General features: G+C 36.6%; 4 protein-coding genes and 1 pseudogene across 4 annotated transcripts; 3 read left to right on the top strand and 2 right to left on the bottom strand.

Moving 5' to 3' along the window:
- The first annotated feature begins 15,149 nt into the window (after window positions 1-15,149).
- Window positions 15,150-17,689, top strand: LOC148837695 (proteinase-activated receptor 2-like). The gene is made up of 2 exons (XM_088912278.1): window positions 15,150-15,349; window positions 16,065-17,689. Exons 1-2 carry the CDS (start codon window positions 15,289-15,291, stop codon window positions 17,126-17,128), a joined length of 1,125 nt encoding a protein of 374 aa, XP_088768404.1. The 5' UTR covers window positions 15,150-15,288; the 3' UTR covers window positions 17,129-17,689.
- A 1,252-nt stretch (window positions 17,690-18,941) lies between these two features.
- LOC148837696 (proteinase-activated receptor 2-like) lies at window positions 18,942-23,353 on the top strand. Its single transcript, XM_088910822.1, has 2 exons — window positions 18,942-19,129; window positions 20,045-23,353. Exons 1-2 carry the CDS (start codon window positions 19,066-19,068, stop codon window positions 21,112-21,114), a joined length of 1,134 nt encoding a protein of 377 aa, XP_088766948.1. The 5' UTR covers window positions 18,942-19,065; the 3' UTR covers window positions 21,115-23,353.
- Window positions 23,354-32,031: 8,678 nt separating this feature from the next.
- ch25hl2 (cholesterol 25-hydroxylase like 2) lies at window positions 32,032-32,940 on the bottom strand. The gene has a single exon (XM_088912065.1). It carries the CDS (start codon window positions 32,938-32,940, stop codon window positions 32,032-32,034), a length of 909 nt encoding a protein of 302 aa, XP_088768191.1.
- Window positions 32,941-38,588: 5,648 nt separating this feature from the next.
- On the bottom strand, window positions 38,589-41,076 carry LOC148837698 (cholesterol 25-hydroxylase-like protein 2 pseudogene; annotated as a pseudogene).
- Window positions 41,077-49,622: 8,546 nt separating this feature from the next.
- Window positions 49,623-54,267, top strand: s100z (S100 calcium binding protein Z). The gene is made up of 2 exons (XM_088911286.1): window positions 49,623-49,766; window positions 54,054-54,267. Exons 1-2 carry the CDS (start codon window positions 49,626-49,628, stop codon window positions 54,210-54,212), a joined length of 300 nt encoding a protein of 99 aa, XP_088767412.1. The 5' UTR covers window positions 49,623-49,625; the 3' UTR covers window positions 54,213-54,267.
- Window positions 54,268-56,854: the final 2,587 nt, after the last annotated feature.

A 56,854-nucleotide genomic window follows, 5' to 3' on the forward strand; every position in this document is an offset into this window, starting at 1 on the left:
TGACCATAATATAGGACAGTACTGCCTAAGTTCAGTCCTTGTCTACTTGTTACCTAATTTTACTCAATGTGCTAAGTAAACTATCAGTTCACTGATTATTTCACACAAAATTATTCACAATTATAATTTTTTCCAGACACCATTGAGACTCACAACCATTGAACTGGTAAATACAAATCCTTTTGGTTATTTAATAGTGATTCCTTGTTTAAACTAGGGTATTGCAGTAAGACATTCCTTTCACTATCTCACATGTTCACAAGTGTTTTCTTGGCACTGTAGTTTACAGTATCAGAGCACTAACATATAACTCAATATTGTAATGCTATCTAGCACCTGACATAGATTCTGAGAATAAAATGAGGTTTCCTAATCCTAATCCTCATCCTAATCCTCACAATTTTATCAATTCTCTTCAGGTTTTATCACACCTATTGGAGTCTTAGTGAATAATTAATTTGTCCTTAATTGAACAAATGATGTGATGCGATTTTGTTTGTTTTCTGATTCTAAAAGCTTGCATTTGATGGGTTTTAATAGTTTTTTGGTGCATTTAATAGATTTCATTATGTCATAAAATGCCTAGCCGGAAAAAAAAAAACATTGGACGCAGGAGTCTCAAAACCTATATTAGGTAGCTGTGGTACTACTAATGCAGCAGTCATGGCTTCAAGCACAGTGTGTGCCCTTTATTTTCCAAAACAAAGAGAATGTACAGCTTGAAGAGACACAAAACAGCAGCAAGGTAACAGAATGTCCCTGAGTCAGTCTCGGCACAGCTCAGAGCCCCCTTCCACTATGCAACAAGTAACACAACCTACTCTACGAGAATTTTGTATTACTGGAAAGGAGAAAATGTTATTACATACGGTACAAATAATAATTTACTTGCAGATCAAGTCAGATTCTGCTGCTGCAGTTGCTGCACTTTGCAATTCCTAATTCTGATTCTATAATTGATCAGTTCTGCTGATTCTGTTTTTTTTTACTCAGTCAAAGACCAGGCTCTACACACTAGGTGATAGAACCCCCACTGGTACAGTACCCTACAGTACCTACTGTACAAGTTCCAGTCAGGGCATAAGTTGGTCAATAATGATACTATTAAAAAATAGATGGATGCTTCTCCTCTTCTGTAATCATTCCTGGCTGGTTATCAGCCTTAATTATTTGAAGAGCTGTAGCATAGAATTAAGACTTGATAAGTTATCATGGAAAAATCACAGCTTGGAAAAATCAATGGTGTTTTTTTCACATTTTGGCTTCTCAAGAGTAATTATTTTTCCGTCTTCTATGGCACTGGACTCAGAAAGACCAGGCTGCTTTTCGTTGTACCTGATTAATAAACACCTGCCAAAAGCAATCCATTTCTTCCGTTTAATATAAATTGTTTTTAATTTTCAGCTTTGTAGGAGGTGGAACCAAAAAGTGAGTTTAAGCACGGGGGAGGTGGTGTCATTTTATATATTTTTTATTTACATTTATTGCTATAATGGGATGTACATAGAATGTGTTTGAGCTTTTTATTTACTTTATGATTATGTGTTAAGTTGTTGAGTGACTGTAAATAATGTCTTTTAATCTTAATCTATTTATCTAGAAAGTTGGTAGTGATACGCAAGAGTTCCCTTTTTGTCATATCACTGACAGGAAGTTGATTTCTTAAGCAGTTCACTTTTTCATGCACAGGAAACACAATGAATCATTTGATAATCATACTATCTGCTTTTCATTACTATATCTATACATTTTTCTTTATTTTTGCTTGCTTTCGTAACTAATCGTAACTAATCATGACTAGGTTTTGTGAAATGACACCTGCCCTTCATTTCCCTGGACAATGTTAAAGATCTCTGTTAACAAAAGAGGAAGAACATTTTGTAATACTGAAAGCCTCCCTGACAAATGATTTTGTAATAAAAACATTTGTTTTTAACTTCACAACTGCACATAGGATATAAACTATAATTTTTGTATACCTATTACTCATAGGAATTTTGAGGTCCCTCTTATTCTAACAACAAGAGTGTGGCGTCATTTGACAGGTTGTGCATGGAATTCTGTGTCTTATCAGGGTTATAATTCAGTAGTCAGCAGGTCAAAAGGGATTATATACAGCAGATCTTAAAGCCTGGCGGACTTGGAGCAACTGGGAAAAAGTACCTTTCCTCAAAGCAGAAGAGCATCTTTCTGCAGTAGGGACATGAACCCACAACCCACCAGATATAAGTCCAAAGACAAACCCACTGCTCTGTGTATTTAGAGCAGCCTGGAATCCAATTCACTATATCAAACAGTACATTAACTAACAATAGTAACATATGAAGACATTTCATGTTACTCAGACCAACATGAAATTCAAATTTCTGGAAGCTCTTTAAATACATCACAAGAAGAAATGAAAACCTTCATTGCAGGAAAATATATGGAATGCACAAACAATTTAAACTGGGAGAAAGAATAGGAAAGTGATAATATTTTTGGAAAAGAGACTGAGGCTGCAGGGCAGCATGGTGGCACAGTGATTAGCATTGTTGCCTCGCAGAGCTGGAGTTCTCAGTTTAATTCTTGGGGTGCTATTTGCTTGGAGTTTGTATGTTCTCCCTGTGTTTGTGTGGGCTTTCTCCAAGTGCTCTGGTTTCCTCACATGGTCCAAAGGCATGCTGGTAGGTTAACTGACTTCTAGAAAAATTGCCCCTGGTGAGAGTGTGTACATGTTTGTGTCTGTGTGTGCCCTGCAATGGACTGGCATCCAATCCAGGGTGTATAGCACCTTGCCCCTGTTGCTTGCTGGGATAGGCTCCAGCTCCCTTTGTGACCCTGTATTGGGTAAAGTGGTTAAGAAAATGGGTGGATGGAGCAATGCCACAGACATAGTTGTATTACTTGCAAAAATGTTTCACCCAGTCCTGTTAATGTCTCTAGGTAGCTAAACGGCACTTAGAATTAAATGAGAGAACACCCTTTCATTTTATTGATTGGGTATACTCCCATTAAAGGCAGAGAAAGAAAAAGAGCTTTTATAGCAGTGTAAACCTAGGGAAGTATTGGTTTGAGGCGAGAATTTTTGTGGTTCATTTGTTCACTGTACAAATAGAAATCATCTAGAACCACATCCACAATCTGCTAGAGAGCTTTTAAGAATACTAATATATTCTCAGATGATGTATGATGGAAATTTAATAGCATCAGTAGACCCCTTGAGAAAGTATTAAGAAATAGATTTCATTGGCAAAATTTTAAATTTCACCCCAAATGATTATAGCATTATACAGTAGGTGTAAAAGGAGTAAGGCAGAGGTTACTACCAAACTGGAAAAAGCAGAAAGACGAAAGTGTTACAGCTGCAAATCCTCTTTCAGGTATGTGAAATGTCACTGTCACGCTCTCTACAGCTAGAGGGCACTCCTGCTCTGTCCTGTGCCTAGTTTCCTGTGCTTTGCTTGTCCTTCAAGTATGTCTCTGTCTGGGGCTATATATTTCCCCAGTCACACTTTCCTCTTCGCTAAGCATTGAGGTTCAGATATCCTGAGACCCGCCTAGCACCAGGTCGCCCCACGTCCGTGGCCTGAGGGCATAGGTTTCTATACGGCATTTCCGGGCTAACCCCTGTCCCGCTCTCCTGCCATTCCATGGTTCGTCCCTTCCGACATCCGTGACAGTCACACATCTGAAAAAGTATCTTCATCCAAGATTGATGGTTTCTTCAAGTTTTAGTGTACAAAAGTACCTATTAAAATTAGAACATGGTGTAGCAGTCCTGACAGTTAGTTATATAGGTGTGAAACTATCAAGTGCACATATTAACTACTGTACTAAAGTGTCTGACCGCACACTAAGAACATAGTTCTTTTCCACATTTACCTGCAGGGACAGTTTACAGTATACCTATGGGTTTATACCACAATTCTGATAATCATCGGGACACTTAACTCAGCAGATTCAGCCTGAGCTGTTTTATTTGGCTTGGAGATTTTGAAATTGATGGCACAGACAGTAAAACCCCCAGTTATTAGTTGGGCCTGTCATTATGAAGTCACCTCTACAAACACAGATCACTACGTCCTCTCTCTTCATTGACTTTTAGTTAGGACGGGTGCAGTGAAAGTACAGTATCTAATGACCATCAGCAGATACATTGAGGGGGAACTTAAATCCTTAGTGTGTAAAACAGAGTGTGTTGTTTTCCCTCAGTTGCAAGCTTTGGGTTCCAGAGAATAGTTGGGGACAAATGTTCACTGTTCTGTTTTACTAGCCCCAATAATAAGCCAGGACACTGACGTGCTAGAGAAGTTAGTGATTGTGGGAAACGTCAGAGGGCTTTTTCTGCCTATTGCCGATGGGAAGCACAGTATAGGGCCTTTGTAAAGTTTCAGCATCAGCCACAGATCTTGCAGCTGTCTGATGCACTTTGCAGAGTGCTTGGGGATAGTGGAGTAGCTCGGAGAATACATAAACAGTAACATCAAAGAAATTGGAAGATCTCCAGTGGGTGAATACTACATTCTTTCAATGCTGTTCAATGCTCTAATCTTGGGGTGATTAATAATTTTCTTCCTTTCTTCTTGGTTCTTGTACAACGTAACTGTTTTCCTTTGATACAGGTCAAGGGACTGGGGAAATTATGTGTATTTTTTCCATTCAATTCAAGCTTTTATTGTCCTTTGGGGGGGAATTTGAAATTTGTTTTATGGCACAGTCCAATGCAACAATACAACAAAGAAGACAAACATTACCAACAGAGAAGAGAACCTACTGTATAGTGTTTTGCAAAGCAAAGGGATATGCTATTTGAATTACTTTTGAATAGTTTCTTGGACAGGCAAAATTTGACATTTGAAACACAAGGAAGAATAAGGATTTTTTTTCCACAGGACATAATGTGTCCAAAAAGTCAGGTCAAAGTGGCCAACTGTTTTATTAGGCCGCACAAGATTTGAAAGTCTTTGAGCTGATATGGTACAGTATGTGAAAAATGTTTTGTTTGAGATTTGGGAAGAGGATGTGATGTAGACAGAAGTATATTTAAATGTTTAAAAGGTAATGGAATATACAGTATGTTTTATACTGTAGGGGTTAGCATTGTGTTAGGCTGGTCCACAACTCTGTTCATTTATTGATTTAATTAAATATCCTTTCTTCTGTGGAGATGGGGGATTCTTGAATCCATTCTTTGGATGGATTGATGACACGCAACTCCTACTGTACTGTTCAAAGAGCTTTTTTCTGAAGCATTAAAACTACTTTACCTGAACAAATAAACAGAGCTGAATAGTCGATCAGATTAAAATTTTCCAAAACGTCTTTTATGATGAAGGTTCCAGCCGCTTACAAGATATTACAAATCTTGCTTTTTATTAAATTATTCGATTAATGCACCACACAATCATTCATCTGAAGATTCAATTTCCTTCACAAAATGGGACGAACAGTGAACAATAATTGCAAATTTCCATGGGCTCTTTAGCAGATTGGTAGATTAATTTGGTAGGTTTAATTTAAATAGCTTCCTTTTAGTACACAAATGGAAATCAACCATTAACATGACATTCTTAGAAACTAAATTATGTATCATGTTAAAAATATTCAAATTCTAGTATTTAGAGAAAATGTGTGATGTAAACATTTAGTTCTTTACAGTTATTAGACCCTCACTTGAGCGCATGTAAACTCTATTGATTTTTTTTGCACTTCACAAATTGTCATAAAGGAACTATAAAAACAGCTACAGTTCTGTGTTCCAGGGTTTCCATTACATTTCAGTGCCAACTGGTGACTAAGACCACTTGTACAGATCCTGTTTTTGTCAGTCAAATGAATGTTGACACGAAATCGTACAGTTCTTTATTCTAAATATATTCCACATACAATTCTGAAAAGGATGAACAGGCAGGATTTTCTGAAAGCAACTCAACACCAGTCAAAGCTGTGGAATACAGAAACACTGTCTGTCGCATTTTATCGGACAGGGGAAATATCTCTATCGTTTCATATATGTGTATGTACGTATTTGATTCTTCTTTTTCTTATTATTTTTATTATACACTATATAAAAGGAGAATTAATTTTGAAATCACACTAAAGGCATATTACTAATTAAGGACATTATACAGTATGTGCTTTTCACAAGAAAAGGAGAGATACCTTCAGCCTTTGCTACATTTGTAGCGTTAAATATCAGGTTTTGTTTATTTGCTTTCTATTATAGCCAAATGCAAACCAGGAATAAAGTAGATCCTGCTTTTGTTATTTTGCCATATATAGATGGCACTACCATTTATCTTTTTCTCTAAATACACTAATACATAAAAAGATAAAGATCACTTTATTAGCCATATACAATTTCTTGCATTAGGAAATTGACTTTTTCGCATACCCCAGCTTGCTCTCCATGAGACACACAGAGAGGGAGAGAAGCTTGAGGTCAGAGCACAGGGTCACCCATTGTACAGCACCCCTGGAGCAGCTATAATAATAATAATTGCTTAAACTTATATAGCGCTTTTCTGGACACTCCACTCAAAGCCCTTTACAGGTAATGAGGACTCCCCTCCACCACCACCAATGTGCAGCATCCACCTGGATGATGCGACAGCAGCCATAGTGCGCCAGAACGATCACCATACATCAGCTTTCAGTGGGGAGGAGAGCAGAGTAATGAAGCCAATTCATAGATGGGGATTATTAGGAGGCCATGATTGGTAAGGGCCAATGGGAAATTTGGCTAGGACGCCAGGGTTACACTGCTACTCTTTTTGAGAAACGCCCTGGGATTTTTAATGACCACAGAGAGTCAGGACCTCGGTTTTACGTCTCAGTGGGTTGCCAGTTGTGAGTTGTGAGTGAGTTGCAGGATGATATGGCTGCAGCTGGGGTTTAGGGCCTTACTCAGGGGCCTAACAGAGTAGGATTTCTCTGCCAGCCACGGGATTATGACCCAGCAACCTTCCAGCTACGGGCACAGATCCTTAGCCACAGAGCCACCACTCCGCCCCAAGGGGATCTTCACAAAATCTGCTTTGTAAAAGGAAAGACGGAATATACTAAGAAATCTGCGCTTTTTTAAAAAATATATTTTTATATGTACAGACACAGAGGACTGCATCTTTCCATTTTTGCCATGTTACAGTTACATGGTGAACAAAAAATGCTTCTATACGATCTTGTTCAGGCACTGTTAATGACATAATAGCTAGAGAATGCAAAGGAACAAGGAAAGGTTCATTCCATACTGAAAAGAGAAGAAAAACAACTTTTTGGCTGTGGAGCCTTCTTCGGGTGTGGAGAATGATAACCTTTGACTTCACTGTATTAGATATGTAACGACAGGGTAAACAAAGATCGGTATGCATTGCTCACAATGCATATGCAGGCAAAGAAAAAAAATATTTGGCCAGCTTTCTATTAACCTCTAAGCATTTAGATCAACTATAAAAAGTTTTGTTTTGCAAATTGTAAACAAGTACATTACACAATATCTCAGCTTTCTGAAATTCAAACATCGTTTTGGTGGAATGTGTTAATATTTTCATGTTTTTACTAAATTCATTCCATTTCTAAGGATAGCTTAGAAGGAGCTTAACTGATATTGTACATATTGTCAGAAGCAGTTAAACCTGAAGCTTTGTGTCTTTTTTTTGTTCATGCATTTCAAACACTCCTCCTGGATGTGCTGCATGCACATTCAAGAAATACACGAAATACGAATTATTGTACAGTAAGAGGAAAAAACTCCTATTACTACATTCACCATTGTTACGGACTTCTTGTATTTCATGCTGTTGAGAAAAGCCTTCCTTGTTTTATTTTATGCAACCACTTTTTGTGCTTTTGCATGTAAACTTATAAAAAGTGAAATAATACAATACAGAACAGGTTTACACATTTTATTCTGTTAAACTCTCACAAACATCCTTTCCATTGCTTATTATTGTACTGCAACAATAAAACTGAAACCAATGACTGACAATTTCATAAGGTAAGAGTATTGAGTGAAATGATAAGTATTTTTTCTGAAGCTTTTTTATGTTTTTTTATGAAGGACTAAAGGCTAAGGTTGTCTGCTGTTAACACTACAGGTAGGTGATACCCCTCCCCCACCAGTAACAGGTTTACATGCCCTAGTGATCACATTTCCTAAAGAAAAACATAACAAAGGTGAAGAACTACTTTAAAGGGAAAAGAAAATATTCTGCCTTATTTTAACAGGACACCTCTGTTGACCAAACTAAATAAATGGTTGAAAGGCTGGGAATGTTCTGGAACAAAAGGGCGAGTCTCCCAGAGGAAGCCAACAACAGAAAAAAAAGTTAATAATGAAGTGTTTGTTACCAAATGTCTTTTCTTGTTTCATGTATTTAAAATGTTTAAAACACTTTTTCTTTGCTTCCCAAAAAACAGTGTAAACCATTACAATGTTTGCCATTGGATTAAAACTCTGTGTGAGTGATATGATCAAGAAAGCAAAATAAATTTTCTCAGTTGTTTTTTACTGTGAATTTAGTTTATTTTCAAATGAATTTACAGAAAACAAACATGCAAAATAAATAAATATTTGGAGAAAGAAAACCAATAAGAAAATAGTATATGAACAATCTTCATAATTCATATTTTAATTTAATAATTTTTATAAGGTTATATCCCCGCAGAGGACACAGTCCTTTAAAAGGTTAGATCTTTTGTTTTATGTTATTTCTACTGTGTGACTGTCTTTTTTCTGTAAAGGAACAAGTACAGGTTTATTCCATGCTGAAAAGAGAAGAAAGAAAACACATTTCTTTATGTCCGGACACACAAAGAAGGCTCCACAGCCTTCTTTTCTTCTCAGCATGGAATAAACCTTTATTTGTTCATTTGCTACCAAGTCTGTTGTTTTTCTGTGCAAACTGAAAGAAAAACAATACTTTTGTTTTGGGTGTGTTATTAATTGTCCACAGTAGCTGTCCTGACAAGCTATCAGTCACATTTGTGTGGTCACTCAGGTAGGCCCAATAAATGGAGCCAGATATTCCTGTCTCAACTGTTAATGGTTTGCCTTCAGCACATATCAATAGCCCCCATACTGTGCTCATGGACTTGTTACAGGACCAGCCCAAAAGGATGTTTTCAAATCCGTTGTTAGCTTACAACAGAAAAGCTTTTGACCACTTGAATTTAAATTTAAAGGTAATTTAAAAGTAAAGTTGTTATCTGCTGCATCGTCTGATGAGATACAGTACGTTTTAACCTTGTGCACAGCCCCTTGTGAATGCAGCACAGAATTCTCTGATGACTCATAATCTAATGTATTCTATTAATAATCCTTACAACCATATTGCGCTTTTCTGGATACTTCACTCAAATCTCTTACGGGTAACGGGGACTTTCGTCCAGCACCGCCAATGTACAGTATAACTCCCACCTGGTTGATGTGATGGCAGCCAAAGTGCGCCAGTACACTCACCACACATCAGCTATCAGTGGGAAGGAGAGCAGAGTGATGAAGACAGTTCATAGATGGGGAATATTAGGAGGCCATGACTGGTAAAGCCCAGGAGGAAATTTGGCCATTTAATGCCCCTACTCTTTTCAAGAAATGCCCTGGGATTTTTAATGACCATGGAGAGTACGGATCATGGTTTTACGGCTCATCCGAAGGAGGGATTCTGTAACATTTATTTTGATACATCCGAATTAATTTTGGTATGGTTTTCAAAATCTTTAATTCACTTTACTTGGAGTTCTCTTTGACCTTCTTGTGCAGAGACAAACAAATTGAGTCATTGATTTATTCATGTTTTCGTGCGACCAGCTGGCTTTATGGAGGTGTGGTCCTGTCTAGATTTTGGCAGGCGGGAGGAAGAACTGTACTCCAAAAGGTGACAAAAGGTAACAAAAAAAAACCATGCAAAACCACTGCCCATTATCCTTCTATTGTGTTTTGCATGAATCCAAAGTAATAATGTAGGCATCAATAACAAAAGAGAATGAAACAGATTATAGTATAATGCAGAACAGGAACTGACGTAATAGGATAACATGAGTAATCTGATATACGACAGATAAGACAGGCTTCCTTTCAAATTATGCTTACTCACATTGGCTCTAAAGATTACACTTCTAGTATATTACTACAGTAGTATTCTCTTGCTCAATGAATAATAAACCACAGTACATAATGTACAACTTAGATGTAACTGGTACTTAATAATAAAGTACTTTGTATTTTAAACATTGCTTTAATTTTAATTGTATATAGAGAGAGGCACTTACAAACGCATACAAAACAAGTGAGTATTGGACCTAACATTATCAATACTTTTTGATGCCTCTCAGTTTATACTTAATTGTTTTGAATAGAGTCTGTTACAGCCAAATTATTTGAATGGGTGCCTAGCATTACTTTCTGTATCTCATGAATTTTTCAATTTTTTACTGTTATGCCGTTGGTGACAAAGTGTGGTTTAGAAGATAACATCTACTCAGCACAGTAGTCATTTGTTTTGGTTCATTTTCCATGTGGACATTATGGGACTTGTGAGTTTAATCTTAAAATGGAAAACAACATGTAGTGGTTGGCTTCAAAGGCCTTTCTATTTTATGTATTTTATCATGAGATGTTTATGACTAAATAACAATGCTATAACAAAAAGTACTTAGGAATCACCAACACTACAGTAAATTCAATCAGGATGTTGAAGTGCAGAGAATCATGAACGGAACATTGTAGGTTTTGAAGGATTAAAAGTGTCTCAGCAATAATAAGCAGAAATGTTTAGATAATGGAAAAAAAGGTGTTATGGAAACAAGTTTTCACCCAGGAGTTTCACAAGGAAGAGGTTTACAGCTTTCCTCAGGCTAAGCAAAGGCAAGGTTCTAATTTGAATGCTATTAACATAGAGGAGTGATGTTTTTCTACTTAAGAAACAATACTAATTTGTAGACCATTAACAAAACTCAGAAGTCTCTCGAGACAGTGGTAAACCCGTCCATAAAAAGGGCAATGAAAATGAATCAGTTAGTTATGCACCAATATGTCTTACTTCAGTTACATGCTGAATAAAGTTATAGTAATGATATGGCATTAGAATTCTACCTAATGAAACAGACAACATGATTTTATCCAATACAGGGTTTAATCTGTATGAAGGAGTAGCAGCCTGTCCCAGCAAGCAAAAACTGTAATGAAGAACATACCCTCTGTGGAATACTATTTCATTTCAGGGTGCACACAAACACAGAGATGAACACAGTCACACCAGGATCAATCTTCCCAGAAGCCAATTAGGTTAGCAGTATACATATCTTTGGACTGTGGAAGGAAACTGGAGCACCAGGCGAAAACCCACATGAATGGGGAGAATATAGAAACTCCACAGAGACAGCACACCAGGCTCAGAACTGAGGCAGCAATTCTCAACACTGTTCCACCATGCCATCCGACATAGTACATGATGTATTAAAAGACTTAAGATAAAGCATATCTTTGGATAAAGTACTGGTTAATGGATAGTAAACAATATGAGTAAGGGGTGAATACTTCAATTGGAGTGAAGTAATTAGTGGAGCATCTCTGAGATCCATATAAGAAGATTCCTGCTTGCATCAATAAATGATAGTGTGGTTGCTCAATAAATATCGACAATAAAGGACAACTTGTCTACTTCTCAAAGTAAGACAATATAAATAGTCCTTGCGTAAAATTTATTTTAAATGACCCTTTAAATGTTTAACATGAAACTTTTTTTTAATGATTGGTAAGTCAAGATAAAAGTAAGGGACAGATGACAGTAAAAACAGTTTTAAAATGCATATGTGTACAATCATGTACTGTATTTGGGTATGTACAAGTGAAACACCCACTTAGTCTAAGTTAAGATCTGCTCTAATCTATTGATTAGTATGGAAGAAGGCTCCATGCTTTAAGTCCATGGACAAAATGTATGCTTTTATTGACCCTACTCCTTATATACAGTATCTTTTTTTATAAGCTGCAAACGTTCTGGTCTCTAACCCCAATATATCCAATGTTATTCCTTTTATATTGAATTTTGGTGAGAAAGATCCTAGCTATTGGTAATGTCATTGTTGATTTCACATGTGGCAAAAAGGAAGTTTCCTTTTAAAAAGTCCCATGGGTGATATCAAGTGGGAGGAGCATCCAGGATAAAAGGGCAGACTCCTAGGCCACATCATTACGTCTCTTGCAGCTCTCAGATAGCAGAATGTGTTGGTACCACTGTATATAGGCGGGATATATTCAGGCTTAATTAATTATTTTAGTCTGTTCTGCAATTATCTTTTACACTGGGACCAAGTAGACTGCTTTGCAGAGTGGGCTCTGAGACAGGTGGTGTTAGCAGCGGGATGGATATTGACCATGCTGAAAATCTCTGGAGGCTGCAAAACATTCCTTTTCGTGGAAGAGCAGGAAAAGCAGGCAACTGCTTCAATAGTAATAATGCCAAAAGGCAACACAAAGGACTTCCTGGAGCCTCAGCAGCCAGAAGTAGTGTCAATGACATGACAAAAGCACAGAAAAACTGGTCATTGGAGACTTACTGGAGTCTGTGATGAAGCTACAACAGTAACAAATGAAGCAGCAAGGTTTGGCAACAGGGTTAGCATTGAAGGTCATTAGAATGTAGATCAGGTGCACTTCATGGAGCCAGAAAATTGACAAACCAGACCAAGTGCAGGTCAGAAAGAAGCAGTTCTCAATTCGTAGCATCTGAATCTTTACGTAAGACACTGGGCACTCCCACTTATTGGTCTGAGAACATAATGGTATCATCATGGTATCATCATTACAATGAGGATTATATTGACTCTTGCTTGACTTCTTTTGAATGCATAGCAAGAATACGTCAATGACCAAGGGAGCAATGAACAATCTCATTAGCAGGAATGCTTTTGGAAACAAAACAGAAACAGTTGCTGGACTGACCATCAATGGGACATGAAGTACCTTATTCTAAAACAGATGTACAATTTCAGAGATATGTAGGGGTAGGCAATGGCATTATGCAGCAGCCTCAAGTGAATAAAGTGTGGGTCATTTAAGATTGTTCCAAACTTACTTCCAGGAGATCAGTAAGACCATTCCTGGGTCTAACAGGTTGGAACCAAAGTTTGTTTCTCCTTTTTTCAGGAATAGTATATGCCTTCACTGAACCGACAAAAACAAATGTCGCTAGATTTGAGTGGACTTTTGCAGCTGAAAGGCTTTCACGACCTTAAAGACTGCAACACTTGTGACCCATTTTTGCTCATCCTGTTCCAGATCGATGTGTCAAATAGTAGATTAGGAGCGTTGTTGGCACAAGAAGAAGAGGAGCCAAACATCTAGTTGTGTGCCTTTGTAAACTGATTGTTTAACACTTGTTGAAGCTGATAACTTGTCTTCTGTCAAGAAAAATCTCTCAGATTAATAAACTACAACCATTAAAAATTGGATTAGATGGGCAATATGGTCTTGTTTGTAACTTTTATTATGGTCTGTTAAGCACATTAAGTAATTAAAACCCCAGAATAAACAGAATAAACATGAACAATAACATGAACAAGAGAAATATTTTACATTAAATAGATCCATATGAAACATATATAGTACAGAGCGATTTTATTGCTGTATATTGTATACTGCATACTGTATACTGAACACTGTTTAGGATTCTAGTCTACTTATTGTTATTAATAAAGAGCCAGGAGAGAATCATCCTGTAGATCAGTGACACTCATTGAGATCACACTATTGTGAAATACCAGTATCTAGTTAACCAAAAATAGCTTTGCATTGCTTCACACGTGCTAACCTACTGTATTTGTATGTTTTGTTATTCTTGTAATGACTAAACAGCTGATTTGAAACCTCTCACATCAGGCTTCTGAAATTCCAGAAATGTTATATTCTTCATATTGACAATGTCTATTACCCATCAAGAGACTGGCTGGCTCTAATGCTAATGAAAGAAAATCTCGGAATTTATTCATTAACCAGGTCCAGAAAGGCAGTAAGTATTGCAAAGTCACATACTGTTTAGAATTCATAGTTTGGAAAAGGCAGATCCCTAGAAGGAAATTTGTAAAAAACTAATCATATATCTTACTCCGTTCATTTCTTTTTATGTAATTAAGTGTTGATGTAACAGTTACTCAAAATATGACATATGATATTTACTAAAAATGCAGATATCAAAATGCATTTTCATTATTTTCATTATTTTGTCTGGACTTCTCTTTCAATGTCTTCTATTATCAGTACAGCAGGTAGTTAGTTATAGCAAGTTTTAACTATTTTAACAATACGTGTTTGTGTCGTGTTAAGTAATTTTTGTGCCATTTCCTGTTACAGTAAGGCTAGAGTAGAAGCCAGTATGGTATAAGGTCTCCCAGTCTTGCTTTGCCACTGTCTTGGTTGTATGAATGTACAGGCGCATGCACGTCTCTGGCGTAATAAACACTTGTTTGCTATTATATGTGGGGATTGTCAGCTTCATTAAACCCTATGCTTACATCAACAGTATCGGTTTCACAATCGCTCCCACCCCACCCCCAGATCTCAAACACACAGCACTGGGTGTAACCTGTAACTTGGCTGCAATCTGTCAACAAGCATAATCATCACTAGACAAAAAAATTGATTTCTGTTTTTTGTTGTGTACCACTTTCTTCCCAGGAGCTATAAAAAGTTCTCACATACTTAAATTTCTGTAATAGTATCAGTTCATGTTTTTCTGCAGACTATGAAGCAGGGTGATACTTTCTGATGGGCTGGACAACAACACAGACATAGTAACCTGCCTAGATAATACTGTTCTTTCTCCTGGTATTTTTGTATTTTCTAAAGTGCTACTAGATCGCTGTTTTCTGCACTTCTTTATATATACTTCAATATTCATTTTCTGCACGAATACGTTTTGTGCCTTTAGCAATATTCCCTGTAAAAAACATGTACAAACCAATTTAATACGGCACGTAATTAAACTGAGAAAAACTAAATAGATTGGATGAAAGTCCTGAATTGTGCAATACGATTAGGCAGTAGTCTGCATTGGGCTTGCTGGCTGTTCTCAAAGCGAACGGAAAGCCGGTTTGGCGCAATCACGAGGAAATGACGTAAGCAGGTAGCAAGAGCCAGGTTTTTCACCGTGTAAGGTGAGTCCTCTCACGGAGGAAGACATTGAAAGAGCGGACTATAACTGATTTCAAAATATCGTCCTATTTTGGAGCTCGTCTAATTCCGCTAATTCTTATATTTCAAAACTAAAACACACAGTTTCGTTACCAATAATAGGCACAGCACAAAATATGAATTATTCAATGAGGCTAGTTCATTTGTTTTCTTTATTGGTGATATGTTCTCGACAGGGTAAGTTACTTTTTAAAAAAATATGTTGTAGTGAATACGCGTTTGTCCTTTAAACCTTGCCTTTCCTTTGATAAAAAAAAAACTGATTAAACCAATTGTGTGTGCGCACCTGAAATAAGTAAAAAATAATATGCATGAAGAAAATATTTTATTCACTTCATTTTGTACTATAATTTTATTTTGATTTTCTAACTTGATGATACCACTTTTAATACATCACTTTTATTTTCCGTTGAACTATGCACTATGCACTATGTGTACATTTTTAAATTTGAATTTCAAACTTTAATACATTACATTTCAGTTTTAGTTTAAACATAGTTAATTTCATCTTGTATAATTCAGAAGTTGAATATTTGTTACATTATTAATGTTGAATATTATTCTGTTTAAATGCAAAAATTAAGCATTGGTGTAATAGGTGGTTTTGAATAAGCCAAAAAAACATTTTACCTGGTTGTAAGTTGTTCTGAGAAGTGTAGCATTTTAAAAATAGTTACAAAAGTGCAACGTTTGTATTGACTTCATTAAGCCTCTTTAACTCTAGTCTTCATACTTAGCTGACAGTTTTGAATGAATTTTAAATTATTAATGTTAATCATATGTACTGTATATTGTGTTGATAATATTTTGAGTTAAAATACTTGAATATACCATCCTAAGGATATATAAATATTGCAAGAACACTTTTTAAAAAGTGATTTTTTTCTTTCAGTATGTTCCCAACAAAGAGGGTTTCTTGGCATTGAAACACTTGATGGTACCCTAGTGAACCAAACGGCCTGGGACACCCTTCAAAGCAACCTGACCACGGTCTTCCTGCCCATCGTCTACATCATCGTGTTTGCCGTCAGCTTGCCCACCAACGCCATGGCCATTTGGGTTTTCCTCTTCCGAACGAAGAAGAAGCATCCGGCCGCCATCTACATGGCCAACCTGGCTCTGTCGGACCTCCTGTTTGTCATCTGGCTTCCTCTGAAGATTGCCTACCACATCAACGGCAATAACTGGATCTACGGTGAGGGCCTCTGTAAAGTGCTGGTGGGCTTCTTCTATGCCAACATGTACTGTTCCATTCTTTTCATTACCTGCTTGAGTGTGCAGAGATACTGGGTCATTGTGCACCCTCTCTCCCACCAGAGGAAAAACAACAAGATTGCAGTCTACATTGCCATCACAGTCTGGGCTGTAATCTGGGCGAGCACCACTCCACTGTATCTTTATGACCAAACCGTCCAGATTAAGGACTTAGACATTACGATTTGCCACGACATCACCAAAGCAAGTCAGATCAATTATCCCTTTGGTTTCTTCATTACAATGGGCGTTTTTGCTTATTTCATCCCGGCAGTAGTGTGCATAATCGCCTATGTTTTGATGCTCAGGCATCTCGCCAGCTCCATGACGGACGAGAACATCGGAAAGAAACGCCGAAAGGCGGTCCTGCTCATCGTCACAGTCCTCGTCATGTTTCTGGTGTGTTTCACCCCGAGCAATATCATGCTGCTCGTTCACTATTCGCTTTTAAAGCAAGGCGAAGTCAACAATGGCTATGGCATTTACATTGCCACTCTCTGCCTCGCAAGTTTGAACAGCTGCTTTGATCCCTTCCTGTATTACTACGTCTCTGAGGAGTTCCGCGAAAATGTGAAAAATACCCTAATCTGTAGGAGTGTCAGGACTGTAGAAAGAATGAGAGTGTCCTTCACAGCAATGAAATACTCAAAGAGCAGCAAGTCCTATTCATCAGATTCAGGAACACGTACTAGCAGCTGTTAGACAGAGAGGCTAATTCACACCTGTTTTGTAATGAAAGAAATTGTTCTGAATGTTAGACTTTTGTACAGAACCTTGCCTCTGGTTGTAAAAATAACCTTTTTATGATTTTTTAATATACATATTTTAAAGGAGAAACTGAGTGAACAAGATTATCTGGTCTGGCTCTGGTATAAGTCTGGTATAAGTCTGGTCAGGACTTGTACATCCTTGTTTTAGGATTTTTTTTGATAGGAAAGAGATATAAAACCTCAACATTTTAAAGTGTGTTTATTCACTACCTACGTGTTCTAATATTCTGTTTATATTTTAAGTTCATACACTCCACATGGGTAATTTTTGCAATTGAATGCAATGTGAATCACTTTCTGTCTTGCACTTATTGCACCAGTTTATAACCTTTAAGATATACCATCTCATTTTCAAGGAAAATGTATATTTTAATGTACATAAAAATGTTCATTCATGTACATACATTTTAAAGGCACTAGTCAAATGTGAATTGTTTGAACTGCCTTGTATGATTTTAAGCCTTGTATTTTATTTGCAATAAAAGATTTGAACAATTTAAGCCTATTCTCACACAAACACCTGTAACGAATACGTCCCTGCGAATAACAGTGATCTCAGCCGCCCGGGCTGTGGGAGGGCTACTTTAGCTCAGCTGGCAAGTTCCCTGTTGCGGGACACCAGAGACCCGGATTCGCGCCCAGGCTGTGATGGACGAACTGACAGGGCAGGAGCAGGCAAGGGCGGAAACCCCAAGAACCGTTACACACCCATGAAAACACTGTACTGAAAAGTGGTATTTAATGAATAGGCATATGTGAATCACTAACAGCAGTCTCTACATGGTCAAATCTTTAAGAAAAACATTATTGCATGTGGCTTTAATGTAGTTATGCTATGAAATTGGTTGTTTTAATATAAGTGAGTGAAGATGAGATGTCTGCTCACCATCCTATGATATAGCACATTACAGAATGCTCAATTTAACTTTGCTGTGTCTTCGGAAGTAATGAGACACAATTATGTAGTTTTTTTTTTGCACCAGTGCCTTACCTTACAGTAGACTAATTTTAAAACTTTGCAAAGAACAGCAGATCCACCATGTAATTCAAAATGCCATAACATTTTTAACTTCTCTCATCAAAGTTTTTTTTTTATGCGTCACCTTCTCGTGAAATCAAAGTAGCTTAAGGGTGTGCAAATTTGGCTGTTTTACAAAACTATGGTAATGTCAGAAATATTGTTTCTGACTTTAAGTACTACCCCCAGCCACAAACCTGTCTGACTGGAGTTGCTATTTACCACCTGGCTGATTCTGCGGCATTTGTATGAATCTTTCCTTTGGGGTTTTCAAATTGTGGGAGATGTGGATCGCATTTCCAAAGCGAACTATTCCCATTTTCCCTCCTAGCTTTGCTGTCACCAGTGATACTATACAGTAATAGTTAATATCAATATTACAGTTCTTAATTACAAACAGAATACCCGCTTAATCGTGACGTGCCTACAACTGTTAAAGTTCTTTTAAGGACAGATTGCAGAATAAAGAAAGCGAGCAATTATACCATGTTGTTTTCAGAGGTCGTTCAGCAAAAAAAAATGAAATTGTGAGGAGTTAGGTGAAAGTACACATAAATCCAATGGATGATTAAGTGATGTGGGTATTATGAACGTACTATGAACTAGATCCTCGGCTGGATGGAAATTCACAAAAACTCGAACGAAACCCAGGAGCCAGGTGGATATGGTCACGAGGTAATGACGTAATGCAGGTAAGAATATTTGCCTCCGGTGGGGCAGGGTATATGTTTATTTTCACTCGAGAGAAAGGCATTGCTGCAGAGGGGAATAGACGACGGTTTGTTGCGTTTGGATTAGAAAGCACAGCACATTTTTTTTCGTATTACTGTTAGGCGAAGAAAAGTACAGCCATGTTTTCGGTGAAATTTAAAGTAATATTTTTGCTAAGTTCCTTTATATCCAGCTATGAAGCAGGTAAGATTTTACTTATGGTTTGTGACTTTACGATTAATACATCTGAAAAGGATTGACTTCGTTTCTTAGTGTTACGCGTTGCCCTTGAAAATAACTCACGGTTTTGTTAAATGGCAATTAATCGGGAATGAAAACAGTCGATTGTTAGTTATATTAGTGAGCTAAATTACCAGACGAATGTTTAAAAAAAATATTGGGACTTCTTGTCTTAACTCAAATACTCACAAATTAAGAGTCGTGTAACTAGCAGGTTTATTTTGAAAGTACTTGTAGCTAAATTATAGAAAAGGATAACGCTGAACAAAAAATAATAAAACCTTTTTTGTTACAACGTTTTACAAAAATAAAAACAGGTATGTCCTGCGATTTCCGTATCTCGGAGAACTAAGGAAGTTTACAGATTCTAACGTCACATAGTTGTCGCAAGGAAGATTTTATTTTAAATTCTTTTAATTTATTTTATTTGAGTTTATTTTGAGCTATTTCAGCAGTAACTTCAGAATGTATTTTGTATAGTTACCAGTTTCTTAATATGGAGATTATTTGATTCCACTTTTCTGCTTTCTAAAACGTTCTGTGATGAATAAAACCATTTTTAAAATTTATTTCGGAATATGTTTATTAAAAAGTAAAGAGACTCATGAGCTTGTAATGCTCATGAGTGCAATCTTAATGCTAGAAGCAGTACCCTGAAGGAAAGTACATATCGCCTGTCCTCAGGAAAGCATTTCATAAGATACTGTATATAGGCAATTGTAAAAAACATACTTTGGCGTACGTGTAGTTACCTAGGGCGTCTTCCATTGGGAACCTCCTTTTGTGAAAAAGCTATCTGGTCTTTTTTAGGTCAGTTGTTTTTTTTTCTTTATACTCAATCTCAAATTGGCACTTTATCAACTAATTTCGTAATTGCAGGTAGCTCACGTGGGTTCATTGGCACAAGTATTGACGAAAAGGAAAACGTCTTTAAGGTGAACAAAATTGCCGAAGAAACACTTCAGAGCGGCCTGACCACGGTCTTCCTGCCCATCGTCTACATTATCGTGTTTGCCATCAGCTTGCCCACCAACGCCATGGCCATTTGGGTTTTCCTCTTCCGAACGAAGAAGAAGCATCCGGCCGCCATCTACATGGCCAACCTGGCTCTGTCGGACCTCCTGTTTGTCATCTGGCTTCCTCTGAAGATTGCCTACCACGTCAACGGCAATAACTGGATCTACGGTGAGGGCCTCTGTAAAGTGCTGGTGGGTTTCTTCTATGCCAACATGTACTGTTCCATTCTTTTCATTACCTGCTTGAGTGTGCAGAGATACTGGGTCATCGCTCATCCCCTGTCTACCCAGAGAAAAAACAATCGGTTTGCCGTCTGCCTTTCAATTGCAATATGGATTTTAATCTGGTTGAGTACAACGCCACTGTATCTTTATGACCAAACTGTCAAGATTGGGAACCTAGACATAACCACTTGCCACGATGTCAACAAAATAGGCGAGACAAACTATCCCTTTGGTTACTTCATTACAATGGGCATCTTTGCTTATTTCATCCCATCTCTGATAATTGTAGCGGCTTATTTCTTGCTGCTTCGGACGCTGAGTGACTCGATATCCGATGAGAACACCGGAAAGAAGCGCAGAAAGGCTTTCATCCTCATCGTCACCGTCGTTGTGACGTTCCTGATCTGTTTCACCCCCAGTAACATTATGCTGGTTGCTCACTATTCGCTCTTGAAGCAGGGCTTTGAAAACAATGGCTATGGATTTTACATTATCACCCTATGCCTTGCCAGCTTGAACAGCTGCTTGGATCCCTTCATCTATTACTTTGTTTCCAAGGAGTTCAGAGACAGTGTGAAAAACACCCTCATCTGCAGGAGTGCTAGGACTGTTGAGCGAATGAGAGTGTCCTTCAGCTCAATGAAATATTCAAAGAGGAATGACATCTATACTTCAAGTTCGAGAAGCACAACCACAAGTAGCTGCTGATGAAGAAAAAGAGGGCTTTTAAAATCTTGATTTCTGAATCTTATATTTATGTACTGCATTTTATTTTTTTTAAAGTCTATAGTGAATTACGGAGAAGAAATGGAATCAAAACAAAAACTGAATGCACGTCTGACTTTACAAGGTCTGAAAGTCCACCATGTTAAGGAACCTGTTTTAGGGAACCTTTCATTTTGCTAGAGTACAACATTGTATTCACTGCCAGTTTTTTACTGATGCTAATATTTTATTGAGTCTGTTACATGTTGTAAATGGGTAACTTTCTCTAAAAGGAAAAATCTTGTGTGTCCTTCATTTTTATTACAAACCTGGCTGAAGCGCATCTTTTTTTTTAGAAGCATGTATTTGCTTTTTCAGTTTTTATAGAATGACGTTTGTATATATATTTTTTTCCTGGCCATACTTATTGTCCCTAAGTGTACACTCAAAAAATCTTAGCAATAAAATATTTAGCTAATACATTGTAACTATTTAATATCAATACAAATAATTTGATTCCTATTGATGTATTGTACTTCACAAGTGATTTTCACTGATTTTTTTTCACTTGCTTTCTGAAACCTTAAGTGTACTGTAACACATTAATAGATATTCAGTTTTAGATGGATGTGATCCATTTTTTAAAGCTAAAAAACTTGAAGTATTCCTAGTTTTATAGATTCAGGTTAAATGTCAGGTTCTCATTGCCAGCTTTGTTAATTTATGTATTTGTAGAATCCCCTCTCCTGTATTATAATGTATAGTTTATATATTTTAGAGTCTCTTAAAGTAAAGTAATATGGTGGTTTAATGTGCTTGCCACTTAGGTTACAATAGCTCACTCTCAGCTTGATGATTAATACCTCTCTGGGCACTGATATTACAGATAACCTCGTTTCCAGGATTTGCCTGATGAGCCATTGCAGAAAAGGCCTCTGGAATTAGGGCTACTGCTCCTCAGGGAATGCTGCTTGGGCTGACAGCAGGGGGTGGGTTGTGGGAGAAAGAGGGCTAGTCATGGAGGATGAGAACAGGACTACATTCCTACCGAAATGTCCTTAATTACAAAGTGAGTCATAGAACAGGCTTAACCCATTAACCAAATGTTTTTTTTTTAATTATAAGCATTCCACTTTAAGTGTCCATATTATTAATGCCTAGTTTATCTAAAGTAAAATTACATAAATATTCTCTATGTACATGGCAGTGTTTTAGCATTTAACAAACTGTTCCAAAGCAGGAGTGTTCTTCCCTGCAGACTATAATAATCATTTGTCGCTTTCTCCAAAACTCCAAAACAAAAAAATTTTTTCATACTTGCTTAGTGATTTGTGAAATAAATGAAACAATCAAGTACATTATCTTTCAAGAAGTCAAATCTACTGTATCAGCTATAACTACACTACATTTAGCACTGAAACTAGAAACAATTCTTTGACTTGTTGCCATTCAGCTTAATTGAGAAGTATTCATTTTTTTTTAATAAAGCCTGTTTTTAATTTGAACTAAATCTATAGTATTACATTTTTGTTTATAGTCATTTTACCCTTTATCGATGGAGTAGCTAAAATAAGTATGAGTAAATATTTTAATAGCTAAATGGAAAATTACTCAACTTAGTGTCATGATTTGCCTGTTTATTTTTAACATTGCAGAGGCTAAAGATTGAATCTGCTGGCACATTTTAATTGTTACAGTATATGATCACTTTGATCTTGATTGCTGTGTTTTGAAGTGGGTTGTAAAACATTGCGGATTGAGGCTCACATTATTAACTGTAAAGTTCAGAGTCAATACTCGCTTGATCTTTTTTAGATGCTTCATATAAATAAAGGAGTTAGACCACATGAATAGGAAACATAAGGCTCAGCCTTTATCTTAGTTACTTTCTGCTGGAACTCTATGAAATGCAAGTTTCGGGTTTACAGGTGTGCATGTTCAAACCTGTTTTGCATGTTAGAGTAAACCCTGTGATCACATAAACATGCAGCCAGGTAGCCAGAACTTGCTTTGTATTTTAAATCGTTGTAACATTTGCTTTCTGTATTAATGTGAATGTAATATTTAAGTAATGTAAAATGAATGAAAACATATGGACTAAGATCTAGATAGTCTGTTGTATAAATTAAGTTCATTAACATTTCTTAACTTTCTCAATCGCAAATCCTGCTTTTATTAAATGTGGATAATATTCTTAAATCTGTATATATTTGTCTTTTAATAAAGCATTGTTTTTTTGTAATGCTTTGATGGTCAGAATGTATTTAAAAATTTAAACTGGTGTGATTTCTCTATGTAGATAATAAGGTAAGAGAGAGATAAGATCACTTTTTTAAGCATATATAATTTCTTGGATTAGGAATTTGTCTTTTTGCATACCCCAGCTTGCTCTCCATGAGACACTCAGACAGGGAGAGAAGCTTAAGGTCAGAGCGCAGGGTCACCCATTTATACGGCGCCCCTGGAGCAGTTGGGCTTAAGGGCCTTGCTCAGTGGCCCAACGGAGTAGGATTCGTCTGTTGGCCACGGGATATGAACCGCCAAACTTCCAGCCACAGAGCCACCGCAACGCCCCGATATCTCAAAAGAAATTTATCTATTCTGCCAAAATCTGCTGCAAAAACCAGAACAGAAACTGACGAATAAGACATGTGACTAATCCAGCCCAGGATTTCAGATGATGTCATGAGGTGAAAAGAACACCATGAAACTCATACTGTACAAACTGGTTCGGGGCAGTTTAGAAACAACAGAACTGGTTTAAAAAGTTAACTCTACATTGAGGACAAAGGTGAATGGGCATTTTATTCAAGTGTTTTTTTTAAACTCCATGAACCTAAAGTGTTGTATTTCTAATAATTTAAAATAACTATACATGGGCAGCTAACAAATAGTACTAAATTAGGTTGTAGGCTGGATAGAGGCTAGAGGCTAGTTTTATACTTGCACAATATCATGTTTACACTGCAAGTATGTTATGCTGGTCTTTACTGATAAAATTATTCTAATATGTTGAATTAAAATGTACTAATTGCTTTATAAATATTCCTATCTTTACAGTCAAATACAGGGACTTAAATATTTACATGACTGCAGTAACTGATCTTGGAGCAGTCTAACCACATAGGTTTTGAGAGGTATTTTCATATACTTAATAAACATTCTATAGTTAACTCTAGAAGTGCATGACTGTCTCTTCGATGAGAGATTTACTGTAACTCACTTCATGGAGCAGGCATGTGGTCTTGTCAGTGATTAAACCCAATCTCTTTACATTACTAAAACAACAGTAAATAGAGCTACAGTAAAGGTGAGGATCACCAGATGTAACCTGGTTAAAAGAACAAGTAATCAAAAGGCATTTGTAACATTTCTTCACTGCTGCCTCAGCTCTTTGATTCTGATTTGATTCTGCCCTGGTGCTCCTTCTGTGTGGATTTTTCATATCATGACATATGCTTGTGAGGGTGGTTTCTGATTTGTCCTTTTATCTCTGTGATAAATCCATATGCCCATCCAGAGTGAAAATCGTCTAGCTGTCAGTCCCACTTTGCACCAAATGCTTGCCAATTTGGCTTCTGGTTTCCACAACCATCACCAAAATTGGTGGATTTCCAATAATGGTTGGATGTCTCATTTGTTACATCATGATTGAAACGCCACTCAGGCTATGTTGTTCCATCTGCCAGTGTCTGGAATGGTACTGTACATTGCAGTAAGGTCCGTGTGTGGGGTACCAGCCTACTGAACCAGATGTGTGGCTTCTGGTTGGGTTTTAACTGAAAAGTAAAATCTGCGTTGTGTTCTAAGTTTGTCTGTTACTGTTTTATATTGTAATCCATTCTGTTTTGTGTAACATCACCTAAATGTTTGAGTTCTCCCCAAGATTGGGAAACCCAAAGCTCTCTGTTAATAATCCTGTCAGAAGCTGAATGCTACAGTAGCTGCCTTGATGACTTTAGACATGTTGTTAAAGTGGGTGTCTATCTAATGATCTAATGACGTTGGTGTGAGATTTCAGATTTTTCTGTGTCCCTTTGCCTGTTGGTTGCAAGGAAGTCACTGCCACTGCTAAAACACTTAAACAGTAAATATCATTTCCACTTTTGCAGAAATCCTTCAGTCACATTTTTCTGTTTCTTGAGGGGTGTAAGTTATTGTAGAGTGTGTTCAAAAATTGTGAGCATTTTTTAAATGAATTTTTTATTATCACAAACCCAAGTCAAAAACAAAAAAACACAACAACTCCTCCACTACAATTGCCACCATCATCCGGCCATTTTCTTACCACTCCTTCCAGTTCAGGGTTGTGGGGGATCTGGAGCCTTTGCCAGCAAACAACAAGCGAAAGGCAGGATACATCCAGTCCATCGCAGGACAGATGCATAGACACACTCTCTCACTAGGGACAAATTTCCTAGTAGACAATTAACCTACCAGTATGTCTTTGGCCTGTTTGAGGAAACCCATGTAAAGATGGGGAGAACACACAAACTCCACACAGATAGTGCACCAGGCACAGAATTGAACCCAGGGCCCCAGTGCTGCAGGGTAGCAATGCTAACAACTGTACCACCATGCTACCATGCTCTGCATTTACATAATAATCATGGTATCAAAACACTAAAATATGCTGAGAAGAAAGAGTACACTGGAGATTCGCTGGACCAAACCATTTATGACTGGTTCATAAATGGAAAAACTAAAAGCGACACGTTTGTTTTTTTAAATCACACATTCGAAAAAATAAGCAAAGAAAACCCAAACTGTTCTAACCAACCCCCTCTCCTGCTCCCTCTGTCATATGGGCAGGCAGAGTGTCCGCTCGTCAGAGTGTGAGTCGGTGTTGGTCAGTCAGTATCAGTGAATTTACAGTGTTGCGGTTTTGTAGTGTGACTTTGATATTAAGTATTTCAAATCTATTTAACATCATAAATATTTGCACAGCAATAGCTCATTATCAGTGTATGTTTGTTTATATAGATGTGTCATTGTTTCTTTCTAATTATCACTATAGCTGGAGGAGTTCCATCGACGCAGCATGTTAAACCTGTTGTTTCTGTTTCTTGATGGAGCTTCAGCTCCCATGGGCTTAGTTTCTGAGGTATAAATAAGGGCTGGCGGCTGAACAAAAATCTTCCTGGGATACCTGAATCCAGAAAGTCTTTCCCTGTGCGATCGGGTTGTAATACATCAGCCCTGTTTGGAATGATGCAGGAGTGACTAGGAAAGATTGAGACTAAAGAACCTCATGTCCTTTGTTGAGAAGTATTTAAGAATCTGTAATAGTTAGTAAAATACTGTGTAAGAACAACTGAAAGAAATATTTTGCTCAAGTTTATTTAACTTTCAGAGCACTAATGCAACTTACAGTATCAAATCTAATGCAGTACATTAAGCAGTACATTTAAGCCAGAAAGCTAAAATAAACAAGTTCATTTCAACCAAAAGGCTACAATAAACATCATGAAAGCCCATCAGTAATAAGCTGCAGGCCTGCTGACCAGGATATTTTGCAGGATCTTTACAGGATATTTAAAGAAATTCAGTGCTATTTTAATGTTCGCTAACTCCATGTGAAGTTTCTATATCTCTGTAATGTTTTTTTAAGTATATTATTTTGGCAGCCATTTAGTGCAAAATAATTCACAAATAGTACATTTAATACTTGTAGCACTTGGAACATATTAATTTAGTCCTCATATTTCTGTTATACAGCATATGTACAGTATGGTCCAGACCAGGGCTTTTCAACAAGCAAATCTCTGAGAGTCCTCTAAGACTACCTTGGCAGTCTCCAGTTAAAAGTGAAGGTTTAGTAATCTGTGAAATCTTTATGAACACAGTGGATCTGTTCTTGACCTATTTTGGAATTGTGAGCAATTTAATTGAAATAATTACAGACATAAGCTTAAGTTTGGGTCCCCCTATTGAGGGATATGTTTTGAAAGAACTCAAAAAGCAATTTGGGTTAAATGGGGCAAACGGTCTCCTCTTGCTTTTAACCTTTTTATGTTCTAATCTTTGCTAGACTATATTCTTAAAATAAAATTGTTAAGGATCTGTAATATAATTATTAAGTATGTATTACTCCCATTGAAAAATTAAACTGATTTGTGAAGTAAATATCTGTCATCTCATATCAAACAGATCTGTTATTTTGTGATGATTAAGAATACACATGATAAACATTTAAGTCTAGTCAAAGGTCTTTTTTCCTCCTGTCAGCCAGCCAGGTTCGTTATACCACTGTTGTGTTTTGATCTAAAATCTTGCCTCTTTGGCAAGACACATACAGTATTTAACAGCACAAATTCCTGGCTGCTATGATTGCTCTTGCTAACTCTCACGGATGAGTGCTTATACCCTTGGTTTCCCCTTTTTATTTATTATTTCTATTGAAAATGAAAGAAAACATTCAGGAACTTGCAAATGTCAGTTTCCGTACTTATCTTTCGGATCTTATCTGTGAACTATATCGTGAGAAAGCTTATGACTAACAACTTACTGAGTGTTGATTACACAACATGTAATATACTGTATACTGTATAAACTGCATTAAGTTATGACTGTTGAGAGCAAAAGCAGAAAAAATCATCAGTACATTGAAAGATAAAATTGAAAAATGTTAGTGATGATTTGATTTTGAAATTAATTTTTGGATTGCTATCCTAAGAACTCAGTTATGAATTCCGAAATATGCCGTCAGGTGGGAAATACAGGTTTTGAGTACCAGGTCCTTGGTACATTGTACTGAAAGGCTGCCGGTAATTTTGTTCTGTTAGTGTTGCTGCTGTGGATTTAAAACCACTTTTGGACGTAACTATGGGACGTAACTTCCCATTTTGAGTCAAAGGGAACCCGGCATTAACTCTGTCAGACAGAGGCAATTGTCAAGTTAGCCGAGTCCCATTTTCTTTAAACACACAACCTGTGGAAGGGTTGGCATACTGTCAACATATCGCCATGGCTCCAAGGAAGGAAACACAACATACAGTAACGAATATTTTGGCAGAGCAGGAGTTGTGTATTACAATAATAACCAAAAAAGTCAGTGTTTATAAAGTAGTGTGCAGGCTGTGATCCACAGAAGCCACAAATTATTCCTGAACAAGCAGAAGTGATCTCATTAAAGATCAAATAACAGCAAACAGAGAAGGCATATTGATTCTTAAAGGCCAATATTTATTATGTAAATCACAGTTTTTCAGCCACAGGAGGATACAGTAAATGTAATAATTTATGTGTTCCTTTAGTGTGCTTATACAGGATATTCATTTTGTGCTCACAAAATACTGCTCACCCGAAGAACCTTACAGATGGCCTTCTAAGGTTCTGAGCAAATTTCTAGAAAAACAGATCTTCTGTCATAGTTTTGTTTTTGGAGGGTTAAAACCTTTTTTCCTTTAAATCAGAAATTTCAGTAGATGTTTCCAAAAAGAGCACAGAAGGAATGAATACAGTAAATATACAACATATTGTATGCTGCATGTGTACTGCCACAACACTGACAGAATGTTATTTCCCCCACTGAATTCAGTTTTAATGCACTATTTTGCTTTTAATCCACCATTATAGGTGATTTAGGAGAGATACAAAAGTTCCCATTAACTGTTTTTATTGTGTTAGCTTTCTTCAGAACATGAAAAATGAAGTTTTACAAGATAGTCTACTTGGCAAAACATCTTGATCCGTTAACATGGCCTAAATGAGATGCATATCAGTGAAGGAAGATTTTATCCACTGCTCTTGAAACAAAGAGGTAATCATTGACGAATACAAGTTAAAGAACAGTCAAGAACAGACTTTATAAAACGTTGATCTTTCTCCTGGCACAGTAACCAAGTGGTGATGCAGGAAACAGACTTTTTAGAGTGTTCTTTATTGTAATTGTTTAATGCTATCAAAATAAGGAATCAAACATTTCAATATATTGAATAAGACTATTTTATAGAACAATAATTTATCAAACGTTGCATAACTATTATGTTAATTGTAAGTTGTTGAGCTAGTATCACAAAATATATATTAAATATTGTATTAAAATATGAATGAAAAATAGTAGCAAGCGTTTCAGTTTCTGATTGTGAAAATACACACAATATGCACACTTTTAAAATTACTTTGAAGAGATCTGCCTTTAAGTTTTTAACACTATAACAAACGTTCCATCCAATTAAAAACCTCTAAAAAAAGTAATGATTATCCCGCTTTTCAGAAAATGTACATTGCTGAACATTGAAAACCAGTCGCGCTCAATTGCATTTTTGAGAACTGAGGGACACCTAGAGGACAAAAGGCGCACCTGCACACAAGTAGATGGAAAAATCAAGTGTTTTGATTTCACTTCACCTAGTACCCTGGAGATTAATCAGAATAAGGGATGGTATATAGAACATATTTTAACTTATTGTATGCTACCAAATTGTTTAATTATACATTTGAGACATACACTATTATAGCATTATTGCAGCAACCATTATGTAAGTGAATGATACCTTTAAGACAAATGGTGAAGTATCGGCAAAAAAACGAGCTCCTTTGTATTTACTTTTTTCCATGAAGAATCTTTGCTTTGAGCATTGAACAAAGAAGTGGAGAAGGGTGGACCGTACTTCCAAAGGCAGCTTTTTCTTTTTCAGCTCTGCTGAAATGTGTTTTGGAAAGGCTTTCCCTGAATTGCTCCAGATTGCGAGTGGAATGCTTTCTTTTGTTCTTGTACAGCTGAAAATAAGTGTTTTTCTTCTCATAGAAATGCCTGGAATCGGAACCCAGCGTGCAAATTAAATACCTCTTCATTAATGGATGTGTCCCACACTGCTTATGCATAAAAGAATAATGATTAATTAATGCTGGCACAATCACTGCATATTGAGACACAAAATGTTTAGTTGGCAATATGTCCCAGGAGCCATGGGGACTAAAAACCAACAGAGACTTTCATAATTCACTATAGTCCATCTGAATATGTTCATAACAATTTGGACACAGATCACAGCCTGCCTTCACATAGATTGAAATGTCTTTTCCTGTGCTTTGTGTAGCTGAAACACCATTTCCTCTGTTTTCTATTAGTGCAGATTAGATTCAATCATTTATGTTAAAGCTGACCACTACAGCTCAGTTAAATATTAAATTAGAGTGGTGATGTGCTATGTTACAAAATAAAGTATTCATAAAAACTGGCAAGCTGAGGCACAAGGACTTTTCCCATTGCTATTCTTTTAAAACCATAGTTAGCACTACAGGAACCAAGCTGTTCTTTAATTATTGAGAGTTCTGTTTTGTTTCTGCTTCCTGTTTTGCTCTCCTTGTGAAATATGTATTATTCCCTTTTCATCAAACTATAGAATTCTACCTGCGGAGCCTATGGAACTGCCAACAGAAACAACACAAAGAATGTAATAATGTAGGCAGGGAGATCACTCATTAATACTGTAGACGAAGAAATGCAGTTTGTATATAAGGACCACTGTCATCATGGCTACAAAACAAAAACAGCTGAACTTAGGTTATATCTCTGGCTGATATCTTTATGTTATGATTGCTTTTGAAAAAACACCTTTTTAGTGTTAAATGCCAGGCAGCCTGACCAAAATGCAAATTCTTCAAAACCAGAAAAAAGGCAAATATTTTATCCCTATATAAAAAAATGTTATCATTATACTTCTTAAGAACCTTGTAGCAGGGGAGTCATGGTCCAAAGAAGATACTGTATACTCACACCTGGTACTGGTGTTGGAGAGCCACAGTCTTGTGGCAACAGAGTTTTGTTGTTATATAACAACACATTTTTGTTGTTGTAGAGAGTTTGTTAGTAGCCATTAGAAAATTAAATCATTGTTCATGGCTAAAATGATATGTAAATGCTTGTTTTCTTTTTTTGTGTGACTTAAACACTTCATATTATACTGTATATGATGTACAATTAATTGTACAAGAAAATTAACTCCCTGTTATGACTTTATTTAAGGTATTGTCTCCCCAGAAAGAGACACTAGACTCAAAGTTTGAACTTAGACAGAGATTTTTTAATTTCTTTCATCAGTGTCATTTAAATTCAATTCAGATTCTTTCCCACAACACCAACCAACCGATACAGTACAGCTTTCCTTCTGAAAGGAAACATCTCTTGATTTCAGTTCAGAATTGTAATTAACCTGCCTGTGAATTTGCAAGCTTTAAAAACCACCAAGATATACGGCACATACTGTAACTGAAAACATTTGAGATATTAACTCTGCAGTTATGTTTTTAATAATGTTATTAATTTATGAAATATTCAAATTATTGTTTAAATTTTTTAAGGAGTAGGTCTTAGTATTGATACTATAAAATCAGATTTACACCTAAAAACTGAATAAAAGGGTGAGGCAGCATTTTGTTTTAGACTGTTGTTACACAGAAAAGGTTGACTGTATGTTATTAATAATATCATTAATATTACTGAAGAAATTCATCAGACCTTAATGACACCTAATATATACAGTATGTCAGTGTATTAAAATAACATTTAATGTAATCATCAACTGGTAGCATGGATTACAGAAATTAATATTATACTTAAAGTTAAGTAAATGCATCCCAGAATGCATTAGTTCACACTCTCAGACCAGGTTATGAAATCTCTGCCAAGACTGAAGACCAGTTGGTTATAAGACTGAATAGAACATACTGAACTGTTTTCTTGGAGCGTCAATAAATAAACCTTGAAAGAACTTTAAAAGCTATTATATTTGCAGCTACCAGAAAACATTTATGTAATTTAGCTGAGCATATTGTATTGCCAGTTAAAATAGCTAAGTTGTCTGAAAGAGGCACTATTCATTATTATGATTTTCCTAATTAAAGGAAGTTTTATTTCCACCTACATAACACACTGTCGTTGAGTTCTCCCTGTCACTTACACAAAGTACGTGTTCAGTTAGAAGTCTGTAACTGTCGCTTTCTTTTTGTTGACCTGTCTTTCAGAGCAGCTGAATGGCAGAGGGCTGAACTTGTACCTCCCAGCCAATCCCAGTGGGAGAAGAAAGGAGCAAAGTTGGTGTGAGGCTGCTGGTGGTGAGCATCATGCTTGATGGATCCTCCCCACAGCCCAAAGGGAATCAGGTTATGAAGGGACCAAGGGAAGTCATAGCCACAGTGGTCATCTGTGGAGATCCAGATGTTGAAGACCATAAACCCCCAAGTGGTGAGACAGTGACACTGGAGGATGAGAGGATCCACTGTGGTCCAGAATCCTACGCAAAAAAGCTCCCAGGCTGACAGATACTGGGTCACAAGGCTGAATGGCTCATAGTACTGGTGGTGGATGGCATGAAAGGTTCTGTAAAGCCATCCTATTTTGTGGTGCAGGAGATGCCACAGGTAGAACTGAAAGTCAAAGAGGATAGTGCAGCCTATGATGCCAAACACAAACTCAGCTAGACCAGGTGCATCTTTGGGCAGGGGTGTTGAGGGTCTCCAATACCACTGACCCATTGCTGCAGGAAAGATGTAGACCAGGTGGTTGTATGTGGTGACGCCCAAGGTTGTCCATATGTTGTTCCAGGAAACCGACTTCTCCGGGTGGATCTTGTACTTGTTAATGCAATTCCACCTTGGGGCCAAGACATCCAGAAACGTGTAGAGAGCCACTGACAAGAAGTAGTTAGATACAGACAGGACAATAGGAAAGAGAGGTGATCGCAAGGTGTCTTGATAATTACTGCGTAAGTAGTTCCAGAACGGCTGCAGTAGAGACTGTTCAGGAAGATCGAAAGAGGCATTTGCCACATGAAAGGCGTGAAAGGTGCCGTAATAAATTGTCTGTAGTTTGTTGCATGTCATTTTCAATAGTCAATAATGATAGAAACTTAACTTTTAAGGGTTTGTTTTATATGAAGCAATAGTAGTTCCAAGTTCAGGATTCAATTCAAGTGGTTTACTCCTTCACTTCATCTTTTATATGCTCCCAGGCACCACCTCCTTGAGTGAAAGCGAAAGCTTATTTTAAATTCTTTTATTTCTGTTGGGAATGAGGCCAGTGGCACTGGCTGAGCTACACCACTGACAATTTGGACCCAAAAATGAGTATTTGTAAGGCATGGAATAATACATTTTATTAACACTGTAATAAGTAGCATAATAAGATAAGCTCAACAAGGCTCTCAGCTGTTTTCAAGCTTGCATTACTCACATCAATTGTGAAGGTGAAGTTTTGATATCAAAGGTTTCAATCCAAATATGAATATGACATTGTTGTGAGAGAACTCTACTTTGTACAGTAAATGTGGTCAACTTTAATTGCATTTTAGACATAAGTTAACATGTTTTTATTACTCTGTAATGTCTTAACTGTTCCAAAAAAAACGTGTGCATTTTTAACTAACCAAGATTAACTTTTATACAGTCAACATGATTAGTCGTAATTAGTAAGAAAAGAAAGGAGAAAGGAAAGGATGGACCACGGAGAGGTTGGAAAGGAGCATGAATTAGTGAGAGAAAGCCATGGAAGCAGGACAGAAGATGTCCCTGTAATTGTGGTTGTGACAGAGCACAGGGTGTGAATCTCTGGAAAGCAGAAGTTGAAACCCAGAGTAAGGAGGGGTTTCTTTAGCTGAGAGATGAAGAAGGAGATACAGTATGTGCCCCTCTTTGGTATTAAATAGTAGAAATTTCAGTCAAGATTGCCATGTAGTAAATCAGGCACTAATGTATTTAAAGTAGGACAGCAGAGTGGAACAGTGGTTAGGTAGAAGTATAACAAATGCAAGCAGTTAAAAAGTTCTTATTGTTTGTTGAGCAAACCTTTACAAATGTGTACCCCATGTGTTGATACAGAAATATACAGTACATCAATTATTTTATTGCACTTCTGTAACCAAACTATTTTTATGCAGTCACTGAGCTTACCATTGCAAACAAAATACCCTGTTGGTTGCTATTGAGCTAATCCATAAATCTATCCATTTGCTAACTGCTTCTACCCATTCCAGGTTGTGGTCATTGAGCTAATGTTGCAGGTACAGTAAAGGTATGCTTTATGTTCCATAACACAATTATATATACAGAAATCAAATATAGTCAGTATTTTATTAAAATATATGAAAATGGCTTCTTTGTCCAAAATGTCCCATAATGTAGGATAATGTATTTTGAAATTAAATCATTACATTTTTCCCATAATTAAAACAATGTTATGTTCTTACCACTGTTGCCATACAGCTTTTAGGTACTGTTTTCATTCTGAACTGGAGCATTTTCTGTGTGGAGTTTCCATGTTCTTTTCGGGTTTTTTGGAGCAGCCAAATGTACTTGGGTATGTACTCTTTGTTGGATGAAAAATTTAGGGTTCTCTTGCCCTGGCTCCAGGCTGACACAACAAAGCTTAAGGGGCTTTTTGAGAGCTGCTGGTTGTTTTTTTGGTTTACTTCATGCCACCTATTGTACGTAAGTAATTACATATTTGAAATGTAATGTTTGTTTTTAATTTGTCTTTCCCCAAACTTTTATTTTGTGAACCCTTGTAATAAATAATGGTTTACAGCAACTGGATTCTTCAAGGTAGTCCAGAAGAACAAGATTATAATTTTAAATTATATTTAACTATACGCTTGGAAAACAGTATGTTTTGTGAATAAAACATTTTAGATATCTGAAGGTTGAAGGTTTACCAATGTGGTCTGAAGGGTTGTAGTAATACATTGTGGCTGTGTTCCATCATCTGGTTACAAATGCTCTAAAGAATTAACGGTTTTGCTGAGATAAAAAGACTGGCCTTACACACTTTGGGTTGACACAACATCATTTTTCATTTTCTTAACAATATGTTGCGATTTACTGTAGGTTTGTGAAAATGGCACAAGGAGAATATATTATGGGGGTGAAATATGTACGAGGATGAAAGTACAGCAAGAACATTTTTGACACATCCAGAAGAGCTATTTTTAATTTTTGGTCACCTGTAGCTTAATTTATTCCCTTAATTGAAGGAGAGTTAAGAAGCTGAAACAATACAAAGCAGAAAAAGAACATAAAAAAGAAAACAAAATGCGAGAGAGATAAAATTTCCCGTTTAAATACTGAAGTTTGCAAAAAGGGACATTAAATCATAAGAGAGAATACTGAGATGAAGGGGCTTTTGGGCTTTTCTTTATTATTTGGTTGTTATTATCCTTTCTGCTATTAATTTTCAGAAAAGACCTCCTCTTCTCTGTGCTGCATACTGCTAATTTAATTTTGATTAAAAATTTGATTGCTGAAAGTTGAAAACTACCTTGTTAATGTTGTTTTTCTGACTGAGTAGTTAATGCAGGGATACTCATCCAAGGTCATGTATTTCAATACTTCAAAATTGTTTTGTAGTAAGGAAGTAGTAAGGAAGGAATTAATGGATGGAAGTGGAGGTTATGGAAAATTGTACAATAATTAAATCATGTAACCAATTCTACATTCTGAGATGTAGAGATGCAAGCAAACTTAAAAATAATTTTCAAAGAACAAAAACCAGAAGACACAGCTTCTTGCAAGAACAAAGATACTGCTGCTGACACAGGGTAAAAAATTGGGACTACACGGAAAGTGATCACAGATTATCAAATAATATGTAGAGTTTAATGTAAGTATGCAATTAAAAAGTTTTGCATTCTTCTTTTTTTTTTAACGTATCTGCAAACGCCATTTTGCTGTCACTTTTGAAATGTAGTGGACATCTGGTTTGCTCAGAAAGCTGCGGTGAAATTGTGTACAAATGTTAGACAGCTCTGTACAAGCCACATACAACACAGTATCTCCACCACAGCTTGCCTGTGTTTTTTCTACAGCCACATTGTGGTGTCTTTTGTTTGCACTTTATCTCCGCTCAGGTAACACTTCAGAAAGAATGGTCCATTCTTCGGTGTTTATTTCAGTTGATTTAAAATGTCACGGGCTGATGTCTATTGTCTTCCCTGTTGGAGCTGATGAAAGACGCACATTGTGTGTACAGTTTCTATCATTAAAATGTCTCCTGCAGCATTCGATTTTTAACACAACACAGGGAGGACAGAGTTTCTGCACCAACCCTAGGAGACACATCCTACACTGACAGTACTGCAATACTGTACAAACACAGACAATTCCCACCCTACCCACTGCACAGCTCAGCCAGCTCTGTGCCACTGTTTGGGAAATGACACACTTGGGACTTTTATTGGATCCCAATAACTTGTAAAGCAATCAGAAGGTCCATGTTTGATGTGGGCTTGTGCAATTGTGTATGGATTTCAGTAGTTTAATGATTTTCAGATTGGTGAAGATATAAAAATAGACATCTCTGCATCCTCCAGGTCTTGGAGCAGTGCAATTACTCCACTCTTTTTGCCTGTCTTTCTACTAAATAATATTTATATATTATATAAACATACAATGACCTAGGAGAATAAAATGAGTATAAAAGAGTGGGTGCATAATGCCTTTCTCAATCAATTTACTGGCCTGATGTTGCTTGTTCACCAAATATTTGACTGTATTCTAAAACAGAATCACCTGCTCCTGTTCCTCACATAAAACATATATTCTTTTTTCATTTTTTATTCTTATACACTGTAAATCAGCCTCCTCAGAATATTTTTTATAACTTGTACACATATAGTACTGTATATGTGTACGTGTACTGTTTGAATGTATTCACTCACCATGCAACAGTGTCTGGTTTTGAAACAAAGGAACTTAAGCTCACATGGTTAAGAAACAACAGCAGTTAGACTTTCCTAAGTTCTTTCACAATGTGAAACGTTAGCCTGTGGACAGTTCTTCTTACCCTAAGAGAATGTAAACCAACCACCATAGTAACGTATCATCCTTTTTGCAACAAATTCACGAAGAACTAATTAACAGGAAAATGACAACATATTTTTTGCTGTAGTTGCACTGATATTTTATTGAATGGATATGACATGATTAACATTTGTGATCAACAGGCTTAAAAAAAAACTAGGGCTCTACTTCGAAAGTCACAGGCTAGCAAGGTGTATGGCCACCACTGGAAGCAACACAAGATGTGATGCTTTTTGCAGCTGGTTATAGATTCTGTCTCATTCCTCCCATAAAGCCTGGACAGGCAAGGACAGGAGCCCTAGAAGCCACACGGCACCTCACGTTTGAGAAGTAGGGCATCCATGGCATAACTGTCACATTCTTATCTTGCAAGGAAGCTGCTGTTGCTCAAGCAGCATGTGCATGTGTGTTGACATGCTGGATTGTTGCCAAGTGATGATGAGCCTACAGGAAGATTAGTAAATGAGGTCCCAGGAGCTGATCGATATGTAGCCTTGTGTTGTCAGATTGCAATTAATAACTGCAAGCAGGATTCTGTAGTATCCTATAACTCCAGTCGAGGCCATCACAATTGGTCCCCATGTCAGTTGGTCTATTATACACAACATTTAGCCTGCTGCAGTCATGTTCATCTTCTTCAACTCTAAATAGGACTTAGCTCCACTGCTGGTGAGACCACCTCAGATGACTTAGTTCAGCCTTCAACATAGCAATGGCATAAAAAATGCTTCTCCCGACAAGTGACAAATTGGTTCTCTGTGTTCTTTTTCACGAGACATTCAGCACGTTACATACTTTAGACTTACACTTCTCTGATAAGCTGGTAATGTAACTTACAGCTGTGAGGATGTTTTAAGGATTTATGATGTTTCCCCAGTGGGTGCAGTGCATTGCAGTAGTTTATGAAAAATCTGCAGATACAACTGGAAAAATCAAATAGAATCTACACAGGTCAGATTTGTGATGAAAAATGCAAAGGGCCTAGCAAGAGGAGCGTGCTCTTGACAATGATTCCCATTTCAGGTAATGGGGGGAACCACTGTGACTTGTGGTTTTCATCACTTCTCTATCAGAATTATTTTTTGAACACTTGAATGGCATTTGTAATTAGTATCAACATGTACCAATTCTGAGTTTCAGATTTTCAGAAATGCCCTCATTCGTGTTGCCTGAAAGGTCATCAATTGGCGCTGACACAAGGAAACCAAAATCATTGTGAGAGAGTGTGATACAGTGGCTTTCCCACCTGTGTCTCATCATCGTCAGTTGCCCAACTGGTAAGAGCTGTTTAGTCAAAACTAATGTCAGGCAAGATGAGGAAATGCTTAATGCTTTGTGTGTTGAATCTGTAGGAAACTGTAAGATTGAAATTGATTTTGATTTTTGATTAACTCCAAAAATTTCAAATTACAGGTGGAATTAAGGAAAATGCAAGTGTTTGAGTGAGAACTGGTTAATGGAGAGAAAATAGAGACAGATTAAGGCTCTGATTGGTGTGATGTAAATAATGCAATACCATAGGGATCTGTACTAGGACTATTCTTCTTTAGTTTTATTCATGCTCTAGATTCTTGTATATTGTAATTAGTAAAATTCGAAAGTCAATTCTGGAATCAAAAACACACTGTAAAAGCAGCAAATTAAGTTTAAAAATGATTCATATTACATGCAAGACAGTGCAAACATGTGGAAGATGTTTATTGTAAACAAGTGCAGAGTATAAGATATAAGCAGCTAGATACAAAATGGGAAACTCTGAGCCTGAATGGGCTACTTATCTTCTAATCTAGACAATGCAGAAAAGCAATAAAAAGGTGAGCACAATGTTAAGAAATGAAGTTAAAATGTAGAATTTTAATCAATGGATGTTAAAGTTAAAATTGTTCAATGCACTAGTAAGATTGCATTAGCAAAACAGTGTGCAGGTTTGGTCACTTCATTACAAAAACAGCACTGCATTTGTTCTAGAGAAGAACAAATTCTTAGATTTTAGATGCATTACCTGTGCTTAGAAACATCTTGCACTGCTTAAATAACTTTATTTAGTCTTTAACAGAAAAGACTATGAGGAGATCTGATTCAAATATTCAATATCCTCATAGGCATTGACATAATCAACACAATGAACTCCAGAAACAATAGTGAAACATGGAACAAGAGGACACAAGTGCAAACTACATGGAATTGCAGTTAAAACTGAGAGCAGGAGGCGCATCTTTAAACAAAGGGTTGAGGGAGTATGGAACAAGTTACCCAGCCATTTTGTTTTGCTTCTTTTAATACATAATAAATAAATCTTTTAAGAAATAGCTGGATGAGATTTTCAGATAGATTAGCTACCAGCTTCCAAGACACTAGATGGCCTCCTCTCTTAAGTTACTGTTTTTATATAAAAATGCATAAGATGTACAGTATAAGTTTTAGTGCACATTTTACCGTACTCAAATGACATCAAAGACGTAAGATACAGAAAACATGATCCTCTAAAGAAAAGACATTTTAAGAAAGCACATGCAGGTATGTTGCACCTGATGTCTATGGGTATTATTTGTGCCCTAAATTAATATAATGAAAAATATTGTATAGCACAGGTGGTTTCTCTGGGTTTCATTCCACCACTTATCTTAATTGCTTAATTGTGCTTATTGTTTGGATAAGAAGTGAAAGCAGCAGTTTTCATAGCTTTTCAATTGCTAATTACAAAAACATCCATAAAGCTGGACTCCAGGACTGGATTTTGCTGTGTTTGTTGCATAAAAATTTTAAGAAATTTCACCTTTCAAAAACTGAACATCGAAAATACAAAATGCCTCATCCAATGCTGCTAATAAAGAAAGTGGGAAGATGCACGGATTCGAGAGTTACTCGCACACTATTCCTGAATTATGTTGTTCGTCATACAACACAAGAAGTGTTGCTGTACTGTTGTCCTCATATAGATTACATTACATATTTTATATTGAGGTAATGGTATCATTCGTATTACAGTTGTAGAAAAAAATATAAACAGCACCTATAAAAAACAGACTTAATTTATTGTGTTCTTAGTATCTGTTAACCAGGCTTTTAGTAATGTTGTTGTACAGTACATATACTTATAATAAAAAATACGTTTCAGGTACAGTATGTTACAAGGTTACCTCTGAAGGAATCAAAATAGGTGTACAGTTTGATTTATCCCATTTTCAATTGCTAGAATGGCAAGGTTGGGAAAATGTGCTCTTCTTGTCTGCCATGGCTGGTGAGCAGCTGTGGTCAGAATGGGTGCCACACAGCCAGTCCCAGTGAGAGAAGAAGGGCTCGAAATTTGTCATTGGTTTCTGATGGTGGGTGTCATGCTTCACAGAGCCTCCCCACAGTCCAAATGGAATCCAGTTACGCAGAGACCAGGGGAAGTCGTAGCCACTGTGATCATCCACTGAGATCCAGATGTTGAACACCATGAAGGCGTAGCCTGTGAGGATATGACACTGGAGAATTATGGGGTCAATGGTCGTCCAGAAGCCAACACTGACCAGCTCCCAAGCAGACATGTACTGGGTAACCCAGCAGAACGGTTGAAAGTATTCATGGTGGATGGCATGGAATGTCACATAAAGCCATTGGATCTTGTGGTGAATCATGTGCCAGAAGTAATATTGGAAATCAAAGAGTAGCGTGCAACCCAGAATTCCCATGGTGAACTCCAGCACTGTCGGTGCCTTTTCTTCCAATGGCAGAGGTGGCCTCCAGTACCACTGGGCAACAGCTGCAGGAAAGACAAAGACCACGTGATTGTAAACAGTGAGCCAGATCGCCTTCAGGATGCTCTGCAACTTTACTGGCTGGTCAGGGTGAATTCTGTAACCGTTAATCCCTGGAACCACCACTGAGAGACAATCCAGGGTCATGTAGAGGAGGCAAGCCATAAAGTATGTGGACACTGAAATGATCACAGGAAAGAGAGGAGATCTTAACACCTCCTGGTGGTTTGTCCGAAGGTAATTCCACAGAGGCTGAAGTAAAGATTCTTCTGGTATGAACCCAGCTATCTTTTGCTCAGTCATATAGTCAAGATATGGACCTAATAACGTGATAGGACACAAGCTTGCCATTTTGTTTAATATTTTGAGAAATTAATTTGTCTTCGGAGGTGTATGACTTCTATATTTTCTTTCTTAGTTTAGATCCGTTCTTCCAGGTTTCTTTCTGTCTGCTGACTATTTGGGAAATCCTCTCATTTTATACACTTTGTGGTTCCTGCAACATCTTTCTTCACCAAAATGAGTTAACTTTGCTCAATTTTGTTGCATCATGTGTATTTATTAAACTGTTTTCAAATGGTGGTTTGTGGTGCATTACTGGTTCCCCAGGTTTCAAGTGGTGTGTTTGTTCATATTGCAGTGTTGCTGTTAACTTTTAAGAATTGTGCTTCTGCTAATAAGTGCATAGAAGAGAGAAGTCAAATTTTCTAGTGCATCTTTTCAAGATGTGAAACATTAATAGGAATTTGAAACTTGAATATAAACTAAAACATGTGAACAAAATCTCATCAAATGGTCAGCAGGTGAATACCAGTGAAGCTCAAAACTGTATTCTACCTTTTCAGTACTTTTTAAAAATAAAAACACACAACAGATGACTTTGCCTTTCAGTAAAATAAACATTTGTAAGAATAATTCTAATGAACATATAGCATTGCCAAGGGACAACACAAATTTAAAAATATCAGTTAAACTACTTTATTTTTATTACTAATTTTGTGAAATATTCAATCTGGTTTAGTACTGTGAATCTGTAACTCAGAATATACTACCAAAGATTGATTCCAATGAGAAAAAAAAGTGGACTTTTCATTTACAGGTTAAAAATAATTGTAAACACTACTAGAAAGACAGGTTAGAAACATTAAACCTTTAATCAGAATCACATGAGTCTATGGAGAGTGTTAATAGAAGTGCTTAAAATGCTTAAGCCAAGCCAAGCCAGTGGACAATTTCAGGACCAGAGGCTAGCCAAGGACCTGAAAACACAAGTGGATTCTAAGGGATAATATTTAGGATTTATATCAGGAAGTTATTATAGTTTTCATAAAAGCTTGTTGATTGAATTCTGAGGGATTCAGTTAACCTGAATTGAAATTTGAGCTATATACAGTAGGATAGTCCTACTAAGACCATCTTCTGTACTCAAAACTTAAGACTTCTAATAGAGTGTAACTAAAAAGAATTGCAGATACTTTTCTCAAAGAACATTAGAAACACAAAAATGCCAAACTGAAGAAATTCAGGTGGGCTCTCTTTATCCTTAGCAATGACTTGAGTTCCCAGCAGAAGTGAAGGACAAAAAAGCAACACAGATCACAGACAAGACAAGGCTACACTTCATCCTCTCTGATGAACACTACTGCAATTTGAGCTGCTTGTATCTGAATCCAAACCTTAAAAGAAAGGAACCTCAGGAAAAAGAAACTCTTGTTAACAACTGATTCTGTTGTATAGGTGTGTAATGTGTTTCTTACATACATTTTCTTTATTTCACATTGTACTACATTATTGCATTTTTAATCCACATCAAAATATCGTGGCATATTTGAGAAATATCATTTCTTTGCTTATGTATTATTGTGGAGTGTTGGCAACTTGTGTGTAGGTGTAAGTTGTTCTGTGTTATAACATTAACCTTTTCCAGTATTAGAATGTACTTAGTAATGCCTAGCAATGGCAGGAACTGCAAACTAAAGTGACAAACTGCTGCAATGGATGACTGAAGTGTTCTGGTAAATCACTCAACAATCCCTCAATGTTTTGACTATTTATTAATACCACTACCACTGAAGACGATGGTTTTATCTTTGTGATATCGATGTTCATATTTGCAATAATCATTGATAAAAATGATGTAAAATGAACACATGACACCACGTATTGTTTCACCTTATCAGGTTTTGTCAATATAATTGTTAGTATATCCCATTTGAAATAACAGCTTATATGCAAATTCACACTGTAGACAACATACTGTAAATTGCTATTGCATGTTTTTAATATAAAAAGACAGAGTCAGAATTACATCAGTGTGCTTGAATGGGTGCTTGAATTAAGAGCTCCCACCATACATTAGCACAATTCCTTCACCTCACAGATAGGTTTGGACAGTATAAGTGCAATATCTCTAAATATGATGTCTTCCATTAAGTCCATGGCAAAAAAAACCTTTATCATATTCATCAGTTACATAAAACACTCCACCAGGCTCATTTGTTGCCACTTCAGGTCCACAAAATTCCAATGGTTAACTACAGTATGAAGACATTTCCAGGCATCCAAATGATTTTATGTGGACAGAGTCCTGCAGTCATTCTTCTTATGTGTGTGCTGCTTCTTCCTAGAACTTTGTGTGCTATTGCCACTGAGTGTGAAACATGGTTCTAGTCTTCCTTCCTGGACATGATCTATTTTTGAAGAGTTTTTCTTGGTTTAACATCTCATTATATAAGCAGCTAATCTTACAGGAAGGTTGTCTTCAGCCAGGCTGACAGCAATCCATGTTTGTTACTTAAACAAGGCTTTAACATGTTATCCTGTCTTCTTGTCTGAGTCAAAAACATGAACGCACTCACATTCTTTGAATAAGCAAAAAACAATGTTTGATGCAACTGAAGCATACTTTTATAAGAACCTCGTGTAACAAGCATTAGAAGAAGTTAAGCAAACAGAAAAATAAATAAATGTGTGATACTGTAGTAATGTTTTCTGTTCATAAATATGATATGACAAAACTGTCCTCTGTTGTAGTACCACCTAACAACACCAAGGGGCAGACAATCACCTTATTGGGAATCTAAAGACACTGGGGGGTATGTTATTTACAAAGCTTCAGTTGACAAGCCTGTCAAAGATGTGTTTTTGTTATATCGTATTCACCTTATTTCACAGGACCTGGGCAAAGATTTTAGTGCATCTGACAGGCTAAATATAGTAAAAAATGTAATGTCTATAATTGTTATAAAGTCGGAGTTCAAACAGAATCTAAACACAAATGATAGGAAAAACAATAAGATCAGAAGTATTAGGCCACATACAGTACATATGCACGCTTACTGTACTGTAGCTGCCAAATGTAGGCAGACACGCAGCTTCAAATTCTTGTAATTTTCCTATGAAGCCTTAACATACAGTATATACTGTATAGTATTAATTTGGAGTTTCTAGCAGAGTTACATCACAATATAAAAAGAAAAGGAGTAACTGAACTGGCTCCCAAATTAATTTGGACCAAATGATGTAGCAATTGTAATAATAGAAAATCCAACCCCACCAGAAATGTGGCTGATTAGTATAGAAAGATGAGGCTCGTGTTGAAAAAGTCTGTCCCCCCGTTTTTAAAGATGAGAAATCTTTCTGATCTGTTCTGCTCTAGTGCTGCTGTGTGTGCGCTCTGGTCCCAATGTCCTAGTAAGAACCTACTAAGAGACAAATGGATTCCAAAGTTTAACAGGTATGACACACCTGCGGCTGGGGTACCATAACAAGCAATCTTTTATATAGGCAGTTCTCAGGAAAACAAACATGTCCGTAAGGCACAGTGAAGGTAAAAATAAAACATGAGACAAAATAAAAAGCTTTCAAAACACAGGTCTCTCTTAGACTGTACACAACACTGAGTCTTTCTCTGGCTTAGTGAAACTGAGACTCTTGCCACACATTACATATTGTCACTTACAAGTTCCACAGTCCAGCGATTGTTAGTTTCCCTCTGCTATCAACTATCAACTGACCAATTGTATGAGGGCAGTAGCTAATTTCCCATAACTTTCTAAGTAATAAGGTTTGGACAAGGATCTCCATCTTGTACTGCCCTCTTACATGGAATATTTTGTCCACACCTAGTAGCAAACAAACTTTGCCATAGGATAAAAATACACCAAGCTTAATGACTAAATCGGTAAGAAGGCATGAGTATAGTACTATAGACTGGCTCTAACAGTTTCTGGTAGAACATTCAAGGTATGGCCTGAAGGAAGAAGATATGTACAAATAGCATATCATGGAGGAGCTGGAGAGTTTCACATCACATTCATGTTCTCTCTCTGTCATTTGCTCCCTGACTGAGACCAAGAATAAATTGAAACCCAACAGTTCTACTACTAATCATAAACTGTAATCACAGCTCCTGATGACTGTTTTTAAGACACCTTTTCTCTTCACCCACAGGAAATTTTCCTGTTTTCCTGTTACTAACGATAGACAGGTGTGGAACAAATCACTTGTATGAAACTGTTACTGTAATTAACTGGCGGAAAGAGTATGAGGCAAATAGAAGATGTTTCAATGTATAACAAGTAACAAAAGGGACCATTATGAAGTTCCCACTTTACCTCTCCCACTGTGAGTTTATATACTGTAAGTCTTGTTTTGTGTTTTTGGCATTGTAGAAAAATGTTGAAATTATTTTAATGTGGTATTGCCACTAAAGAAAATGAAGGCCCAACTATTTTTATTGGTCAGAATTTTATTGAAACCTGGAGCAATTCCTTGATGGGTTTAAAACTCCAGTCTTTGTTTGGTTATAGAGAGGTTTTACCTACATTAAAAGCATGGTGTAGTGGCAGTCTTCATACTTAAGTCTGTACCTCTGGTACTACAGTCGAGTTGATTTTTTTTTTGTCTGGGCTTAAGTATTACAATACATTCTTCCAAGCCATTCTTTAATTACTACCCCATATGTAGAAACTGTATATAGAGTATGTAGGCTAAAGCCTAGAAAGTAAACAAAGAGGTGTGTGGTAAACTGCAGGAGTATGGTTAAAAAAAATGAAAAGGGGCAGAGACATCTATCCCAGAGACAAGTTTTTAAATCGTGAAGGTGATGAGAAGCAGAGATCTGTGGAGAGCCAAAGTCAACTTGAGCACTTTGCAGGTAGAGAAAACTTTGAATCTTCATATTTCTACATTTAATTTCCCCGAAAAAAATGAAGAATACTGCAGACAACTGTAGACATTGTCAACCAGATGTGATACTGAAGCAGCAAGATCATACCATTCTCTACTCTCATTTTCTTCCACTGAGTACTCCTACAAGTGTTCTGCTAATATTATAAGGTGCCAGTATATAGTAATTATCAATCCTGTGGGTCCATGGTTAAATCAATGTCATTAAACCAATTTGCATTGCCTCAAGTGTGCAGAGCAACACAACACCCCGACTGGCAGAGTATCAAGTGCTCTGATAAAGAATGTTTCTATGCAAGCATGACCAACAGACATTTTGGGAATAAGAAGACAATACATGTGTGCAGTTTTATGATACCTGTGCTGTAGATACTATAGTCGAGAATTTTGTGAAATGCCATCTTGTTTCTTTTCAACATAACAGACAGGGATGTGATAGGGTTGTACGCTTGTCAGTGTGGTCATGGCAGAAGACATAAATGACAAGACTCACTCAATCATTCCCAAATGATTGAGAAAAACTCAATCGATTTCCAGTAACCTAGTATGGCCAGTAAAGTAGTTTTGAACAGTTTCACGAGCAAAGGCTATGTTTTTAACAGTTTTTACGGTTTTATGCTGTCATGGTGAGCAGTAGGTAGAGCACAGCCAGTTTCCTCTTGAAGCAGCAACAACTTTTAATAACATAGTGAATGAAACATATGCTGTATTAGCACAAATTAATGGTTTATGCAATGACTGGGCATCCAAATTTTCATTTCCAAATTGTTAATTAGCATGCCTCATGAATTACAGTTTATTACTTCCAAAAAGATGCAAATGGCTATTTTTTAAATTAGCTATGCATGTTGTGTGTTATATACATTATGTTGTGCCATTCAAGGTAATTAATTTTTAAAAATAGCAAGAATGATTGATTTTACACACAGCTGTGAGCAAGCAAGCTTTTGTCCTTTCAATGCATTCCCTATCCTACTGTTGATTTCCTAGTGTGTATTACGTTAGTGCATTTACTGAGGCAATATTTGTACAACAGGAATAAATAATAACTGATGATGATTGATTAATTAAATAAAATAACTTTTGTTAATGAAATACCACTCAGTGGAAAGCCTGATTGACCAAAGGAAACAACTTATTTAACTGGGAAATTAGACCTTGTTTGCATCATAGATGTGGAGGGTTCACACTAAAAGCATAGCGATTGAGAAAATAAATAAAATAAAAATTGAGAAAATAAGTTAGCTGCTTGTGTTAGTAGATGAAAATCTTTGATCCTGACTTTAGATCTGAGCTGAAAAATATAAAGGGAATGTTTTTCAGGAACTTTTTTTGGTTATTCACATTCATTTAGAAAAAAGTTAAGAATATCTCACTATGAATGCATCTTCAAATTCTATTAATTATGAAACTTTAACATACAGTTTATATAGTAATATAATAAGATAAACTGGAGTGTACTGGAGTTGTGACATTGATTTTGTTTGGAAGCACTGTTTTCCACATGTTCGGCTAGTTTGATACTTGTAACATCTGTGTTAAACATGCAGCCTTAGGTCACTTACAAAAACCATGTAACTTGTTTTCAATCCACATTTATTTAAAGAAAGCATTTGTTTTTGTTTTGCTTTTCCATTTATAAGAAAAGGAGGTAATTTAGTAAAAATCTAAACAACAACATCTGTATTTTAATAGTTTGCAAAGGAGTATGGAGTAAATTAAGTTGATTTTATAGTGAAACAGAAAAAAACCTTGTGAAATCTGATAAACAAAATAAGCTTGAACCTTTCCTGGATCTGACCACAGGAGAAGTGCAGAGAAAAATAAATGTTCCTGTTGCCTTCCAAAAAGTATGTATTTGGCTTTAAAAAAAGCCAGTATATTTATGTAGTCCTAACTGGTCACATGGATAAAAGAGAATAAACTAATTGGACCCATTAGGAACAAAAGCCATGATCTCACTTGACTGGTTTATGCTGTAAAAGGATAGTTCATGTCCATAGTTTTGAAAAACTACATAAACTACATACATTATAGTTTTCTTTAAACAAGCTACTACTTAAGGCCTGAATGAATATTACACCATTCATGATCAAGAAAAACATAGGCCTATCCAAATAATTTAAGACATGATAAAATTAGGAAGACTGTTGATACTGTATATAATTGATGCTGCTCAGCTTTTAGAATGCTTAGAATGCAGATGTGAGCATATTAATGTTAATGTACATAAAATGCTTCATATTACAATTAATTATGCACAACAAGATCCTTTCACAGTCTGTGATGAATTGTTGAAGGGCCCTAACTCTAGCATAGAGATCATCAACCATTCTGCACCAGCATGAGAACTGTTCCGAGATTCAGCTAACGTTGTGTCATGGAGTTTGGGGAATAATGAGTTCTAGGAAATTGCCTGATGCAATGACTGACATAAAGCAAAAAGGCTAAGTTTAATGTGTCCCTTGGGTATACCTAGGTGCTACTGTAGGTGCAGTGAGTCACAGGGTGTCATAATGAACTGAAAACAGGAACTTAACATTAACTCTTTGTATATTTTATGAAGACCATTTTCATAAAACACAAACACATGCTGTATGTATCTGGGTAACTGAACTATTATGTCTAGAAATAAATGAATAACTTAATTAATATTGCACCCTTATCTCTATTCATGTTAGAAATGGATAAACAGCTATAGTATATGTTTTATTTTTTAAAACTCAGCAAGAGCACATCATGGTCTATAGAGCTTGCATTCAAATAGAAAAGGTCCTGCCCAAATTGTCATAGGAACTTTTATTATATATTCACTAATCTAGGCTCTGTGCTATAGTCATATAGACAACATACTATACTCTCCTTAACTCCTTAATATTGTAAATGGCTACTATTGTTGCATGTTAAGTATTTTTTATTGCAGATGGGGCGTAAAATAATTAGAATAACATAATTTTAATTTTAATAGATCATTTAGTTGTTTTACTACTACTGTTTTGGATACATTCTTATATACATGATCTATATATGTTATAAATAAGGCACTTTTGAGATGTAATATGATATTATTGCAATGCAATTGTATGATCAAACTGTACTGAAGAAAGATAAAGGCCAAAATACAGCACAATAACTGCTACAGTATTCAACCCATTCATTAGAGTCAAGGCAATAGGGTAATTTTTGGTATGGCAATAGGACTTCCTGTTTATACTGTGCCCTATAAATTTATAATGACTAGCTTCCTAAGAAACAATTGCAAGACTTGGGGAATAACAGTTCATTAAGGAACATTTTTTGTTGTTGTTCATAAAGGACGTGTTTAATTAAAAATCGGTTGCCACTGGAAGCTCACCTGTGGAATTAATTAAATCAGGTCAAACGAAGGTGGTGTTTTCTGAGAGATGCGTCTTTATAAACAGGCAGTATTGTATCTTATTCATCTCATATTTTCCTGGATTCATATCAGGTAAGTCTTAAAATTGGATTCAAGTTGTATAGTTTGAACTGTTGTTCTCTGTGGGGTGTAGAATGCTACATTAAAGCAGAATAACAGTGTTATCCTTTCATGAGGAAAATGTGTTGTAAGGAAAAGTCTTCTAATCTTGCATCTCTGTCTTACACGCCCTGAAGTACAGTAATATGTGATTCATTTATAGTGAATAGAATTCAATATTTAACTAAACATTATTTTAATGCTTAATTAAAATTTAAATCTTAAAGTATTTAGATAAATGTTTTTATTTTGTTTCCTCCCAGCTCCGTTCTCTTTTCATAATCACCATGCCGACCCAACTGGAGAGAGCCATGGATGCATTGATCAATGTCTTTCACAACTACTCCGGTAATGAGGGTGACAAGTACAAACTCAACAAGGGCGAACTCAAGCAGCTGCTTAACAGCGAGCTCACCGACTTTCTGACGGTAAGAGTCGCATTTTCCGGGAATGCAAGTACTGTATCTATTGATAGCAGAATATCAATTGATAAGGTAAGTAATAGTTTACTCAGTCCTCGCATGTGTGAGTATTAGGATCCTAATTGATTATCCTTCCTTCATTTGCTTTTAATATAGTCATTATACACAGTAAATACCCACAAAATACCCACAAACATTTTTATCACTTTGGATACAACTGCAGATTTCGATTAAATACTTCATTTACAGATGTCGTTTGGTTCCTCCTTCAGCGAGTTAGCGAGTTGGTTCCTCCCTTTTTTCTATTTTTTTTATGAATTCACTATTTACTGTATGTTCTATGTTAAATAAATAACGCCGCTATATGTTCTATAGTATATTTCATAAAGCAATTAATCTAAAGATCACCAATTGCATTACGGGCAATTGTATTTAATTACGATCATTTTGTTCAATTTCGTGTTTTTATCTTTAATTGGAACATTGGTGGCCACGTAGACAACAAAGGCAGCCTGATAAAACATCGGAAAATATTGTTAACAAAGATATAATTGTGACGTCGTACTTCAAATTGTAGAATGTCGGAACAAATCAAAATTATGCATCAGGCTAAATTATTAGGATAAATGCCTTCATTTGATCCTTGTGATTCTTACTCTTGCTTTACAACGGATCGGAAAACCCACTTGACGTAATGAAAAGTCAAAGGCAAACGTATCTTAAAATTTATGTAAAAGGCATTCATTTTGGGAACATGATCCTCTCAAATAGTGTTCTTCTAGGTTACCGCTCAGGTTTATGTTTTGTATTCCCGGGGGACACTGGATAGGATAAGATACAGGCAGTTCTTAAAGACTTCGCTGAAGCGTAAGATGTATGAATATAGAAAACATGTTATCTACAGTATGCTAATTTATAACAAATACAAAGGGCATGTTAGTAAGATAAAAAAAATAACTGACCTTGAAAAGTCTGATTCTTATTGCTGTTTGTGGATTTTGTTATTTCTTCTGCCAGACAGCAGATTCACTACTGCAATTTATTGTGCACAACCTTTTAACATAAATGGTTTTAATCTGTTACAAGATTTCAAATAACAGACTTGTGTAAAACCAGAAAAGGAGAATTCAGTGTACTTAAAGTTAATGAGAAAAATTCAACAGATGTCCATTAAGTATGGATCTGAAAGACAAACAGTTCATGAACCTCTTAGCCTACTGAAAAACAATCTTACGTTTATATGATTAAAGAGCAAATATGCATATGTAGGCCATCAAAATTATACACATTTTCAAAGGCGTATTCTTTTAAATACTAATTTTCTAAGCTTAGTTCTTTAAGTTTTATTTACAAAGTTCACACAAATGACACAGATTGATGAGAAAACTATAGAGAATGTTCAGTCATTTCATTCCTTCATAGCTTTTTTCTTTAGAAAAAGGTAAATATTTTAACCTTGCTGTATCTGCAGTCAACAACAAGGGCAGACAGACCACTTTTCTCGTTTTTGTATCTGCTGATCCACAACTGATGGAATGTAAGCCTGCTCTGGTGCAGATAGTGGACCTGTTACATGTTCCCTGTGGAAATGAAATGAGTGTTTGTTGCCTGATAAGTGTTGTGGCATATGACTCTCATCTAGAATAGTACTAAGAGGAAACTGCTTCTTCTCAGCAGTGATATGGCGGCACAGCTGCAGCCATATCTCTGGAGACTTAAAGGCCCACATGGCTGGGTCACCTTCTGCTACAGTGAACTCCAAATAAAGTTTGCCTTTATTATTATTCTCAACGAACTACTTACTCCCTGGGACTCTGCCTCAGTTGTAATTCCCCGAATGGGACACTTTGTACCTAACAAACACACACAGAGAAAAAAAATTCTAGTATGCGTCAAAGAAATGAGTCATATTTGTGAGTCATATGAGGAAACCGTACACCTTCTGCAGGTAAGGCTATAAAGTAAATTTGTAAGTGGTGACTATAGATCTGCTTTATAGTGACTGTTTCATTGTTATTTCCACAAGTGTCATTTTTCTCATCTAGCACTTCACTGCAGGCACTGCATCACACAGCAGTTTAAGGTTACTATTACTCAGTTTTAGGTCACAAACTGTGGAAGCCCATTATGTTGAATGATTCCAATTTTATTACAACCCCAAGATCACACCTACCTTGAAGGACAATTTGGTAAATGAACTCTGTCTTAAGGAATCACGATCATTGTGAACTATCATCCTATACAGTACCTAGTTCCTAAAACTGGATTTTTGGATTGATTGATGCAAGAAAGAGCTACTCTTCCTTCAGACACTTTGACTAATACCTTTTCCTCCATTGACGTGATATTTGTTTTTATGCAATAGGGCCTTCACATTAACAAGGGTTTGGTGCAGAGAACAGTTGCAAATAGCCAAATTCACATATAATCAAGTCCATCTCTTTATTATTACATAACACACTACAGTACATACAGTAGTATGTATGGTTAAAAGACATAAGTAAATCTCCCTTATCTGATATTTACAGTACCAATGTAGTGGCTTTAAGTTAATTTAAATAACATTGAGAAACTAAAAGAAACTGCAGTAATCACATCATTATCATAATCATCTAATATAAACATCATGAATCATTCCTCTGTGTTCTGCGGTTTCCTGCGTGTTTCTCTCTCTGCCTCTCTCTGCCTCTTAGTTAACACACCACACTGTAATGAGAAGGGCGATAAAACTGTGTGTGAGCCTGTGAAGTTGTGCCCAGCCTGTCATTCCCCAATCTGCCGAGACAGAACCTCAAGTGTTGATTACAACAAAAAACCAAGACCAAGTCGAGACACGGATGCTGTGCAGTAGGTACTTAAGCAGGAGGCCGGGTGAGGCTCGCTCACTAGCTACAGTAGTTTCGTCTCGTGTTTCTAGTCTGAAGCACCACTCATTTGAACGTTGTGAGTGACAAACTTCAGCTCGGTTTCATTCTTCTTCCATCCGACACCCCATCGGCCAGAATGAATCACGAATGAGCAAATTTGCAAATGTTCCATTTGTGGTTGTCGAGACCCTAGTGTACTGTCTTGTCTTTTGTGTCATCGATCCTGATGTGGGACGGTTCAATGCATTCTTTGCTGCCCTTCAGGACCAAGGCCTTTGAGATGCATTTTCAATTAATGTAAAGTAGCGTAGAAAAGCTCAGCTTCAGAGTCAACTGGTGCTGAGGGCAGCCTTCAGCCTGTGAATGAACAGTTGATCGTTCAGATGATTTCAGTGCAGATTCTGCCTAAACCTCTTCTGGGTAGTTGGCACCATCACTTACCTTCCTTATGCCACAATCAGAATCTGGCACAGGCGGGATTGAGTACAAATCTTAGGGCTGGAGAGTTCACCCTAAAGCACAGGCAAATCTTTTCAATGGCGAGATGGTTGGGAGCCGAGTCCGAACTTACAAAAGAAAAATAATTCTGTTTTTTGCTTTTTGACAGGTTCTAAAAATAAGTTTTAATAAAAAGTTGCTTATAGCTTCTTATCCTGGAACTGGCAGAGGTGAAAATTTAAGTTATAATCACTTTAATTCATTGACTTTGACACATACAGATTAACCAGCCTTACTAATCTTATTCGTATGGCCTCATCAACAAGTTACTGTAGGTCTTTGAGTGTTTGTGGCACATTGATTTCTCATTGTAATCTGTTATGTTATTAGATCTGATGTATTTGTTTCTATGAACTGGAAACTTTTCTTTTGCAGAGAATATTCTATATTGCAGTGTGGCATCACAGTTCAACTAAAATCTGTTGATTAAAACAAAAAAAAAACATATCCTACAGTAGCATGCCAGATTTTATGGTTCAGTGATTCTTCAATGCCACTAAATCCAATCTATTCTCATGAGCTTTATTATGAATGGATTTTTTTGTAATGTTATAGGCTAAATTAACTTCATGAATGAATTAGCCTGCTGTTCTTTGTGTATTAACATCTGTATAATGAAACAAACCTTTTGGTTATAAAGCCATTGAAATCGATTAATCAAACAGCTATTGTGATGCTGGCATGTTTTCCATGTTGCATTTAGCTTCTAAAAAACTTTTTTTTACCATATCTGTTTTGACATTTTTGGGTTTGGAATAAACATCCCCAAAAAATGTTGATCCAGTGCTGAAGTTTCACTTCTGTCATTCACCCATAGACTACATTCAGACTTCAAGTTCATTCAGAACTGAAAAGCGACTGGAAAGTGTTTGATTAATTCTCTAGTCCCATCTTTTACACAATTAACTTTGCTCGTTCTCTGTTTCAGTCGCAAAAGGATCCGATGCTTGTGGACAAAATTATGAATGACCTGGACTCCAACAAAGACAATGAAGTGGATTTCAATGAGTTTGTGGTGCTGGTAGCTGCTCTGACAGTGGCTTGCAACGACTTCTTTGAGGAACAACAGAAGAAGAAGGGAAAATAAGATCCTGAGTGCAAGGGGTTCTCAGAATTGTAGCAGGATGTCCATTGTGTAAAACTTTCACACTTTCTTAAAATGTCTTGTAAAGTGTCAAAATTAGATAGCAGTTGTAAACTTTGTTTTTTTACTTCTAGTTTTAAAGGCAGTGTGAACAGTCTGGAAACCCTTCCAAAAATAAAACAATGTGACAAATAGCTGAGTTAACACAACAGGAAACCCACAAACTTTATCACTCATTCTCTGTAACTGTAATCACTTGCAGCTCTATGGTCTTTAGTCTTCAAGTAAAGGTTTTACAGTGTTTCTTCTCCTTGCCACCATCAGCTGCTGAAGAATGTTTCACAGTGAAATTCACTGCAGGACCCATTCCGGTCACAAAAACATTTAATCCTTCAAACAAGTAACCACATTCTAGCTATGAGATTGAATGTGAACATCAAACTATTTTGCTTTCTGGTGTTCTTTTGTTAAAAAAAGTTACGGAGCAGCCCTAAAGTGATATTTAAATAAAATTACTATATATTGGAATGTTAACCAACTGAAATGCCAGCTTTTATTATTTATGTGGAATACAATTGTAATATATCTTTACAATATATGTATGGTATATGTATGAAAAAGGCCCAGGAATGTTCACCTTTAATGGGTTATTATTGCTCCTAAGTCTGAGATATTCCCAATAATAAGGTTTCAACTCTAAGCTATGGATGAAATCCTGATTGCAATGTAAGTAAATTCCTAATTATGTTTACTGTAAATCCCATTTAATACATGTGTTTAATTACTCCTTGGAATCATTGTAAATTTGTGTTCCTATCTTTTCATCACCAATAAAATGCTTGACACAGAGCATGGAAATTCTATGTTTGAGTGTGTAATTTTTATATGGTGCCTTTCAAGGCATCATCTCAAGACATTTGTTAAGGAAGGTTTTCTCTGATCTCTCATTGGTGATGAGGTATTAAACAAGCATTAAATACAATAAGTGCAGGAGATTTAAACAATCCTAAAGGGCATGTTCATTTTCTTTAGTTTTAGAATGATGTACCACAGAAATAATTTCTAGAGCAGCCAAAGATACTTCATTCATTCAAAAGGATTGTATTACTTTCTCTTTAATTTCAGTTTACTCAGTATCTTTGATTTGCTTGGTGAAAAGCCAGAGAGTGGGTGTTAACGTCAAGTCTTGGGAGCAGAATCTCTTTTTTTCTTTGAAAACAATCTGACACTAATTCATCAAGGATCTCACATTTCAGCTACATAAAGCACTGACTTTTCATGTTCTACTACTGTATTAGTAGACATGATTATGTAACTGTCATAAATACAGTACTTCCTGACAGATTTTAATAAACCTTTTAAACTCCATTTTACTCTCCACTTTTTTTCTTTTCCACTCATTTTCAAAATGTAACCATTCATATATCTATTTTTTTAATGGATGCTTCATCCAATTCAGGGTTGCGGAGGAGCCAGAGCTTATCCTCGCAAGCAACAGGTGCAAGGCAGAATACACCCTGGATAGGATGCCAGTCCATCACAGGGCACACACAGACACGCACACACTCTCACCAGGGCCAATTTTTTCCAGAAGTCAATTAATCTAGCAATATGTCTTTCCTTGTATACATATCAATATACAATCATTGGACGAAGCACCTGGAGGAAACTCACATGAACATGGGGAGAACATACAAACTCCATGTAGACAGTACCTCAGGTCCAGAACTAAATCCAGGGCCCTAGTGCTGCAAGGCAGCAATGCTAACCACAGTGTCACTATACTGCCCTACAGTATATTCATTTATGTATGAGTGTTCTATGTAAACGTGTTTGAATAGGAGCATGTCAAATTTCCTTTACTTGGAGAGATAGACATCTGAATGCCCTTGTTTGGAACTCTGCATTAAGAGAACAACACCTTCTGCAAGCCCGAAAGTTCACCCTGGAAGTTGGTTGCAAGGAAACAGGATGACCTCACTGTCTGCCTCCATAATCAAGTCTGCAGCTGGCACCTAACCTCAGCTCTTCCATCCCAGATATGACGATGGTTGGGCTCAAACTGAGACTATGTGATGGGTTGATGCAGTGGGAAGCATATATTGTTAGGTTGCAAAGCTTCAGAAAGGCTATTGCCCTACCAGGGAAGGAACCCACTGGTTAAAGAATTCACAGGGGCACACAGTGGTTCCAAGAGCTCTCCAGAGCCTGGTTCTGTGGATGCTTTACATTTTTCTGAGAACTTTTGAGACATTTTGGAAAAGCAGCGTTGACCAGTTGGTCAAAGCAGGTACCAGCGGAGGATTATTATTATTATTAACTGCACCGTACTAACTATAACATTTTATTATATTTATTCAGCTGTATCACTGCTCTAAACTAAGAATCAGAGGTCAAACAAGGTGTCCTCAGTTTGTGGGTTTCTGAGGGATTCATTTGAAAATATCTTCACATATACAGTTAATAATGAATTAAAATAAAAGAGAAAAACTAACTTTCAGTACGGACTTCATTTTTGCTAAAACGCTATTCAAATTTTTCAAATATACAGCAGTCAGTCCTAAACAAAACATTTGAGACGGAAAAGGATAATTTAGTTCTGACACAGAGGCCAAATGCATTTATCTAGACAAGGTGTAATTTGA

This window comes from Atractosteus spatula, chromosome 3 (assembly GCF_055471065.1).
Source record: "Atractosteus spatula isolate fAtrSpa1 chromosome 3, fAtrSpa1.hap1, whole genome shotgun sequence".
Classification (NCBI taxonomy): Eukaryota; Metazoa; Chordata; class Actinopteri; order Semionotiformes; family Lepisosteidae; genus Atractosteus; species Atractosteus spatula.

Excerpts from the sequence above, each read along its gene's own strand:
- LOC148837696 (XM_088910822.1), top strand. The coding sequence starts at position 19,066 with ATGTTTTCGGTGAAATTTAAAGTAATATTTTTGCTAAGTTCCTTTATA. Across the intron at positions 19,130-20,044 it reads TATATCCAGCTATGAAGCAG|GTAGCTCACGTGGGTTCATT; the intron begins GTAAGATTTTAC and ends TCGTAATTGCAG.
- LOC148837695 (XM_088912278.1), top strand. The coding sequence starts at position 15,289 with ATGAATTATTCAATGAGGCTAGTTCATTTGTTTTCTTTATTGGTGATA. Across the intron at positions 15,350-16,064 it reads GGTGATATGTTCTCGACAGG|TATGTTCCCAACAAAGAGGG; the intron begins GTAAGTTACTTT and ends TTTTTCTTTCAG.
- ch25hl2 (XM_088912065.1), bottom strand. The coding sequence starts at position 32,940 with ATGACATGCAACAAACTACAGACAATTTATTACGGCACCTTTCACGCC.
- s100z (XM_088911286.1), top strand. The coding sequence starts at position 49,626 with ATGCCGACCCAACTGGAGAGAGCCATGGATGCATTGATCAATGTCTTT. Across the intron at positions 49,767-54,053 it reads AGCTCACCGACTTTCTGACG|TCGCAAAAGGATCCGATGCT; the intron begins GTAAGAGTCGCA and ends TCTCTGTTTCAG.